Raw genomic sequence first — 72089 nt, 5'->3', positions numbered from 1 at the left:
AACCATAAAGGAGTGTTATTCATAGTGGAGGGTGTGTGAGTGCGTGGATCCTTAGATTAGTCACCTCTTGTGAGGTGGATACCAAGTAAATCCTTTGTGTTAGCGTTGTATGTTTTGTTTCTTGTAATTTCCGCTGCATATCTTTGAAGAAACAAGCAACGAAGAGCACGACGAGCGCACCGAGCTATTCAACCCCCTCTAGCTACATAATCGGTCCCAACAAGTGGTATCAGAGCAGGTTGCTCTTCACCGGAATCATCGTCGGAAAGGGAAAAGAGCTAGAGGGTGTAGAAGTTGGAGCAATATTCTATCAAGTCAAAGACTTCATCATCAAGCTCAACTTCAAATGGAATTCCAAGATGGTCTTGGATTCGACACAAGGGTGCCTCCACCATTCACAATGATGAGCTTCGATCTTTGGAGATCAAGGATCGAGAATTTCTTAATGGTGGAGATAGAGCAATGGTTTGCTCTAATGGAAGGGTTCAAGGCTCCAAGAAATTCAAAGGACAAAATTCTCAAAAGAAGCAAGTGGAGCCAAGACCAAATCCAAAGATGTAAGACCAATGACAAAGTGGCCAAGCTTTTGGTCAATTTATTGCCGAGCAACATCTTGGAGCAAATTAGAGATGTTGAAGATGCCAAAGAGCTATGGAGCAAATTGGCCAAGATTCATAAGATCCCCTCCACTGTACCAAGCCAAGAAAAATCTAAAGAGGGTGACTCATTGGAGCAAGACCAAGAGGAGGAAGACTCCGAGGTTGAAAGATGCTCAACTTCCCAAGAAGAAGTCCAAGAAGCTTCATCTTCAAAGGAATGCAATGAAGACGGCAATGAGAGGGCATACTCCTTGTTCCATGTATAAGATGAAGATGAAGTAGCCTCCACCTCTAGGATTGAGGGGGAGTAACCTTTGGTGACGCCGGATCAAGAAGAAGGAGAAGCTTCTACATCCGGGTCAAATGGAGAAGAAGACGATGTATCCTCCAAAAATCAAGAAACATCAAATGGAGGATCATGTGCCATCCCTACACATGAAGTTATAACTAATTCAATTAAAAATAAAAATCACATTGTATGTTTTGAGTATAGGGAACATGAGCATTACAAGAGCAAGTGCCCTAAATTGGTCAAGAAAAAGAGCCAAGTGGTACAAAAGGGTAAGGAGAAGCCCAAAGAGACCGCTCCCTCAACAAAGAAGAGCAAGGAGCACATTGTGTGCTTCTCTTGCAACCAAAAGGGACATTACCGGAGCCAATGTCCCAAGGGGAAGAAAGCGGTCAAGGCTCATGGAGAAAGCACAACTCAAGGAGGAGCCTCCAAGGTAAAAAGAAAGGTATCATTTATTGAGCCTACCCTTTTAAATAATGGTAAAAAACATGCTAGTTCTAATTTATATCATTTTAATACTATTTATCATAAAAATAGGAAGCATGATGTCATTCAAGAAAAACACATGGCTCTTCATGCTAAAACTATCACACCTAGGGTTAGGAAGGTAGATAAGAATTTAGGCAATAACTCTAAAGATTTTAGTTATAAGCCTAGAAATAGAAATGTTCATGGACTTAATGAAAAATCAAAAACTAAGGATTTATGGAAAGAAAATCAAGTCTTGAGGTCAAGGCTTGATTAAATGGAAAAGGCCCTAAAAAGGATGGAAAATATCCTAAAAGGGCAAAATGAGCAAAACCTAAGTCTAGGAGTACAACAAAGGTCATCCAAGGGCCATAGAGATTTGGGATACAAACCTAAGGCTAAGAAGGATGTAATCTCTTACCATAGGGTTCCATATAGTTATGGAACCAACCCTAGGTCAAGTGATCAAGTCAAAAATACAAGGGAAGTTATCCCTAGAAGTATTTTTGCAACAAACGTGACTAAGACTTCTAAGAAGTCTAAGAAAGTTACTAACAAGGTCACAAGGGAGGTAATCCCTAGGGTTGACCTAGAAAAAGTGACCAAGACTTCTAAGAAGCCTAACAAGGTCACTAGGAAGGTATCTAGGGAGGTTATCCCTAGTGAGTACCTAGAGCACCCAAGGAGCACCAATAGGTTTTGGGTTCCTAGGAGCATTTTCTCTACCCCGTAGATGGGTTAGAGAATGTCAACTCAAATTGAAAGGGTAGTTAACCTAATCATGATAAAGTGGACACTCAAGAAGTATTTTCAAGGTTATTATTAACCTTTGAAAATGAAAAGGATCATAATTTGCTCTTAATTGGAGTAATATGTGCTATGAGTTGAGAAGTTTTGATGTATCTTCAATGGCACAACAAAATATGAGTAAAAGAAATGTCAATTTGGGATTTTGGCATTTTCTTAGAAAGTTAAGGGCAATTTAGGCCTTATTTTTAAGTGGTTACTCTTTAAAAGAGTAAATTGTGCCAAAAAAAAATTTGAGGAATATGTTTAATTTAAATTGGCACAAATTAGGAAAAGCAAAAGAAATGTCAAAATTGGATTATTGGCATTTTCTTGAGAAATAGTGGGCAATCTAGGTTTAAATCTTAATTTAGCTAAGGTTTAAGGATACTTAGGTAGACAACCTAGGTATTTTATTAATGCTAAAACTTGTCATGCTTTGTTTGCCCATCATATGTCATGACATCATGCTTATTTTTGCATTCATATTTTAGTATGAAAAATACAAAAATACCATGTCATGTCATACATACATCATGTAGTTATAGAAATTTTCTTTTGAAAAATTATTTCTTTTTTATGTATGTCATAACATCATCATGCATTATTTTATTCCTTGCAAATTAAAGACTAATGGCATTTATTAACAAGTAACATCCTTGGTGGATGTTTACAACTCAAAATGCCTAGATAGATATGCATAATCCCTAGATTAGGGCAAAACCAAAGTTTACATCTCACTAAAGAACTATAAGGTGACTTGTATGTGTTTTAGTACACATTAGATACAAGTGAGATGTTAGAATGATGAACAAAACTCAAGATGTTGATTTAGTGCATTCTTTTGAGTTTTTAGTTCATCAACACACATAGTTATGTGTTTTCCAATCATTGGGAAAGCTAATGTTCAAGTCATGTGCATTGAGCCCAAGGAACATGGTTGGATATTGGTTTTGAAAATCATTTTAAAATGCTTTTGGAAAACCTTGATGAAGACTATCTTTTGATAGTGATCATCATTGAAGAGTTAGGCACAAACTTGAAGAAAATACTAAAGTTTTTACAAGACTTCAAGTTTGTGTCCATCTTTGAAAATATGGTGTATTTTCTTAGAAAACTATTTTTCCATGATAATATATACCCTAAATAATGTCTACAATAATTTTCATGATTTTTGGAATTTTGTAGATTTTTCTAGGGGTTTCTGAAATTGACTGAAATGGAATTCCAGCTTTTTCAGAGCTTCAATCGATCACCCGATCGATTGAAGGGTCTCAATCGATCGGACGATCGATTGAGAGCAAGCTTCTCGCGAACAGAAGCTTCCTGGATCGATCCACCGATTGATCCAGCCCTCCTGAATCGATCAGTGGATCGATTCAAGCAGGTTCAATCGATTGGGACTCAACTCCAATCGATTGGGAATGCTGATTTTGGCTGGTAAAGCCTGATTTCAGCATTTTGGATCATCTTTAGTCTAGGTAACCATTCCTAACCCCTCAAAACATATTTATACACATTTAAGGGGAGTTTTCATGATGAAAACAAGGATGGATTGGTTAAGGAAGACTAAGTCGAAGTTTAGGTTAAGGTTTGGTTTCATTATTGAATTTATGAACCTCAAAACTTCTAATTTTGGGTTTCCTAAAGGTTTAGAGATTCCAAGTCATTGTTAGTGCAATGATAGAAGTTTCGTGCATGTCTTTAGGGGGAGTTACTCTTTAAGGACATGAAAAATACTTTTCATACACCTTGGAAGGTGGTTAACCTTCTTTCGCGGAAATGCTCAAGGTTGAGCATTTGAAAATAATGGAGAGTGGATATCTTCGTTATTCAAATGGTGTCTGCTCAAGGATGAGCATTTAAATGATAGTGAAGGGTATGGGACCTTCGTTATCGGATTGTGAGTAACAAGTAAAGTTGTGAACAAAGTGAGGTAACTCTTCAGGGGGAGAGTTTGCTTATTTTGATGTGTGTCAATAGGGGAAGAATGAAAGGGTTTAAGTTAGGCCTTCATTATCTAAGAGGGAGTTTACCCTCTTAGGGGGAGAATGTAGGGTTTAACTTATGCCTTCATTACCTAGTGGCATGAAAGGAGTTGAGGCTATGAGATTAGCCTAACTTAAAGAAGGTATTGTCAAACATCAAAAAGGGGGAAATTGTTGGTGCAATATTCCCCAGGTCAAGGTTGACCGTGTTGACTGAGCTTGAATTGAGTCAAGTTCGAGTCTTGATGTTGTGGTTTTGATGTTTGACAATACATGTAGTCAATACATGAAGATTGTAGGTGCAATTGTTCATGTGTGAAGGAGAGTCAAGTAGGTCAAGATTGACTGGATACTTGACTGAAAATCCTAGTGAGTAAAGCTAGGTGAAAGTCCTAGTGAGTGAAGCCAGGCAGATGGAAAGACCTAGTGAGTGAAGCTAGGCAGAAGGAAATCCTGGTGAGTGAAGCCAGGTGAAAGACCTAGTGAGTGAAGCTAGGCAGAAGGAAATCCTGGTGAGTGAAGTCAGGTGAAAGACCTAGTGAGTGAAGCTAGGCAGAAGGAGTGAAGCCAGGTGAAAGACCTAGTGAGTGAAGCTAGGCAGAAGGAAGTCCTGGTGAGTGAAGCCAGGCACGAGAAAATCCAGATGGATCAAGGCTGATCGGACATCTGGTGTTAGAAAGACCTAGTGAGTGAAGCTAGGCAGAAGGAAATCCTGGTGAGTGAAGCCAGGTGAAAGTCCTGGTGAGTGAAGCCAGGCACGAGAAAATCCAGATGGATCAAGGCTGATCGGACATCTGGTGTTGGAAAGACCAAGTAGGTCAAAGGGATTGACCGGATACTTGGCACTAGGAGGAAAGTCCAAGTAGGTCAAAGGGATTGACCGGATACTTGGCACGAGGAGGAAAGTCCAAGTTGGTCAAAGGGATTGACCGAACACTTGGTGAACGAGTCCTAGCAGGTCAAGGGTGACCGGATGCTAGACACGATGAACCAACAGGTTATGGTTGACCAGATGTTGGTTTAGGGGACTTTGGACTTGTTTTTGGGCAAAAACAATGAGCTGGATCGATCAGCCAATCCATTGGCACATGCCCAATCTATCGACCGATCGATTGGGTGAGTCCCCGCGACAATCCTTCTCCCAATCGATCATTGGATCGATTGGGGAGAAGCGTCGCGCGAACAGAAAGCCTCCCAATCGATCGACCGATCGATTGGGAGCCTCCAATTGATCAGTGGATCGATTGGGAGGTGTGACTTTCACGCGATAAGCCCTGGATCGATCAGCCGATCGATCTAGGCAATTCCTGAGAGCTCAGAAGCGCTCTGGATCAATCAGCCGATCGATCCAAAGCCTCCCGGATCGATTGGGAGCAATTCAATCGATCGAGATCCGACCGTTAGCGCTGGATAAAGTCGTTGGCGTGCGATTCCTTCTCCATTGCTTGCATTGTTCACTCCCGATCTTCACAGAAGCTTCTCCACTTTACCGCCAGTTCTTGAAGAGTTCTTGGAGCAAGGTTTGCTGGTGACCCAAGATCAAGAGGCGGGCTACAACAAGAAGTTAGGGTTAGGGTTTTTACTGTACATCTTGTAAGCTTTTGCTTATCCTGTATTTCCCTTTCTTCTTCTTGTACTGAGAGTGTTGTAGGGCTTCTCCGCCTTTGGCAGTAATCATAAAGGAGTGTTATTCATAGTGGAGGGTGTGTGAGTGTGTGGATCCTTGGATTAGTCACCTCTTGTGAGATGGATACCAAGTAAATCCTTTGTGTTAGCGTTGTATGTTTTGTTTCTTGTAATTTCCGTTGCATATCTTTGAAGAAACAAGCAACGAAGAGCACGACGAGCGCACCGAGCTATTCACCCCCCCCTCTAGCTACATAATCGGTCCCAACACGGGCATCCAGCATGAAGACCGAAAGCATCAGACGCCGAGTAAAAGTCCAGTCGATCTGGAGGATCGCACTGGCAACAAGTAAATCTCCTGAGAGGAGTAGGTGAGGACGCGTTCCCCATATAGGGAACAGTAAGCGTCGGGTCGACCTAGGGTTTCCGATCGGAAATCCGAAGTCAGACCCGGACAGTCCGATTACTGTCAAACTCTTAATTTATCATGTTTATATCAGTTCTAACTTTGTCTTGCAGGGTACCGTATTGTTTTGGGACTAACATATCTTGCAGGTACAAAAGGAACAAGTTAAGCCTTGGATGAACAGTGTCTAAGGCGCCTCCATAGTGCTCAGAGGCGCCTCGGGTGCAAGCTGAAGCCAGCTATCCAGAGGAGCTGGAGGCGCCTTCATTGGGACTGAAGGCGCCTTGGACCAAGGCTTGAAGGCGCCTTGAAGAGGCTTGAAGGCGCCTCAAACCAGATAAGGTGTGACCAGGTCTGTGCTGATCCACGCGTGTGACTCGGTGGCTTGGAGGCGCCTCCAGCACTGTATAAAAGAGGGATTTGAGTAGTAGCCAAGGAAAAACAATTCTAAAGTGATCCATCTCCTACGTGATGCTAACGAAAGCTTCCGATCAAGCTGCGACAAGTTCCTGATAACCCGGCGCTCCGTTTTCTATAATTTAGTTGTCGGTATTACTTTAAAGTTCTTGTGTACTCATTCTATACTTGTACTGAATTTTATGAGATTATAGTTATTGCCCAACGTAAACGCTCAACGAGCGTGGGCCTTGGAGTAGGAGTCATCACAGGCTCTGAACCAAGTAAATCACTTGTGTTCGCTTGTTGATTGTTTTATTTCCGCTGCGTTTATTACTCGAGTTTTGCGATTCCGAAACGAGTGAAAGCCACGAGCGCTATTCACCCCCCCTCTAGCGTTTTCGATCCAACAATTAGTATTAGAGCGGGGTTGCTCTGAATTGGTACAACTACCGTTCGAGCATTTTTTTTTCGTCGCTTTCTCGTTCTTATAGGGTAAAAATAAAATCTTACGTATTTCGTTTTTTCCCTCCAAAATTAATTTCAAAAAATTCATTGTCATCTTTTCACCATTGGTCCATATTAGTAAAATATCGCAATTTCAAAATTTTGAAATAATATTTTTTATATATATATTTTTAATATTTTATTATTATTTTTTCCCAAAATTAGTTACTTATTATTTTTATCCCTCTCTCGTACTACTAATCCAAGATCAAGTCCTGGGACCAGTTGTTTTTCTCTTTTTTTTTGTGCAGGATTTTCAAATGGCCCTCCAAGAAGGCTTTAGCATAGTCCGCCCACCACTCTTCTCCTACGAGGACTTTTCCTATTGGAAGAACCGGATGGAATATCACCTCAAGACGCAAGTCGAGATGTAGATCATTATCCAGACCGGTCTCGAGCTTCCACGCGACGGCACCTGAGAACTCGTCTCATGCATCAACTGGGATGCTAGCATAAAGAAGAAGGTGAAAGCTGATGTCAAAGCAACGTGTATGCTATAATGCGGCCTTTCAAAAGAAGAACTCAACAGAGTTGGACCATTCTCAAGTGCAAAAGAGTTGTGGAACAAACTAATCGAGCTACACGAGGGCACCTCCGATGCTAAAGTAAGTAAGCACGACTTAATTTTCAATAAATTATACAATATTAAAATGTAGGAAGGTGAGATGGCCAGCTAGCTCCATGCACGCATCCAGAACCTACTCAACAGGCTTCATGCGATCGGCCAAAAGGTGGAGAACAGGGACGTCATAAGGTATGCCTTAAACGCCTTTCCAAGGAATACCTTGTGGGCATCCATGGTAAATGCTTACAAGGTTTCCAAGGATCTTTCTTCTATTAAATTAGACGAAATGTTTTCTGAATTCGAGTTGCATGAGCAGATTAATGCACGCCCGGTCGAAAAGGGTATAGCTTTTGTTGCAGGTACTAGTAGAACGCACGAACCAACATCAAGGTGCAAAACCAAACCAGAGTCCAAAGACGAATCAGGCACAGAGGACGAAGACGAAGTTACTTCCGAACTGATAAAGTTCGTACAGAAGATATGTAAGTCAAAAAAGGCGACTCAAACAAACACAAAGGACAAGAGTAGAGTCACATGCTATGGCTGTAACCAGAAGGGGCACTACAAGCCGGACTGTCCAAATCGAAAGCAATGAAGGAAGAAGGTGTTGCAGGCAACTTGGTCCGAGTCATCAGATGAATCCAGGTGCGACCAAGAAGAACCGACAAGCTTCCTCGCGTTGCCAGTACAAGTAAACCTTGACGAAACCGAGAGTGAGTCAGACACCGAGTCCGAGCAAAGCCACGGATACACATCCGTTTCCAAAGGACCGAACCTCACTGTAAGTGCCCTACTCGCCGAAACTGATTTAGATGAATTGCAAGAATTAGTATCTTACTTGTTAAAAAAATTGGCAAAATCCAACATCCGGGTCAAGTCGTCCAAAAGGAGGTAACAACCCTTAAGGAAACGACTGACTCGAGTTCTTTAACTAAGCAAGTTCAAATTGGAAGTTCAACTCAAGTCCAACAACTTGAGGAAGAAAATTTCAATTTGAAAACTCAAATTAAAGAACTCAAGGACACGTTGGAATGGTTCACCATGGGTTCCAAGAATCTGGATCTGATTCTTGGAAAACAGCGAGTCGTTTACAACAAGTCCGGACTTGGATTCAAAACCAAAAGTAAGTATAAATCATATCTATCTCTAGTAAATAGAAATAATAGAAACATAATTCAAGCATGGGTCTCCAAGTCAAACTTGGTTAATCAAGTTGGACCTGGTCACTATTGGGTCCCCAAGGATCATATCCATTTCCTTGATAGACCATATCGATGTTATGATCCAGGGGGAGCTAATAGAAAAACTATCACAATAAATAGATAAAATTGATTGATGTTTGTTTATTTATTTTCCTTGCAATATACATGCTTAGACTAAGATAGCTTAAGGATAAAGGCGTAATTTACACTTGCTAGTTAAATCTAGGAGTTTCAAAAAGAAAATTAAATATATATTTCCTTAAGCGATTCTATCTAGGAAGGGGTGGATGATCTCATACCCAAGAAGGCCTAGAACCTCGCCCTGACCTGGGAATCAATCATGCAAAAACATATTTAATTGACTAATTAGAAAACATAAGTTTAACTCAAATGTAAATTAATCCTTAGAAATAACCTAAATTAAAGATAACCATCTCACAAAATTACTTAAGATTACCTGATTGATAATTTAGAATCGGGTGAGATGGATCTAGGTTCAAATAAGTTCAAATTGTTCAAAATTTAAGCAAATTTAATTAAAATCAACTAAACCCAATCAACCTTTATCTTAAAATCTTTTAAAAATTATTTGAAAAATCTTTTAAAAAATCTTTAAAAAAATCTTTTAAAAATCATTTGAAAAATTCTTTAAAAAATCATTTGAAAATTCATTTAAAAAACATTTGAAAATTCTTTAAAAATCATTTTAAAATTCTTTAAAAATCATTTTAAAATTTTTTTAAAAATTATTTGAAAAATATTTTAAAAATCGTATGAAAATTCATTAAAAATCATTTTTAAAATTCTTTAAAAATCATTTGAAAATTCTTTAAAAAAATCATCTCAAAAATCTTTTAAAAATCATTTTAAAAATTCTTTAAAAATCACTTTAAAAAAACTTTTTAAAATCATTTGAAAATTCTTTAAAAATCATTTTCAAAATCTTTTAAAAATTCTTTAAAAATCATTTTAAAAATTCTGTTAAAAATCATTTGAAAAATCTTTTAAAAATCATTTTAAAAATTCTTATAAAAAACATTTTAAAAATTCTTTAAAAATCATTTGAAAAATCTTTTAAAAAATCATTTTAAAAATATTTTAAAAAATCATTTTAAAAATTCTTTAAAAATCATTTTAAAAATTATTTAAAAATCATTTGAAAAATCTTTTAAAAATCTTTTAAAAAATCTTTTAAAAAATTATTTTAAAAATTCTTTAAAAATCATTTGAAAAATCTTTTAAAAATCATTTGAAAAATCTTTAAAAAAACATTTGAAAAATTCTTTTAAAAATCATTTGAAAATTCTTTTAAAAATCATTTGAAAAATCTTTTTAAATCATTTTAAAAATCTTTTTAAAAATTATTTTAAAAATTCTTTAAAAGTCATTTGAAAAATCTTTTAAAACTCATTTTAAAAATCCTTTAAAAAATTATCTTAAAATTCTTTAAAAATCATTTGATAAATCTTTTAAGAAATCATTTTAAAAATTCTTTAAAAATCATTTTAAAAATCTTTTAAAAATCATTTTAAAATTCTTTTAAAATCATTTTAAAAAATATTTAAAAATCATTTTAAAAATTCTTTAAAAATTATTTTAAAAATTCTTTAAAAATCATTTGAAAAATCTTTTAAAAATCATTTGAAAAAACTTTAAAAATCATTTTAAAAATTCTTTAAAAATCATTTGAAAATTTCTTTAAAAATCATTTTAAATTTTTTTAAAAATCATTTTAAAATTTCTTTAAAATCATTTGAAAAATCTTTTAAAAATCATCTCAAAATTCTTTTAAAAATCATTTTAAAAATTCTTTAAACAATTATTTGAAAACTTATTTTAAAATCCTTTGAAAAATTATTTCTAAAACTTATTTTAAAATCCTTTGAAAAAGTAGTTCAAAAACTTATTTAAAAGTTTTTTTCACTTAAATCTTTCAAAATGCTTTGAAAAATCATTTAAAAAATCTTTGAAAAGCATACTTTGGAAATTATTTAATAATTACTTCTCAAACTTAAATTTTAAAATCCTTGAAAAAATTGTGGTTCCAAACTTATGGCAAATTTTCTAACTTAGCTAAACATTTACAAGAAAACTTATTTTAAAAGAGCTAAGTGTTTATGTCTATACTCATTTTACTCTCTTATTTATTTTGATATATGGCAAAGGGGGAGAGTATAAGGAAATTCAAAAGAAATTAAAGAAAATTTAAAATAAAAAGAAATTATTTTAAGGGGGAGCTTCTATTAAGGGGGAGCTTTAATGTTCTTATGTTTTATATATGCTTGTGCTAATTTATGCTTATCTTTATTGTATTTTTTTCTTAACTTAGAATTTCGGTTGCCATAATAAAAAAGGGGGAGATTATTGGTGCGGGAAGCATCTGACGATCGAACTCAAGTTTTGATAATGGCAAAGGGACTCAAAATTAAGTTTAATTGTTATCTAATGTGTATGATTGAGTGTTTCAGGAAAGTCCTAGCTGTGGTTAGGCAAGGGAAAAACCCTAGGGGGTGGTAACCCTAGGTCATAGGGTGTGGTAACCCTATGCGGAAAGTCTTGGTGGGTCGGAGCTTCGGGCAAAAATCCTAGGGGGTGGTAACCGTAGGTTAAAATCCTGGTGTCGCGAACCGGGTAGAAGTCTGGATGGGTCGAAGACCGGACATCCAGCATGAAGACCGGAAGCATCGGACATCGAGAAAAAGTCTAGTCGATCTGGAGGATCGCACTGGCAACAAGTAAATCTCCTGAGATGAGTAGGTGAGGATGCGTTCCCCGTAGAGGGAACAGTAGGCGTCGGGTCGACCTAGGGTTTCCGGTCAGAAATCCGAAGTCAGATCCAGACAGTCCGATTGTTGGGGTTGCAAGGTTGCAAACATAGTCCCATATTGGAAACACATGGGAAAGATCATGGGTTTATAAGAGAAAAGATATCTCCATTGGCATGAGGCCTTTTGGGGAGAGCCCAAGAGCAAAGCCATGAGGGTCTAGGCCCAAAGTGGACAATATCATGCTATTGTGGAGATATCTAAATTCTTTTCGATCCTACAAGTGGTATCAGAGCGAGGTCGCTCTTCATCGGATCAACACCCGTGGGAGCAAAGCTAGAGATGGATCAACTCGGAGAAGACATCACCATTCCACCCTTCTACGATCGCGACGACTTCGCGTATTGGAAGGTAAGGATGAAGTATTTCCTTATGACTAACATTGAAAATTGGACTTGTGTACAATTAGGTTTCACTCCTCCGATGGATAAAGAAGGAAAACCTCTTGAGAAGAAGAAGTGGACGAAGGAGCAAATCCACCAATCCACAATCAACGACGAGGTAATGAAAATATTTGAATTCTCATTACCTGATATATTGTGTAGGATAGATGGATACAACAATGCCAAGGAGTTGTGGAACAACTTGGCTAAGTTCCATGAGGGGAACTCCACTTCAAGCCATGAAGAGGAGTCAAGTGAGCCAAGTAGCTCACATCATGGAGAAGAGGAATTAGAAGTTGAGGGCTACTCAACATCTAAGGAAGAAGAGGAGGAGAGTTCTTCTTCAAGAATGGAGCAAGAGGAAGAAGCTTCTATCTCCGGAAGGGATGAAGAAGAAAGCATACATCCCACCTCAACCCTAGGTAACTCAAGCATTTCAATTTCAAATAAATTACACATAATGTGCTTTGAGTGTAGGGAGTATGGACATTACAAGAGTAAATGTCCAAAGAGGGTTAGAAAGACTCCACCGGCACCAAAGGTCAAGGAAGCCGGAGTCCCAACACGCAAGGGCAAGGAGCACGTGGTGTGCTTCCAATGCGAAGGGGACATTATCGGAGCCAATGTTCGAGGAGGAGGCAATCTCACAAGGACAAGAGATCAAGCACATGTATAGGGGAGCTAGGGCAAACCCTAAGGTAATCTCTAAGGCACATTCTTGCAATTCTAGTAGGATGCATGCTAGTAGCCTTATTGCTATTGTCAAGAATGATAAGCATGTTAATTATAGAAATCGATACACATGCTTAGGTGCCAAACATGTGAGCCTAGATAAGGATAACACTAGGAAAGCCAACCCTAGAATTAACTCATCTAAGGCTAAGGAAAATCTAGGTAGGAATCCAAAATCATCTAGACATATGCCTAGGAATACCTCAAAGAAAAATGATAAATTAAAGCTTGAGGTATTAGAGAAAGAAAATCAAGTCTTGAGGTCAAGACTTGACTCTCTAGAAAAGGCTCTTGAGGATTTGACTCTAGGGTCTAGGGGTCAAAAACCCAAGTCCAAGGACAAGAAAGGTTTGGGTCACAAACCTAAGTCCCAAGTGGTCAAGCCCACTTATCATAATGTTCCATTCGATTATGGAACAAAATCTAGGGCTAGGAAGACCATCACCAAGGCCACAAGGGGAGTCACCCCTAGAGTTGATCTTGATGAGTCCCAAATGACCAAGGCTTCAAAGCCTAGGAGGGTCATTAGGAGGGTTGCTAGGGAAGTCATCCCTAGTGAATACTTAGTGAACTCAATGAGCTCCAATAGGTATTGGGTTCCTAGGAGCGTGATTTCATCACGCTAGATGAGTTAGGGTGTGCCAACCTTACTTGAATAGGTAGTTAACCTAATCATGGCAAAAGGTGGCACTTTAGGAATTTTCAAGGTGCAATCAAGCCTTGAAAATGAAAGTGAATATTATTCCTAAGGTGATTAGAATGTGCCAACCACATTTGAGGAATTTTCTAGAATCAATCTAGTTGGCACATAGTGATCTAAAAGTCTTGGGGATATGATTTTAGGTCTATTACACTTAGGAATATAGAAATTATGGCAAAATAGTCGAAATTATCAAAAATGGCAACTAAGGCTAGAATTAGGTATTTTCTATACCTTTATGTGCTATTTGCCATATATTGTTTGTCATATGGCATGTCATGACATCATATTTATTTTATGATCATTTAAAATGTCATGATAATACTTAGGTTATTTATATGTCATGTTTTATTTAAGTTTCATACTTTATGCCATGACATCATGACATTGGCACATGTTATTATGTATGATATCATTATATGTCATGTCATCATCTCTTGCATTATAATCAATGAAATTGATTTAAGGACAAACATATAATTTGATATTGAGATCAAATTGGTGTTTAGAAAATGCATGAGAACTTAGCCTAAGTTGACCTTAATCCATATCTCACATCAAATTGACTTGAATGTGGTTTGATACACCTTAGATGTGTGTGAGATATTAGGATCATGAGTTAGGATCAAGGTACATAGTCCTTGTACCTAGATGACCCTAATTCAAGAAATTAAGGATCATAGGGAAAGCTTGTGTACAAGTCATGTACATCTAGCCCTAAGATTATGGTCCTAAATTCAAATGGTTTTAAAAGTATTTTAAAATTGATTTGAAAAACCTTGATGAAGCTTTCCTAGTGATAGCATTCATCATTAAACATTGTGATACAAAGTTGAGTTAAACTTGAACGATTTCAAAGTTTTTGAACTTTGTGTCAAGATTGAAAAATGGAAGTTATTTTCATAGAAAACTATTTTTCCATGATAGTATATGTTATGAGGAATGTATCCTCAAAATTTCACAATTTTTTGAATTTTCTGGAATTTTCTAGGAGTTTCTGAATTTCGGGAAGGAAATTTCAGAAATCTACCTATCAGAGTCTGGATCGGTCTGGGGACCGATCCAGGTAAGTCCTGATCGGTCTGTGGACCGATCCAGTGAAGCATGGATCGGTCTGCAGACCGATCCAGTAAGAACCAGAGATGGTGAAGGCCTGATCGGTCTGGGGACCGATCCATGGGGTTTCTGATCGGTCTGGGGACCGATCAGAGCGTGCCAGTTTCTGATTTTCAGCTGTTGGTCTGAAATTTCAGCTGGAAGTTAGGTTTTGTGGATTTCTAAAGGTTTGGAACTCACAAAGACATTGTTGGTGCAATGGTCAAGGGGGAGTTGACCTTTAGGGGGAGTTTTACCTAATTGTCAAGGAGGAGTTGACTTTTAGGGGGAGTTTTTACTCCTTAAGACTTTTTGAGGATTAGTGATATGGGATTATCGCTAAGTTGATTGTTGAGTTTAGTATCAAGGGGGAAATTAAGAGTTTCAATGAAAGGTATGGGACTTTCATTAGGAAGAAACTCTTGACCTTGATACCCTCTTTTTCTTTTTGATGTGTGTCAAAAAGGGGAGAGTGTTCATTGGAAGAATTATTGGAGAAACCCAAGTTAGGTTATCGGGTTAACCTAAGCTAGGGGAAGAATGTCAAGGAATGTTCAAGGAAGAACATTGGAATTCTTTTTGATGTGTGTCAAAAAGGGGGAGAATTATTGGAGAACCCAAGTTAGGTTATCGGGTTAACCTAAGGGGAGAATGTCCAGAGAATGTTCAAGGAAAGAACATTGGACATTGGAAGATGATTGGAAAACCTAAGTTAGGTTATCGGGTTAACCTAACTTGATTATGGGTTTTGTCAAACATCAAAAAGGGGGAGATTGTTGGTGCAACCTTAGGTCAAGGTTGACCTGGTTGACCTGACTCGAGTTGACCTGACTCGAGTTGTATTTTGATGTTTGACTTAGGAAGATTGTCGGTGCAACCTTAGGTCAAGGTTGACCTAGTTGAGTTGCATGTTGATGTTTGACACTCGTGGAAGAGTTGTATTCTTGATATGGGACAAGAATAGATGTTTGGGAGATTATTGGTGCAACCGTAGGTCAAGGTTGACCTGGTTGACCTGATTCGGGAAAAAGTCCAAGTATGGAGACTTGGCACTGGAAAAGTCCAAGCAGGGAGCTTGGCACGCGAAAAGTCCAAGTATGGAGACTTGGCACGGGAAAAGTCCAAGTATGGAGACTTGGCACTGGAAAAGTCCAAGTATGGAGACTTGGCACGGAAAAGTCCTAACTGGGATGTTAGGCAGTGTGGAAAGTCCTGGTGAGTGAAGCCAGGCAGTCGGGAAATCCTGGTGAGTGAATCCAGGTGAAAATCCTTGTGAGTGAAGCTAGGTGAAGGTGAAAGTCCTTGTGAGTGAAGTCAGGCATTCGGGAAAAATCCTGGTGAGTGAAGCCAGGTGAAAATCCTAGTGAGTGAAGCTAGGTGAATGGGAAAGTCCTAACTGGGATGTTAGGCAGTTGGAAAGTCCTGGTGAGTGAAGCCAGGCAGTTGTGAAAATCCTGGTGAGTGAAGCCAGGTGAAAACCCTAGTGAGTGAAGCTAGGTGAAAGTCCTAGTAAGTGAAGCCGGGCAAGGGAAAATCCAGATGGATCAAGGGTGATCGGACATCTGGTGATGGGAAGTCCAAGTAGGTCATAGGAGTGACCGGATACTTGGTACGGAGAGAAAAGTCTAAGTGGTTCTAAGGGATTGACCGGACACTTAGCGGGGAGTCCTAGCAGGTCAAGGGAGTGACCGGATGCTAGGCGCAATGTACCAACAGGTCAAGATTGACCGGATGTTGGTTTGGACTTGGTTTGGGCAAAAACCAAGCTCTGGTGACCGATCAGATAACGATCAGTGGCTTACTGAGGCTCTTCTGATCGGTCTGGAGACCGATCAGAGACGAGCCAACTCTCACAGAGAGTTGGCTAATCGGTCTGGGGACCGATCAGAGCACAATCAGTGGCTCTGTGAAGATATGGCTGATCGGTCTGGGGACCGATCAGACTAGAGCCTGATCGGTCCCATGACCGATCAGAGAGGCTCTGGACCGATCAGGGTGGAGCCTGATCGGTCCAGGTCCTAGCCGTTGCGACACAACGGCTAGTTTCTGTGTCTTCTTCTTCACAGGTTATAAAAGGAGATCGAGCCTCTGCTTCTACGGCTTCTTCTTCTTCCTCTTCTTCCGACTGAGCTGCTGCTGTGCTTTTGAGCTTGGTTGAGTTCCGAAGCTTCGTGTGAGCTTCTTCGACTGGGTTCCTGCTGTTGTAGGCGTCTCGTGAAGTTGCTGCTTCAACCAGTCGACAAGAAGGCAAGCTTGTATTGCTACATTCATTGTATTTACTTCTTGTATTCTCTTGTACTCTTAGCTTGCTGTTGCAAGTGATTGTGGCGAGGTTTCTCCACCCACAAGGAGTTGATATTAGCCGGTTCTCCGGGGACTCATCCACCGACGGATTGATAGGGCTCGTCCACCTTACGGACACGCCGAGGAGTAGGAGTATCATCTCCGAACCTCGTACATCGCTGTGTTAAGGTTTGATATTCTTCCTTTCGTTTCTAGTTTAGTTTTCCGCTGCGCTAACGAATTGTAGGAAGAAACGAGTAATTTGGGGCGGCTATTCACACCCTCCTCTCTAGCCGAGTACGAAGAGATCCCAACACCGATGACTGTCAAACTCTTAATTTATCATGTTTATATCAGTTCTAACTTTGTCTTGCAGGGTACCGTATTGTTTTGGGACTAACATATCTTGCAGGTACAAAAAGAACAAGTTAAGCCTCGGATGAACAATGTCCGAGGCGCCTCCATGGAGCTTGGTGGCGCCTCGGGTGCAAGCCGAAACCAGCTGTCCAGAGGAGCTGGAGGCGCCTTCATTGGGACTGAAGGCGCCTTGGACCAAGGCTTGAAGGCGCCTTAAACCATATAAGGTGCGACCAGATCTGTGCTGATCCACGTGTGCGACTCGACGGCCTGGAGGTGCCTTGGACAGGCTTGGAGGTGCCTCCAGCACTGTATAAAAGAGGGATTCGAGCAGCAGCCAAGGAAAAACAATTCTAAAGCGATCCATCTCCTACGTGCTGCTAACGAAAGCTTCCGATCAAGCTGCGACAAGTTCTCGACAACCCGACGCTCCGTTTTCTATAATTTAGTTGTCGGTATTACTTTAAAGTTCTTGTGTACTCATTCTATACTTGTACTGAGTTTTACGAGATTATAGTTGTTTCCCAATATAAACGCTCAACGAGCGTGGGCCTTGGAGTAGGAGTCGCCACAGGCTCCGAACCAAATAAATCACTTGTGTTCGCTTGTTGATTGTTTTATTTCAGCTGCGTTTATTACTCGAGTTTTGCGATTCTAGCGCTTTCGATCCAACAAAATCTTGACATATTAAGGTTGATCGCCTGTTAAGCATGAGACGAGAAATTTTAGCAGGTCCAAGTTAATTGAATGTTAAGCAAGTGAAGTACTAGTAGGTTGAAATCAATTAGATACTAATCAAGATGAGGTCCTAATAAGTCAGTGTTAACTGGTACTAATTCTACAAGGAAATTCCAAAGACATGAGGGTCTTTTGGCATAAACGAATTCGGTATGAATAATATTTTTAGCACTATGAATAATGCATCAATCTAGTGTGAAAAGTATCAATTGAGTGCTACAATGTTTTGCTATAATGTTTCTATTACAGTTGATTGATGAACAGTGATAGTTGATTAATGGTACTGTAGTAAGAAACAAAAAGTTTGAAACTCGACTGATTGAGATCAGTCAATTGATGAACAAAAACAATCAACTAATGATACTGTAGCAACAAATAGAAAGTTTGAAACTCAACTGTTACACTCGATTGATTTGTGATTAGTCGATTGATGAACAGTAAAATTGACTGTTGACACTATTTCAATGATAAAAAAAAACCTAGGTCAAGTCGGAAACTCAAATGATGCGACAACAATTGACTAATGAACATTAACAGTCAACTATTCAGAGTTAAACCAGAGTTGGAAAGAGCTGTTATGTAGATGTCACTGTTGAATTCAATGAAGTAGTTAATGATGACAATGAATAGTTGATCGATAGATGAAAATTAGCTCCGGCCTAAAGGCTATAAAAGAATAATTTTGAGGAGATTTTCATAATCAAATTTTGAGGGTTTTGGAAATAAGTGCTATTACATTTCCAAAGTCAAACCAAAAGCATTCAAGAGCCATCAAAAGCAAGATTCATTTGTGTAAATTATTGTTTACATTATAATTCATTTTCATATTTATTCTTATTTTCTTGTTTGTATTGTTTGTAAAGAATAGGGAATTATAAGATATTTCTCCATCTTTGGGAGGTGTCTAATAAGGAAAAAGATAATTGAGCTATCGCTAGAAGAACAATAGATCATAGAATAGAAATTAGGAGTTCTTAACTACCTAAAAATGGTTTGTCTCTTATGCTTGTGTTGTTGTGTATTTGTTTTGTACTTTTTGATGCGTATAACTCTTTGTAGACAACACAACGAACGACAATCGAACGAGATCGAAATTGCTATTCACCCCCTCCTCTTGAGAGACGCCAAAAAAGTGATATTTTCAAAGATAGGGTTTAGCTAACTCACTTGACATTAAGTGAGAGACTTGTTAGGTGGTCACCTAGTTGGTTGTCCTTTGTGCCTTGTTTCTCGAGGGTGTAAATAGATCACTTGTCCTTTCTCCAATAGACGACCATAAGACAATGAGAATGTCACCTCCATTTTTCGCAAGGCATTTGGGCTGTTTTAGCAGGAACTAACTCTCTCCAAACTTTTCTTTATCACATCTTGTGATCTTTGGTCTTTGTGAATGGGCAAGATTTTGCACCTGGAAATCATTTAATTTATCGACTGACATCTTTGTTTCTGATCTATAGACTATTTTGTTGGCTAGTTGGGTTCAACTTGGATCCATATGCCTCATGCAAAAAAGGATTATCCTTTTTAACATGGCTTTGTCATGCCTATGAAATGATCTTCGAAAAGATAATGAAAATCACCTTTTCCCCAAATCTATAATTTGCATTAATGTCACGGAAACATCTTGAATTTTCGTAGCCTTCTCTAGACTATCTCCCTTTGTAATTGTCGCCAATAACACCTCTTTTGGTCAACATGAAAATGACTATAGTGCTCTGAAATAAAATAGAGATCCTAAACCCTCACCAAGCAATACCATGAATGCAATCTACATCGCAACAATTGAGAAACTGCCTTGATCATCCTTGGATTGTCATTCCCTCGTATAAGACGAGAAAACAAACCCTAAGAATAGACTCTTTCTCGAATTTCATCATGGAGTTTAGTAACTAAATTCAAAATTTTGTCTAATGCTTTTATCCGTAGTGGTTAAATATTCAAGTGACCTGAGAGCAGATCTTGAGTTTCGGATTTATTCATTCATGTTTCATTGTTTGTTTTGTAATGTTTGATTTCGTATTTTTAAGAGGATAGTTTGATTCTTCTAGTAAAAAAGAAGCCATATAAATAACTAAGTGTGAAAATTTCTTAGATACAACTTTCATAATGGAAAACATTCAAAGGCAATTATTTCTTTTTTGAAATACTCACTGTTTTAAAACATTTAAATGCTTAAAAAATCATGCATCTTGCTATTAGTTAAAATGTTTGATATGATTTATAAGAATTATATAACATTTTTTTTTTACACAAATATAGTTGGATGTTTACATTCACCTAGGTATAGAAATTTGACATTTGACAAAACTAGAACATTTCAAAGTCAAAAAGGCTTTAAAAAAGATCAGATGTATTTTATGATCATTTAAGAACTTTCATTTTTTTAAAAAAAAATTATATAACATTTTGTTACTTCAACAAATGCCAACGCGTTTTAGAATTTAAATAAGTTTTAACCAAAACTTGATGGAGTGTTAAAATAAAATTAATAATGTGTAAACTACAATCAATAGTCAAAATAAACATTTGAAATATTAAATGCACCTCTAACAATCACATGATTTCATTTCATGCCTGAGATAGTGATATAGATTTAAGTTTTGACCAATATTTAATATCAAAATATGGCTAATATTTAGCTTAGCAATAATATTTTAAAATAATAATTAGTCAACTCATCTACAAGATGAATATTTCCAAATCAAAATTGGAATGGACATTTCCAAATCAAAATTGGAATGGACATCGACCTCTTTACATGCATAAATTCTAACTTTAACTAATAGATGAATAGATAGAAAATCAACTACCTCCAACTTTAATCAGATGATCCTAGATTATATTTAAAAAGAATAACTCTTTTTCTACGAAAATGAGGCACTTGAATTTTTACATAGTTTTTACTTATTTATTTATTTATTTACATAGTTTTTACTTATTTATTTATTATTATTATTATTAAACAAAAACCTTAACACAACAATAATCAAATTTAGGAGCTTTCTAAAGAAAATTGCTCAAATATTTTATAGATTTTTTTTTTTAAAAAAATAGATTATATCGTTTTTTTAGATATGTTACTAAAATGAAAAATATTTTTCTATATTTGGTATAAAAAAAAAAGGAAAAAATATTTTAAAAAAAAATGATTAGTCCAACCAATTGCCATGCCCAATTCGACTAGCCCACCTCGATCAATTGCCCCAATGCATCCTAACCGGCCTGATTGGCTCCACCAATTTGCCAACTTGACTAGCTCCAGTAGTTCATCGGGACCATCTAGACTGATCGATCAGCCTAACACACTTGATGCTTAACCCGATCTACCTATCCAAATCAATTAACCTACGTGAAAAAGACAAAGATACGAAGAGAAAGAAGTCAATTTTTTAAAAGATATATCTCTTAGCCAAAAAAACAAGGTCAGTTGATAAAATAAAATTCATGATTTCATATTATACTAAATACTAAAAAAACTTAAAACTATTTTTTCAAAAGATATTATTAACAAAACAACCACTCACAACCCGCTCATCAAACATGAGAGATGTTGATAGACGAACCTTAGTGTACATAAACTGTGTTCCGGATTTATCTGGGAGATGGACGAATTAGAAGGAAGGTCATCTCCCTCTAAGATTAACCAAACAAAACTTAGACACCTAGATTACTAAAAAATGAAAGACATGCACCTAAAACTCCATTCATCTTAGATTGCATAACATTCCCAGGTGAAGGGTTGTAAGTTATCCAACTCTTTGGCTTAAGATAAAAGATGTTTCCTTCAGACACTAGCTGATGTACATAAAGTTTATTTAATTGTTCAAGAAAAGGGTACTTAACAAGGGGCTTTACTGTTATGTTAATTGAATGACGTCCCACAGAAATAATAGTATGAATAATAAAGTGAAAAATATCACCTCATTTAACTTGTACAGGTAGTGATGAAGAATGTTGAAAGCCATCCAATTGATCAGGCAAGTACTCGACTTCGGTGTCAGTTTTTGTTTCTTTGTTGACGTGCTCTAGAAATTCCATAACCACAGGGTCGGTCCAAGGAGCTCCAAATGGAGCTTCATCCCCTGCTATCCAACCAAGATGACCTCCTTGAGGAGTTACAATCAATAGACAATTTGGATTCGCCTTCAAAGATGAAAGAAGACTTTGTGAGAAAAAGAGACGCAAATGTCCATAAAGAAGACATAGAGCCCAGTTCGGGATCTCGAGGCTTTGACTGTTGTGAGATTATGGAGCAGAGGAAGGATCAAGATTGGATCAAATTAAATAGTTTTACCTTAATTTCATCACGAGGAATCCCTCTCGACGGTGCAATTGGATCATTATCTGCCTGCAGATAAGGTAGAAAGGAAAGAAATTATATGAAGCCAAACAACTTACAATATGCGGGCCGAATAAGTATCCCTTTCAGCAAATACCACAAAAAATACCACATTGCTTCGTAAGATCAAAGCTATGTAAGAGAAGCTTCAATTTCAAATCTGAATAACTTCCTAATCTTTTAAAAATATTCTTCAGTTTGAATCTTTTGTCGGCTGTCAGTACATTTGCATACAAATGACACATCTAAAAGAAAGATTTTTTTCATATTAGTATAAATTGCATTTAAGATGTATGACAACTCATTAAAGAGCTAGCTGAAAAAATTCACAACTTGAGCATTAGGCATCCTTCTTTGGCCTTTACTATTCTTGTTTGTCCTAGTTCCCAAGACCATGTCATGTGACCCCGTGCAGGGTCGACATCTTTTATTGAAAGAAAAAGGAACTTCTAAAAACAAAAGGAAAACGTCTACTATTATTTTTTATAAGAAAAAAAAGGATCTGTTCAAAAAAAAAAAAAGGAAGAGGTCCACTTAAAAAAAAACAGTTTATATTTCATCATCTGGGTAGAATTTATCTCTTCCTGAATCTTGAAACAAAAAGCATCATTTGAGGTTCGGTTTCATAAGATTTCAACATACAACTCATGTACAAGTTGAGCAAAGGTTTGGAAAAGTTCTAAGAAATGAGAGTAAACTAGAAGGGTAGTAAAGGACTACGAGTTTGTAGCATGCAACCAATGAAAACTTCAAACATTCTTATAGTGGACCAATTACTTTTTTAAATGCTCGAACCATGCAACTTTTTAAATAAATGTCTAGGAAGCCTCTCAAGAAAAATCCATAAAATATGTAATTTAACACATACTAGTCAATTGCTTATGTTTGTTGGTTTTAGCAGACAAGCCATGGATATGTTAAAGATGAGACACAATCTAAGATATAAGAGAGAATCAAAAAGGGGAAAAGGTCTACTAGTTTGTGTGGTATGCAACTATGCATAAGCTTATATGGAATCTTATTAGTGGATGGATTAACCAAGTTATTGTGTGCAGACCTGGTATAGGACAAACACTCAATTTTAAGTAATCCAAGCTCATTACCTAACATGTATAGGGTTTAGCCTGTCCATTAGTCTAAAGGATCAAAGAAGAGAACTCGCATGTGTAAAACATCTTTCAAAATGTCTCCTAGATGTAACTAGATATATATGCTTGATCAAAGTGACCCACGATTCCACCAATAGGCATTGTATGTCCATAAGGGAAACATACAGATGCACAACCTAAAGGATGGAAAAATAGGCTCCTTCCTGATTTCTATCCTAGATCACACAACACCACATGAGAGACTATATGTGACTGTATGATCTCATATATGTTACTATGAGTACCAATTCAAAGGAGAATCACAATTTTACCTGTATGCATAGCAAAGGTATGCTGACACATCCAATGGAGCTTGAACTGCTTGAATTAAAGTAATAATCATCCACTGACTTGAAACCAAATGAAACTGAAAATTAACACATCGTTTAAATTTTCTAATAGTAATTCTTCAAAGAAAAATAAAAGATTTTTAGCATTAGTTGATGCATACCACGTGTTAATCCTTCATCAAACTCTCTCACCGACTTTGCATTGGCAGCCATTGGGATGTTGTATTCACCACCAAGGCCTTCGAATAAAAGTGCATGCCTAAAACCAATGAGAACATCTCTGTTAAGTAAACATTGGTTGAACTTGTCACATATTACTTGCCAACATAAAATGAAAATATTTGAATTTTTACTTTTTGAAAATTTTTCGTAGACTTCTTGCAAGAGCTTTATCATATACATTATTGAAACCTTTGTGGAAATCTTCATCTGCAATTACTAAGTTAAAAGGATTACACAAAGATACTGCTCCAGAAAGAAGGCAATTTTGAGATTCCTGTGATCAGAGAAAGTGACTCCATGTTTTAGTGATTTCTCCATGGATCTTATTGCAGAGGCTATTTTTAATAATCATAATAATAACAACAATACTACATAATATTAACTCATACCTGACCAAGATAACGAACAAGGATATTTGCACCAAGAGACCAGCCAATAGCATACAACTTTGATTTAGGATAACAAGTTGAAACATGAGTAACAACCTGGTGAATATCTTCAGTAAAAGAAGCTGAATAAAGCTGCAGCGTATTCAAGAATCAATGTGATCAATATGACAATACACACTTGATCTGTAGGAAAGATAGCAGCACTTCTAAGTTCATTGTTGAGGCAATAGTATACCAAAGGCATGACAATAGCAAGGATTATGGAGGATCAATTGAAATGATAGCAGCAAAAAATGACCTAAACTGGTACAATAAGGCCAATGACTACACATGTCCATGGGCCTACCATATGCATCAATAGCATCTGTACTTGTATTAGGCAGTATCTATTTAGATTTACATCTCACAATACAAGTACTATTAAAATTTGATTTCAAGTCTAGTTCTTTGGCACCTTATAAATCACCAAAAAGCTATGCCACAATTAAATTGAGAACCTTGCCATAGATTTATTAGCAACATTGAAATGGCCTATTACCAAACACTTGAATTTGTATAATGCTATGATGTTATATGCAAACTAGTTCCTAGATCTCTACACCCCACGTGCTTATATGTAAAGTTATCAAATCAATCTAAAACTGCAACATGATGAAAGATTTTGTGGCTATCCAGTTACATTAGTCTTCTACTGACATTGTTCAGAATTCAGATTACTTTTCTCTCTTTTGGATTCTTTCAAACAATTTCAACAGGGCGCAAAAACACTGGACCAAGGACACATTTTATTAACCACAACTGAGTGATGAAAATTAAAGAGTTCCAAATAAACAAGAATATGTAATTAGTACCACTTGTTATCATGATCACCTTTTCACAGTATTTAAATATTGAGAAGCAATCTATTCCCTCTACCAGTACCTGAGGGGTGGTAACAGGACTATTTGCACAGCCACGACTATTAAACACTACAACACGCCATCCTTTCTTTCTAGCTCTGATGAGAATATGTCTCACGTATGTATCATCGCTTCCTCCAGTTAAACCAGGCTGCAATAAGCACAGGAAACTTGGAATCAGCAATATATTCACATAGGAGAATGAGCAAAGTTTCCATGGTGAGGCATGATGCAATTTTCCATGTTGCATTTGGGATGTTGGCAATTGATGGGACAAATGTTTCCATCATACATTGAAACATCAAATTTAGCTGTATGCATATTGATGAACTAGTTGTGAAACTTATAAGAATATTTCAAGGGCTTGGAGTTTCATAATCAGAATTCAGACAAGTAGCAACACGCCTATAAGAATTTGACCTTCAAAATTTTACATCTTATCCATGATATAAGAAACGCTCACCGTCTTTTTCGTTATATTATCTAGTTTTAATATTGCATAGCGCAAGTCAAATCATAGAATGGCTGCACGGAAAAATATCAAATCATAAAGAATGACCAGAAGAATGAGGACGGGGGCATCAAGTAGCAGCTGCTGCTCGTCACCGACGACCCAATCGAGTGCAATTGCCCCATCATCCCTGGTCCGCAGACACTGGCGGCGGAGGTGAACGGAGGGCAGGGAGCGGAAGAAGGCGGCGAAAATGGTCTCCACGTGGCGATTCCACCCGACGACAGGAAAGGGCTTGTAGGGTCGCCGAAGGCTCTCGAAGCGGGTTAGGAGAGCACAGCGGGAGCCGATGACCTCGAGGGGAGAAAGGGGTGAATCGAGCGATTCTTCTACTTGTAAGACGAGCGGATCGCCGGTTCCGCTGATCCTGATGTCATTGGATGAGGCGGAAGGCATGGAAGCGCAAGGAGGCTGGGCGGCGCGCCGGAGGAGAGAAGATCGTGAGAGAGAAGAGAGAGCGGGGGAGGTGGTGGCCCTGGCCATTGCCGGATCGGCCGGCAGTGGTACTGAAGCAGTCGGCGGCGGGGCTCTCTGAATCATAACAGCCAATAGTTTAAAAGCCGCCGCTTGGACATTCCTGTGTGTGGAATCGTTAGCCTCAGCACTTTTGCCGCACCTGATTCCATCACGAGCGAGATAAATCATGATAGTCAAGCGAGCAAATAGTGATGTGGTGAGGTATACAAGATCCAGGGATTTACATCTAGACAATCATGCGGTTTAACTCGTGACCTCATGTGACAAATATATCACCACACTTTTTATGTGTTAAGTATGTTATCACTTACCGACTCGGATGACCGTGGGATCCGCTTGGACATTCCTCGTGGTTGAATTGTGGCCGGTTGGCCTCCGCTGGCTGGTCTCTGATCTTTTATGATTTGGCCTAATTTCCCAAAAGTACCCTCGTGTTTGGAATTTTACAAATTCATACCTCACAACTAAGTTTTATCCCCCTCTGTCTTTGATTCAGAATTTTATTCACAAAAATAATTAAATAGATAAAATTATATTTATATATATATATAATTACAAAGTTTTTAAAAGCTAATTTCAAATTCATTAATCAAACTATATCTAGGGTTGTCACTGTAAAAAAATTGGGAAATCTAAAATCAGGATGGTAACATACGCCTCATTTTATAATTTCATCTCATCTTTGAGTTTCTCAAGTCCTTTGACAGGGTCATGTCATGGGGGAAATGTCAAGCTTTAAAATCAAAGCCAACGCATACCCTTTTACATCGTAAAAAGAATCTTAAATATTCATGTAACACTAAAATTTATATCATTTGGTGTGCAAGTGCCTTTTTTTTATTAATACTAGTGATCGTGCATACGCGTTGCGTATATAATATAATATATTAAAATCACATTAACCCTTTATAATGAAATTATATTAATTAAAGATTAAAATATTAAAGTAAAGTCATTAGGGTAAAATACCTGATTTTTAAAAATCTAAATTATTTAAAATCCGAATTGTTTGGATTTTCGAGTGATTACTTATCTTAGTAAAAAAAAATTAAGAAAAATATATTTTTTAACATTGTCAGCCTAAAATATTTATAGAAGTTTCTTTGATCATAGTGTTGTCAATTCTAAGATGTGGGACTACAAAGAACTATTTTTTTTATATAAAACAACCAGAGAAAATTAATGATGAGAAAAATTCATAATAATATGTCGCAGCTGAGTCTTGAACTCTATATCACTGATTGTTTCGCTTGCGGAATTACTAATAAATCTTGGAATTATTTTTAGTGTGAATAGAAAAAAGGATATTAACATAAATTCATTTTAGGCTTCACCAAAGTTAGTCAGTAAAGGGGGAAGATTTTTAATAAAATAATAATAATAATAATAATAAGATAATATAGTATAATATTAAATTTATATTTAAAATATTCTTAAATATTATAAATTAATATCAAAAAATTAGTTATTATGTACCATAAAATTATTAATTTTAATAGTAATTATTATTGTAATCAAAATATTTAATAAATTAATATATGTTGAATAATAAATTATAAGATGGAAAAATAAAATATTCTAAGGAATATTCATTTTAGCGTAGTAAATGGTATATATTGGTTGGAGTTGGAAAATTATTTGGTGCTGAAGTGACACTAAATTAGTGTTGAAATGGTACCAAAATGGATTTCGTGGTTGGAGATGGTCTAAGAACTTTCGATCAGATTGGGATGAGACAATTCTCCTTAGCAGATATGACGAAGGGAATGAGTTGCCGGGAGTGGAAGGTGACTAACTTGTCTTATGAAAGTTTTTTTTATTATTTTCATAATAAATTGGAAGGTATTCATGACGAGTATTCCAAAAGTCTAGCATTTTGTAATTGTGCATCCCATTTAGAAGAAAAATTCTTATAAATACATTATACCTGGAGATCAAAATACAGGTATCTGGGTTACAACTTGACGTCTTTCAACTGTACCATAGCCGAACGAGGAATCACTACACAATTACGTTTGGTTCAAGTTATCATGTATAACCTTGGTTATGTGATTACCAGGTAATCACATAACCAAGGTTATGGGGAATAAAACATAACTAAATATTGTTTGGTACAACTTAAGTAATACAACAAAAATTTGTTTTGTTTGAAGGTTTTAATGAATACCCTAGTTTAATATTTTACCGTATTACCCTCAGTTACAAAACCAACTATACATAATAATAATAATATTAATAATAATATTATTATTATTATTATTTATTTTTTTATGTTTTTTTACTTTTTTTTTCCGGTATATTTTTTTTTCCTTTTTTATGTGCTTTTTATTTTTTTAATTTTTTTATATTATTTATTTTTTTTACATTTTTTTAAATTTTAATTTTTATTTATTTATTTTATTTTAATTTTTTTTTTTCATAATTTTTTAAAAATATTTTAAATTTTTTTAAAATTTTAAATTATTTAATTATTATAAATTTTTTATTTTTTTATTTTTAAAATTTGAAAAAAAATTTACAATTTTTACAATTTTTTATTTTTAAAATTATATTTTTTTATTTTTAAAAATTATTTATTTTTTTTAAAAATAAATTTTTAAATTTTAAATTTTTTAAACATTTTTTTATTTTTTTTTACATTTTTTTTAATATTTTTTACATTTTTTTCTCTTTTTTTCATGTTTTTTCTTATCAGAGGATATTTTTGGTAAAAAAAATTCGTTAACCCCGGAATTAAGAAAAACCTTAGTTTTATGAGGTTTTCCGATTCCGAGTTGCATGACCCTTTTGCTGACGTGTCGGACATGGAACATTACTCGAGAATCATCGAATACCTAAACCAAACAAGATTTTTGTTGATAATCTTGGATTGATAACCAAGGTTATCAAAAATAACCCCGAACCAAACATACCCTTATAGTAAAAAGTGGAATCCGTCACCCTAACGGCTCCACACGACTAATCTTACAACCATCTATGAGGAAATAAATCATGAAAGCTATAGTTCGCCACTATGGGAAGGGTATTTTTTTTCTCAACTTTATCAAGATTCGACTACTTTTGCCCATTATAGTACCGGTTGATTTTCGATTTAGGTTTTTTTTTACCAGTTTAATTGGTAAATCAATTAAATGATTAACCAATAAATCGGTGTCTTGACACAATATCATCGAATGCCGAGTGTCGACGACTCCTCTTGGACGATGTTAATGATTCAACGTCGATGATGGACAACTGGTACAATTAGCTAAACTTAGGACGTACGTGGAGTGAATGAATTTAAGAATTTCAAAAATTGAGAATTTGAAAGACGAGAGTCAAAGAGAGATGGTCAACGATGACGATTGGAGAGTTTTCTCATTTCTATTTACTTTTAAGTCTTTTTTTTTCTTTGAAGAATTGTTTCTTTTTAAGCTGAACTTTTAGTTAATTAATTTGTAAAAAAAAAACCAATAACCCACTCCACTAAATCCACTTATTCAAACCTTATTCTGTTACATGTTCTCGATTGAAACCGATTAACCGACCGAACCTAATTCAACTAGAACCAATAGAATCGATAAAAATATCAATCGATTAACCGATTCTATATAAAATATCATAAACCAAAATTAATCGAAACCAATAAACCAAGTAAACTGACGGTTGAATAGGCCAAATTTTATCAAGCTCACAAAAGCTCAAACTCACAAACTGCAAGCTCGCAAACACTCTAAGCCCCTCGCATCTTGGAGATTAAGAAACCATACGCCTTTCAAAAAATCAAGAGTATATATGACGATCCCTCACAAGATATATGTGAAATCACCATGTATTTAATGCAAATACTACTTCACATTTACTTAATGTTAAGGTTGATCAAGATTCAAGAATCATTCTCATCTCATATTACATGATATTGTTCAACCATGTTAAGAGGTTTTAGTAGCTTAGACATGACCTCTAAAGAAAGGTGGAATGATTAATCAATATTAAGATAAGGGAAAATTTTATGAGATATACACAGCTAATCGCCAAAACATGACCTCTAAAGAAATAAAGTTTCAAATTCTCGCATAAAAGAGTTAGATTTGTTGATGAAATAGAAGAGAAATGGCGCAAGCTCATGGAGGTCAAGCTTTAGGCAGCACCGAGAGAACTGCTTCAGGGTTATGTGCCTCTATATCAACGTGTCTAATACCAGGAACAATCTTCTGAATTTCTGATTCAAGCCTATCAACCTCGCTGCCTAGCGCTTCGACGACATCCTCACCTTTGATCACAATTACACATGGAAGAATTTAGAGATTGAAGTAGGGCATGCACATGACCAGCATAACCCAGATATCATACCATAAGTAGCCATAACATTAAGAAGTGCATTGTCATCTTCAGACTTCGCGGCCTCCCGAAACTGTGAATGCAAGTAAGAAGGGTGTGAGTTTTGAAAACATCCTATTTATGAGTTGGAAATTTTCTAGTATAAATAGCAACAATAAGAAATCAAATTAATCAATATGGCAAGTATTACAGTGGTCCAAAGTAATCAATGATACTAAAGCAGTAAGAGATAAAGCTATGTGAATCAACAGAAGATAACATTCACATACCTGTTTTGCCCACTCGTCGCGTCCTGTTCTTTCTAAATAATTTTGGACCACCACAACCCCATTGAAATCTGTAGCACGACATATATGTCATTAGTGGAAGCCTTTGTGCTTATTATACCAACAACCTTTCATGTGTTGACGATGCCACGTAATAATCTAAATCTATGCAACACTATGCTTCAAGATAAAATATGATTGTAAACCACAACTATTTGAGTATCCATGCGAGATTGATGCAGAAAAAAAAAAAAAAAAAACTAGCCGTTGAGAACTATGGGATTTCACAATTTTATCTATGCATAAGATACCTCTAATCACAAAGGTAATCAAGGATCACAAACCTATCACAAGAGCAAAATAGCTAAAGCTTTACTGGCAAAGAAGGATCACAACTCCATCAGTGTTTGCCCGTATACAGTGCCAGCAAATTCAACATGGAGTAATTGGTAATTTCCACTACAATCTTTGATAAGAATCCAACAAACCATATTAAATGACCGATGCATAATCTCAAGGGGAAATACCTATTTCTGCTTTGAATCTAAAAAACCCAGGGCCAATCACCTCACTCTTGCAATCATATAGAGCATCTACAACCTGCAAAAGATTTAAATGTACATGCAACTGTTAGAGAAACTTCACTGCTTAAACATGTTGGGTATTTCATGTCTAGTACTCACTGGGTCAGATTTAAGAAACCGAAGTACTTTTTCCATGTCGTGATCATCAATTGCTCTACCAATTAATGCATGCCTGTTCCTCTGAATTAGAAATATCGCAACCTACAAAAGCAAGACAACATCCAGCTGAACTGTATCAATTATAGGACAGAGGAACATTTGCGGCCTCTCATGTGAATCTATCCATTTGCTTCAAAAGAACTTATAATTGGTTGCTAGGAACTTCACAAGAAACCTACTCAAAAGTATTTATCAAGGCATCTCAAGAGTAAGTTAAAACATACCATCCCAAGCAGATTTCCAACTATGATGGAACCAATAGGGTCATATATTGGATTTCCTGTCATATTAACAGAAACCAGTGATGCTGCAGCAATTGCAAGGCCAGTAACTGCCGCACCATCCTGCATAGTTATCACTAGATAAGACCTTTCAAGAAAGAAAGGGAAAAAGAAGTGCTCAGACATGGATGGGAGATAGAGCAATTGATAAAAACAGTTAAAGAAAATTGATAGATAAATGGTAATGTTGATGACAGCAATTTATGTATGTAAGAAACATGGTCCAAATAAAAGCATTTAATTTGAAACGCATTGATAAGAAAACAAGACATTTTTGTAGCTGTATGCAACATAGGTTAACCTCTGTCATAACAGCAACAGATGTTGGATCATGGCCTTGCCAAATATAGTCCCACACTTTCATTCCTTCTGAAGCTGCACCTTTCTTCACAGCATTAATAGCAACAAGAAGTGATGCACCTAGGATGAATAACATAGTCACAATGGCAACTCCAAAAATATAAGTATGGAAGTTATGAGATATACCTTCAATGAGAAAGGATCCACCAATCACTAAGGCAGCATAATGCATATTTTCAGGAGGCTGTTACAAAAGCAAACATACAAGGATAACAGCAATGAGATAAAATCAAGCAACAAGATACTCTAGATGACAAAATTCCCATAAGATGTACATGAGCTTTCCACAGGTTCTGAATCCCATGCACAACTGTGGCACCCGAACCCAAGCAAAATATACCAACAGCAGATATTAAAGACCAGACAAATCTTTCCTTTGAATAGCCATAACTGCAGTAAGGAATGAGCAATCAATAAAATATGATAGGCTAAGCAACTTTAAGTGACTAAACAATGTATAAAATATATTAGAGTTATAAGTGAGGCACTTCAACTCTGAAACTTTTGGAAGTGCAGGCGTTATATATAATAAGAATTAGGGGTAAACCTACGGGTGAATAGCATCAGGAGCACGTCTTGAGCTGTTCAAACCATATGCAAGAAGGGCCTACAATATTAAAATACTTTGTTAATTAAACAGAAGGTAATTCTAAGACAGAAACTAGGATATAGTACAAAATGTTAATTTCGAGATGTCGAGAAAAGAGGCATTTATGATACAATAAACAAGATGTGAGTTCCGACATCTTATTCTTCTATAAAACTCTATGAAATATTATATTAATAGTAATACCTGAGAAGAAGATATCATGTACTATCAAAGCAAAGGTTACCTGGTTAGCAAAGTCTGCAGCTGAGTGCACAACTTCAGCTAACATAACATGGCTAGAAGTTGTAAGCCACACTCCAAACTTGAGAGAGAAGACAAGAAAGTTACACCACAATGCTGTGGTAACTGCTCTTTGACTGAAGCAACAAGAATTGATAGTTAAGAAAGCAATGTTAGTTAAACAAGTAGCAAGATGCTAAATGCCAATTGGATGAAACAAAAGGCGTGTGACCAAAACTATACATATTTGATATAATTACAGGAAGTGTGATTATAATTGGAACAGAAGCAGTCAATAAGACTTAATTGTAGTTAGAGATGTACAGCCATGATATTTTGATAGATCACTTATTCATCTATGTGCAGCTGTAGTAAGCAAAAAGACATTCCCTGATACGAAGCCTGCCACAGAACCATCTACATGGTTCTTATGCAGCAGATATTATCATACTATGTAAGTGATTGATTTTTATACTCTGAATTTAGCAATGTCAATATTGTTTTTATATGAATCTGAGGCTTGTAATGAGCAACAAGAAAAGGGGAATCTTTGTAATAATGTTTAGCATTCCCCACTTGATAAAGTCCCAAGAACTTTTTTTGGTTAATAGGTGAAGTGCTATGTTAGGTACTCTTAATTTAAGTTTGAAATTATATGGATAATCTTACCCAATTTTACATAAGGAATATTTTCAATGGAATTTGAGCTACAAGAAGTAACTCCACAACCTCAATTAAGTAAATATGCACAAGAAAACACTAGATTGCAACTGTGACATTGAGAGAAAAGAATGACAAGAAGATGGCCAAGATTTGACGATCATAAGTTGTGATCTAGAAACTACAGAGTTCAAGGAGGATCATTTCAATTTCTTGATTAAAAAAAGGTTAAATGTACTGCACGGCCAACTGACCTGAGTCCATCATCAAAAGCTATAGTTTTAGCCTTTGCAACCCTGAGAGAATAATCTGCAAGCGCAGCCATCATAAGCAACCGTGAATGGATAAAATCTAGGGTCTCTCACTTCCATGAAAAGGAAACTTAACTGCGAACTTGAGATGTCAAAGTAGCAGAAGTTCCGCTTCCAGGAAGCTTCGCAGAGGATGAGTACTCCCGGGAACAATACTTCACAAGAAAAGGCCTAAAGATGGCGGCACCAGACCGCGGGGAAGCAAAGAAGAAACCGAGAGCGTGATCCCTTGTCTGTGTCGATTTCTCTTCTCCACGAGAGCTGGAGTGCGGAACGAGGGACGGGAGGCAAGAAGCAGGAGGCACGCCAATGGAGCCGGACAAGGAGGAGAAAGGGAAGAGGGGGAAGGGCGGTGACCGGCGGAGGTCGGGCGCGAGGTGGTCGCGGAGGCGGCGGAGCGTCACCACCACCCCGAGCGATGTACGCATGAAGAATCCGCCGCCGCCGTGGCGGCGCAGTCTGTGTCGAAGTCCGCAGACGGCGCGATTGTTGCGGAGGTGCAACGAGGGGGATGAAAGAGGAATCGGAGTGACCTATCTGTGTGACACTGTGAGACAGGACAGGGAACAAGGTTTCGTCAGCTTCTTCTCTAAATTCGTGGCGGTCTTGGGCTTTTGGGCTGCAGACGAAGTCGAGCCCATTTCACTGACCGTTTTAAAATTTAACCAATTGAGTCAACAAAGAGTCGTAAACAAGACCACGTGTCAATGCTAGAATCAACTTGTAAACTTACTGGTGAAATAGGCGCTCTTTTATTTTTATTACGGTTAAAGTTAAACAGAATTTCTATCTTAAAAAATATTGAAAAACATTTTGTATTCTTTTTTATTTAAAAATAAATTTTTTTTTAAGTTGACACTAAATTCTTCAAACAGATAAATCCTTGAATGTCGACACAAAATTTGTTGATGGACAAGATAAATCAAGATGCGCTAATAAAAATAAATCTATGCTACCAATATTTAAGATAAAGTATCTGACTTTTAAAAATTTAAATTATTTAGGTCTTTAAAAATTCGAATTGTTTGGATTTTCGAGTGTCAGTCTTACGATTTTTCTATGAAAAAAATTAATTTAATTTAATATTATACTTATCTTAGTAAAAAAAACTAAAAAAAATATATTTTTTAACATTGTCAGTCTAAAATATTTATAGAAGATTCTTTGATCATAGTGTTGTCAATTCTAAGATGTGAAACTAAAATTAATTATATTTTTTATATAAAACAACCAGAGAAAATTAATGATGAGAAAAATTCATAATAATATGCCGAATCTGAGTCTCGAACTCTAGATCACTGATTGTTTCGCTTGAGGAATTACTAATAAACCTTGGAATTATTTTTAGTGTGAATAGAAAAAAGGATATTAACGTAAATTCATTTTAGGCTTCACCAAAATTAGTTAGTAAAGGGGGAAGATTTTTAATATTTCAATTAAGATTTGAATTTATTATTCGTTAGAGGATGTACTATTATCTTGAAATAATAATAATAATAATAATAATTTTTTTTTCTAGTAAAAAATAATTATGTTTGTCAGTTAACTTCCGGATTATATGAATAAATTTAAATTACGAGGTCAATTGAAGTGTGAAGGATTTTTTTTTCAATCATAAAATAATTTTATTCTCGTGGAAAAAAATAATTGGATTTTTTTCCAATTATTGTTTCCACACAAAATAATTTTATTCTTGATATATCATAAAGTTGATTAAAACTGTAATATATTAAATATTAAAATATTTCTTATCGACTTAATCAAAGTTAATTAAATTATTCTAACTAAACTAAAATCACACACTCGAGCGAGCAATATATTAATTAGACTTAAAATTCTTTGTTCAAAAATAAAATAAAATAACGTTATTTATTAATGGAATCGTAAAAAAGCAGAGCATCATTTTTCATGCATTGTCACAATAGCTCATTATTCCTAATTTTTTACTTCCAAAATTATTTTTATTTTTAACATTTCAACAATCAAGTGAAGGTCAAATGCATAGACTATTAAAACATAGGTCTATGCCCCAATTTTATTTAGACTCTTGATTTTTAATAATTTAAATGATATTTATATTTAATTTTGTTAAGGCCCTAAATATTTTTTTCTCTAAGCCTAAAAACTAATGTCCTGACACTTCACGCCAGTATTGAAGCACTGCAACCTTATTTGACACTCACTGTAAAAATATTTTAAAATAGCGACAGAATTATGGATCAAATAAATTTTTATTGATAAATATCGATATAAATAAATCCGGTTGATAATTAAGGACGGACATAAAATTTTATCAATAGGGCTAGTCATAATTCGAGGATCCTAGCTTTACCAATAAGTTTACGGATGGAATGACTATTTTGTAGGTATTACCCATTGAATGATTATTTTCTTGATAATACCAAATAAGAATTACCGACGGAACGATTTTTCCATCGATAATTACTGACGAAATACATATTCCATCAGTAATACAGGGATTACCAACAGCTATTAAGTTTCATCGGTAATTATCAACGGATTCTCGATGGACATAATTCTATCGGTAAGTCTATAAAATTCTAGGGCCCAACCTTGAATTCTTCTCACGGGCATGTTCGATCCCCAAGTATGATCTACCTCAACAATTTTCGGTGAGTTCTCTCCTCCCCTCTCTCCCCCTTTTCCCAACGTCGACAGCAACTAGCAGTTGACACAACATGTGGCTGGCAGCTATGCCGGTCACCAGCACATGGCTGGTGGCTGTGCGGAGCTAGCATACGGCTGGCAGCTGTGTCGACTGCCAGCACGCGGCTATGTCAGTCGCCATCACACGTAGTGGGGGCTATGTTGGCGTCGTTGGTAGCTAGGTCGTCGTTGCCAGCATGATCAACTGCTTTGGTGGCTTGGCCAGTCGCCAATTCGTAGCCGGAAGCATGGCTGACCGTAGCATGGCTAGCCACTAGCTATTGGTCATGAGCTTGACTGCGGCTAGCAGCTTGGCAACCTGTAGCCCGCGACTGACAACTTATTTAAGTGCCAGCTTGGTCCTACAATGAATTTATCCTACCTTGTCATTCTTTGTGATTAATTTTACCTAATTATTTTTTATTTTGTAGGTTACTACATTTGCTGCTCTTCTGGCGGATCCAGGAATTTAAGCATGGAGGGTCGATCATGATCTGAGCTGAGCGCGATCAATTTTTACATGGAACAAGGGGCGGTATACTCTATCTCCACCAATGAAACCCCATAATACTACAGGTTGCACTGCCGACAGGGGGGGTGACTACCGATGCCCCCCCCTCTGGATCCGCCCCTGGCTAGACTATTCATTTTCAGATATAATTTATTAAATATTACCTATGTTAAGTTAGTATTTAGATTTATAACATGATATAGTCATTTTATTATTTTACTATTAGTATATATACATCTAAGATAACTTTAGATCTCATTATCTTTGGTTGGAATATGAAAGATAGTATAGTTTCTTATTTTGTAAAACTTATATAATTTGTAATAAATTGTTAGTATTAGCCCTAATGTCAATTATGAGATGATTGTAAAGGATACATTATTGTATCATATTTCATTATAAATAAAAGGCAAAGTTGATTATTATATTTATTTCAGTTTAGTGTCAATTGAATAAATATAATAATGTCTTTATGTAGTAGGTTCTTATCTACAACATATCAATTAGTTGAATTGATAGTGAGATATGTAGATATATATAGAACACTACTCTTAACTATTCCTAGTCAAACATTAATATACAAGGACAATATTAATCCGTTGAGACTAGCATGTAGGTCAACGGATGACTTAATCTCACAAGTCATGGATATGAGATATCAGATTGACACATGAGTATATATACTGAATGACCCACCATGAGAATATTTCATGGATCGTTATATGAGTGTCATAAATATTCTCATGTGACTATTGGTATGAGTAGTCCTTGGATCTGAAGTTACTACGGTTCCCTACATAAGGAGTTGTGTACTTTGGTATCGGCAAACGCCACCTGTAACAAGGTGGACAATAAAGTCGATCACTGGGTATGCAATGAATTATGCGGAGAGATGTGAGTGATGTAGATGGGATCTATCCCTTCCATATGACGAAAGCGATATCTGTGGACCCCTTGATTAGTAGGACACAAGAAAGCATGACCATGTACAAATGAGTCAATATGAGATATTGAGCTTATTTGATTGAATGCGTCTACTTAGAGATCAAGAAACACAAAGGTTGATAAGAGAATAACACGGTCTATGCCTCATTGATCAACCTAGATATCAAGGATAGAGGGACCAAGTCATACAAGAAATAGCCACGGACAGGTTAGGTCGGATCTTGACCTTCTCGTCACTTGGGTAGCAATGATGTCTTGCTAGATGTCACTCATTGCTTCTGTATCTAAATGTTGATTTGGATACATTGCCAACGTTACGAGAACCTATTGGGTCACACATAAAGAACAAGTAGATTTGGAAATATATTCATATGATGAATAATTGGATTAAGTCTAATCCGAATTGGACTTATTGAGTTAGAATCAATTGAATCTAATTATTGGATTAAGTCCAATTCAAACTAGACTAGAGAAAGTCAATTCAAATTAATGAAATAGTGATTCATTGAATTTCAATTATATGAGGATTAATTGAGTAAGACTCAATTGAATTAGACTTGAGTTAGACTCAAGTGGATTAGACTTGAGTTAGACTCAAGTGAGACTTAATGGAGGCATTCATTGAATTTTAAATCATTTCATTCAATTCAATTTTTGAAATTGATTTGAAAATGAGGAGTTTTGAAAATGAGGAGTTTTCAAATGTGATCCTTAATGGAGAGTGAATGAGCATTAAGGCTCATTAATGGAATTAATGATCATTAAGTATTTTCATTGGATGAAAATACTTAAGCCATTTTTCTTCTCATTTTTCATAACTTCTTCATCATCTCCTCCCTCTCTTCTCCTCTTGGCCGAATCCTCTTTCTAAGGTTGCTAGCACAACCTTAGGTGGTAGGCATCTCCACTTAGTGAGTTTGTGAGACAAACGAACCCTTGTTCGTGTGGATACCATAGAGGCGCGAGCGTGTGTTCGTGCTGAGATCCGAGCTATCGGGAGTCCGTGAGTATGCAACAAAGGTATACTCCATCATGTTTTAGATCTAACTTAGTATAAGTTTTTGTTTCCCTTCGCATGGATCTTCTGGAGGAACTAGTATTTTCCGCTACGTGTTTGCGTGTTTAGCGCATCTAGTTCCTTACAGTGGTATCAGAGCCACTTGCGAAGGGATATACTAAGTTTTAGAGTTTTATATGTGATATAGAAAAGCATGATAGGTTTATTATGATTTGCAAAATTATGAGTTTCGGCTAAAAATTAGTGTTTTGTTGAGAACGAAACATAGTTGGTATGTAACCAACAAGGTCTCGATCAAAGGTGTTTTGTTCGGAACGAAACATAGTCGATCTTAAGGGTAGTAGGGTCTCAGGCATGGCAGCAACTCATAAACGAGTATGTAAAAATTAATTTTGTTTCGGGGGCCGCCATGGCGTTGCGACTCATAATTTGTTATTGCAATCATAGTAAATTTATGTAGTAAATATATCGTGAATATATGTGACATGGTACATGGTTATGACCCTCGATCCCCTATGTGGTTGTGTGTGTTGTTGTAATTCATAATACGGCATGCGTGTCGTGCTTTCATCCCTTTTATTCCTATTGTAATTTAGACTACACTCGAATGTAACTCGAGTTTCTTTAGTTGCTGTAATGTACAAATTACAAAGAAATTAGTCTACTAGACGATGAGTGAAAAGGAAGGAAGAACAACAACACACGGCGATAAAGGGAGCGCTTGGAGAAATTGCTTTGACCTAGGTGGACTCATCACTCTTCTCATTGGCTTGAGAAGATCGTAGTTTATGGGGGCCATAACCGTGTCACGTTTTGATTTATGCATATATGTGTGATGTGTGCTATGTGATGTATTTGATACATGTTTAGTTTAAAAGATTAGGTTTTTTTTAATATATGCCTACCAAAAGTTTAATACTCACTTCTGGCTCGATTAATTGTAGTCAGGTTTTGTCAAAGCAAAGTGACTCAATTTATCTTGCTAGAGTGCGACTGGACAATTGTGATGTCCGAATATTAAACTTTGGGTACAACTTAAGTTGTCTCACTTAGATTGAGAATTTAAAGGTACATCCCATAAGATGGAATTCAAATTGTACTAATCTTTGGCGATTAGCCAAAGCTAACTCAAGATGAGTTATAATATGAATTTCATAAGATGGGCAAAACGAACAAATAGTCTTGTTCATCTCGCTATACAAGAGTTGCATTTGATGCAATTGGTATATGATGCCTACCTACATTATACGAGTCTTGGGCGATTAGCCAAAGCTAACTCAAGATGAGTATAATAATGATCTTATCCCACATGAATGTCATTACGATTGGATTTGGAGCTAGTAGTGTGGGTAAAACCACAACCATGACTCGCTCCTACCAAGCTTTACAATTCAGTGGAAGCATCATTTAATTAAAGACCTAATTAAATGATTGATATATGATACTAAGTTCTGCATTATGTTGTTGTAGATAACCATGTCATCAGACACGTCGGACACTCTCTCTCTGCAATCTGTCCTTGATAAGGACAAACTCAATGGAGCTAACTTCCTGGACTGGTACAGAAACTTGAGAATAGTTCTCAAGCAAGAATGAAAATTGTACGTCCTAGAGCAACCCATTCCTGAGGCACCCCCCGCTACTGCTACTAGAGCTAATAGGGATGCTTACAAGAAGCATCAAGATGATGCATTAGATGTGTCATGTCTTATGCTCGCCACCATGAACTCTGAGCTTCAGAAGCAACATGAGAACATGGATGCTTATGATATGGTTGAACACCTTAGACAACTATATCAAGGACAAGCAAGGCATGAGAGATTTGAGATCTCTAAAGCGCTATTTCAATGCAGAATGCAAGAAGGAAGTCCCGTAGGACCATATGTACTCAAAATGATTGGGTATGTAGAAAACCTACAGCGGTTGGGATTTCCACTAGGCCAAGAATTGACCACTGATCTTATCTTGCAGTCTTTGCCCGATAGCTATAGTCAATTTGTCATGAACTACAACATGAATGAAATTGATAAACCATTGCCTGAGATGTTCAACATGTTAAGAACTGCTGAACTAAACCTTAAGAAGGCAAAGCCTAGTTCCATTCTAATGGCGTCTAAAGGCAAAGGCAAGTGGAAGCCTAAAGGTAAGGGTAAGCCCCAAGCCAAAGGCAAGGGTAAGGCTCATGCACTGAAACCCAAAGGTGGGGTTGCTAAGGAAGGAACCTGCTTCCACTGTGGTGAGAGCGGACACTAGAAGAGGAACTGCAAAGTTTACCTAGAGGAACTGAAACGGAAGAGAAGTGAAACTTCTGCCTCAGGTATATATGTTATAGAAGTCAATCTATCTATTTCTTTTTCATGGAATTAGATACCGGATGTGCATCTCACATTTGTACTAATGTGCAGGGGCTGAGAAAAATAGTAGAGATTGACAAAGGGCGAAGTGGACCTATGAGTAGGCAATGGTGCAAGAGTTGCTGCTGTTGCTGTAGGAACATATTCTTTATCTTTGCCCACTGTGTTTTTTTAGAACTAGAAGAGTGCTGTTATATGCTCGCTTTGACAAAGAACATTATCTCTGTTTCTTGTTTGGACAAGAAAGACTTTTCATTTGTAATAAAGGACAAATGTTATTCCATTTATTTCAATGATATGTTCTATTGTAGTGCACCTCTTATGAATGACCTCTATGTTCTAGACTTTGAAAACCCAATCTATAACATAAATACCAAACAGTTCAAATCTAATGATTTGAACCAAACATATCTCTAGTATTGTCGCCTAGGTCACATAAATGAGAGTCGCATATCCCAACTCCATAAGGATGGACTTTTGGACTCATTTGATTTTGAATCATATGAGGCATGCAAATCTTGTCTTTAAGGCAAGATGACAAAGACTCCATTTAGTGGACACAACGAAAGGGCTAATGATCTGTTAGGACTCATACATACAGATGTATGTGGCCCTTTCAGAATAACAGCTAGAGGAGGCTATTATTACTTCATTACCTTCACTGATGATTTCAGTAGATACGACTATGTGTATCTGATAAGACACAAGTCAGAATCTTTTGAAAAGTTCAAAGAATTCAAGAATAAAATAAAAAACCAACTTGGTAAGAGTATTAAGATGCTTCGATCAGATCGAGGTGGGGAATACCTTAGCCAAGAGTTTCATGACAATCTCGTTGAGTGTGAGATCATATCTCAACTCACTCCACCTGGAACACCACAATGGAATGGTGTATCAGAAAGGAGAAATCGTACTTTATTAGATATGGTACGATCGATGATGAGCCATACAGATCTTCCTACTTCCTTATGGGGACATGCTCTAGAGACGACCGCTTTCACACTTAACCGAGTTCCATTCAAGGCCGTCATAAAGACACCATATACAATCTGGACAGGGAAGAGTTCCAAGATGTCTTTTATGAAGATTTGGAGTTGTGAGGCTTACGTTCGACGACAAGTCTTAGACAAACTTGGACCCAAATCAGACAAGTGCTATTTTGTAGGATATCCCAAGGAAACAAAGGGATATTATTTCTATAATCTCACAGAAGGCAAGGTGTTTGTTGCCAGAACTGGTGTCTTTCTAGAAAGTGAATTTATTTCTATAAACACTAGTGGGAGTGAAGTCGATCTTGAAGAAATTCAAGACTCACAAACTAGCACCGACGCCTTGATGGACATTGAACAGGCACCACAAGAAGTTATGGAACAACAACCTGTTCAAGTAGCACATGCTCTACGCAGATCTGATAGGACCCGTCGTCAACCTGAGAGATATTCATTTCTCTTGTCTGACCACGGTGATATAGAGCTTATTGGTCTTGATGAGCCTACATCTTATTTGTGTTAGTTAGAGCCCTAGAGCTAATCATTTGATGATTGTATTATGGACTTGTTGTATCATATTCTTATATAAATAAATACATTTGTTTTTGGTTATTATACTTGTATTGGTGCCAAATAAACTAAGTATAATAGCGTCCTTGAGTAGAAGGTTCTTAACCTATATCAATCGATGGGTTGATCGATAGTGAGATGATATAGGGAACACTGCTCTTAATCATTCCTAGTCGAGTATTAACATTCAGGGACAATGTTAATGCAATAAGACTAGCATGTAGGTCAACTCGATGACTTGATCTCACAAGTCATGGATATAGAGATATCAAGTTGACACATGGATATGCATTGGAGAATGTATACTGAATGACCCGCCATGAGAAAGTATCATGGATCGTTATATGAGTGTTATATACTTTCTCATGTGGCTATTAGTATGACTACTAGTCCTTAGACCTGAAGTCACCATGGTTCCCTACATTAGGAGTTATGTACTTTGGTTTCGTCAAACGTCACTCGTAACTGGGTGGACTATAAAGGCGATTACTGGGTATGTAACGAATTATGCAGAGGGATGTGAGTGATGTAGATGGGATCTATCCCTCCTATATGACGGGAGAGATATCGATATTCTTGATAGAGTGAGACCACGAAGTGCATGGTCATGCCCAAATGAGTCAATATGAGATATTGAGCTCATTTGATTGAGTAAGTCTACTTGGAGTTCAAGATTTAGATTGATTAGAGGATGACATGGTCTATGCCTCATATTGATCAATCTAGATGTCTAGGATAGAAGGACAATGTCATATATTGTGAGGAGTCACAATTAGTAGTCACAAGGTGATGTTGGATCTCAACATTCTTATAACTTGGGTAGTAATGATGTGTTGCTAAATACCGCTCATTACTTATGCTTCTAAATGGGTTTAGGAGCATTGCCAACGTTATAAGAACCTATAGGGTCACACACAAAGGACAATTAGATGGAGATTAGGTTCATATGATGAACCAAGAGGATTAGATTCATGTGATGAATCAAATTGGATTAAGAGTAATCCTAATTGAACTAATTGAGTTGGACTCAAGTTGATTCATGTGTTCAATGAGTCTAATTTAGATTATGACTCATTGAATCAATTTAATTAAATGAATTAGATTCATTATATTAAATTGGCTTGAATCAAATGGTTGGATTAGATCAACCATGAGAGTTATAATGTCAAGTTTGACTTGACTTGAGTGGAAGAGGAAAAGTCAAGTTTGACTTGACTTGAGTGGAAGAGGAAAAGTCAAGTTTGACTTGACTTTATGCCACATCATTTGTGAGTTGGCATTAAGTGACCAATAATGGTGTTACACATCATCATGTTTAGAACATGTGTGTGCCACCTCATGGAGGTTACAAATCTCCTTCTCTTTATTGGCCACATTAAATGGGAATGGAGGTTACAACTCCAAATGGTGGCCGACCACTTTTGAATTGCAAGTGAATGCAATTCAAGGCATTCATTCTCATTCACATCATCTTCTTCCTCAAGCTCTCAACCTTTCTCCCTCTCCTCTTTTGTCCGAACCTTACCAGGGTGCTAGCACACCTTTGTGTTAGGTTTCTCCACGTATTTGTTCGTGTGAATACGTGTTGAGGATTGTCTACTTTGACAATCTTGAGATCCGGCACCTTTGGACGAGCGGGATTGCGAAGGGCAACGCATCAAGGGTAAAAGGCTCTTCTCCTAGTGTAGATCTAGGTTTTAGTAAACTCGTACTCGAATTTTTGTTTTATTTTACTTCGCACGGATCCTGTGACGGGGCTTTCGGGGTTTCCGCGATGCGAAAAAGCGGTTTTCGCGACCCGAAAAACCTAACAGTGGTATCAGAGCCACGTGCGAAGTCTTGTACGAGTTTAGTTTGCATTTTTATGAAAAATGTAAGTTCTATAATTTTCTGTAAATTTAGGTTTTTTTATGGTTTTTATGAGTATTTTTCTCGTAGAAGCGAAGCACAAGTGTTTCGACACTTGTAGGCTTCGACTACCGAGAAGATTTTTCCGAAACGGCAAGGTTTCACCCCAAATATTTTTGGAACAGCGGGTTAAGGCATTGTAGGATCACTAAGGAACACTCGCGATGGTTAGATCGTGGGTAGGGGCGCTGCCCCTGGCCCCGCAAGGGGATTCGTTCCGCGATTGCACCCGAAAACCGCTAATCGAGACTGTCGAGAATTTTTGCTCATAATAATTGTAAAAAATAGTATTAAAATTACAGAAAATTATGAAAATTACATAATTTAGAATTATGTATAATTTGTGATGGTCATGGCCCAAAAAGACCCAATCTGATTGGAAATGTGTTGTAATTCATAATATGGTCTGCGTGCCGTTATGTGATGTGCGTGTTGTATATTTGATTCGCGACCTGCGTGTCGTGTCTTTCTCTATTTTATATTCTTGTTGTAAATTAGTTTAGACTCGAATGTAATTCGAGTGTCAAAAATTGTAATGTACAAAATTAGAGTGGTGGAAGGTCCACTTGAGACGGAGTTACGAGGAGGGCGCGAGCAACACAAGGTGGTCAAAGGGAGGAGCTTGAGAAGCTGTTGACCTTAGGTTGACCATCCGATCTTCTCATTGGCTTGAGAAGATCGTAGTAGGGCCATGACTAATCACAAATAATTTAATTAATTGCTTGAGTGTATGTGATGCATAATTAGTAATTAATTAGTGCCTAAACGATTAGATTAGATCTAAATCGTGTACAAGATGCACCCTCTCGATTAGATTAGATCTCAATCGCATCAACTAAAATGCCTACCGTGCCGTGATACCTATCACTACCTCGATCATATGTGTTGTTGAATCTGCCAAAGCAGAGCAACACATATTATCTTGGTAGGGTACGGAGGGATAATTTTGGTCTCGCCTATCAACGCATGGGTGAGTATAGACTCAATTTGATTGAGTACAACTAGTTAAATCGAGTTTAACTGTAGGCATTCTTCCAACGGTTGGAAAGATAGGACATAAATCACATTTATATTAATTCTTGGGCATATTAGCCAAAGCTAACTCAAGTTTTAATATAACTACGGATAATGATCCTATAAACAAGAGTTGTATAGAGATGTAATTGGTAAATCGTTACCTACTGATCATACTAAGTCTTGGGCGTTTTAGCCAAAGCTAACTCAAGGGTTAGTATGATGTGGATCTTGTCCCACATGAGTTATAGAATTCAATGGGAGCATCATTTAGTTAAAGGCCTAATTAAATGATTAAAAGAATATGATATTTACTTTCTTCTTTAATTTCTGTTGTAGATTATCATGACGTCGAATACAAACTCTTTCTCCCTGCGTTCTGTCCTTGAGAAGGACAAGCTCAACGGAGCAAATTTCCTGGACTGGTACAGGAACTTGAGAATAGTTCTCACCCAGGAACGTAAATTGTACGTTCTGGAGCAGCCCATTCCGGAGGCTCCTCCTGCCAATGCCATGCGAGCAGACAAAGATGCTTATAAGAAGCATCAAGATGACGCATTAGATGTGTCCTGTCTAATGCTTGCGACCATGAACTCTGAGCTTCAGAAGCAACACGAGTTGATGGGCGCTTACGATATGGTTGAATATCTTCGTCAACTGTATCAAGGACAAGCGAGGCATGAGAGATTTGATATCTCAAGGGCACTATTTCAGTGCAAGATGTCAGATGGGGCTCCCGTAGGCCCATATGTACTCAAAATGATTGGGTACATAGAAAACCTACAGAGGTTGGGGATCCCGCTTGGCCAAGAGCTGACCACTGACCTGATCTTGCAATCCTTGTCGGATAGCTATAGTCAATTCATTCTAAACTACAACATGAACGAAATTGACAAGCCACTGCCTGAGCTGCTTAGTATGTTAAGAACTACTGAGCTTAACCTTAAGAAGGTTAAACCCAACTCTGTTCTGATGGTTCAGAAACATAAGGGCAAGGGCAAGGGCAAGCCCAAAGGCAAGGGAAAGTCCCAATCCAAGGGCAAAGGCAAGACACTGAAGCCTAAAGGAGGGGTTTCCAAGGATGCTACCTGCTTCCACTGCGATCAGACCGGACATTGGAAGAGGAACTGCAAGGTGTACCTAGAAGATCTTAAGAAGAAGCGAAGTGAGACTTCCACTTCAGGTATATATGTTATAGAAGTCAATCTATCTATTTCTTCATCATGGGTATTAGATACCGGATGTGCTTCTCACATTTGTACTAATGTGCAGGCGCTGAGAAATAGCAGGGCATTGATAAAGGGCGAGGTGGACCTACGTGTAGGCAATGGAGCACGGGTTGCTACTATTGTTGTAGGGACTTATTTTCTATCTTTGCCCTCTGGGCTTGTACTAGAGTTGGATGATTGTTGTTATGTGCCTGCTTTAACTAAGAACATAATTTCAGTTTCTTGTTTGGACAAGAAAGGTTTCTCTTTTATAATAAAGGACAAATGTTGTTCTGTTTATTTAAAAGATATGTTCTATTGTAGTGCACCTCTGATGAACGAACTCTACATTCTAGACCTTGAAAGCCCTATCTATAACATAAATACCAAGAGGTTCAAGTCAAATGACATGAACCAAACCTATCTCTGGCACTGTCGCTTAGGTCATATAAATGACAAGCGCTTATCCCAGCTCCATAAGGATGGTTTGTTGGACTCATTTGATTTTGAATCTTATGAGACGTGCGAGTCATGCCTACTAGGCAAGATGACTAAGACTCCCTTTAGTGGGCACAGCGAAAGAGTGACTGATTTGTTAGGACTTATACATAGTGATGTATGTGGCCCTTTCAATATCGCTGCTAGAGGCAGTTATAGGTACTTCATCACATTTACTGATGACTTCAGTAGATATAGTTATGTGTACTTGATGAGACATAAGTCTGAATCCTTTGAAAAGTTCAAAGAATTCAAGAATGAAGTACAAAATCAGCTTGGCAAGAGTATTAAGATACTTCGATCAGATCGAGGTGGAGAATACCTTAGCCATGAGTTTCGTGACTATCTAGCTGAGTATGAGATTCTATCCCAACTCACTCCTCCTGGAACACCACAGTGGAATGGTGTATCCGAAAGGAGGAACCGTACTCTATTAGATATGGTACGGTCTATGATGAGTCACACAGATCTTCCTACATTTCTTTGGGGCTATGCTCTAGACACGGCAGCTTTTATACTCAACCGAGTTCCATCCAAAGCCGTAATAAAGACACCATATAGGATATGGACTAGGAGAGATGCCCAGGTGTCTTTTATGAGGATTTGGGGTTGTGAGGCTTACGTTAGACGTTAAGTCTCAGACAAATTAGGACCTAAATCTGACAAGTGCTACTTTATTGGATATCCCAAGGAAACTAAGAGATATTACTTCTACATTCCCAGTCATCACAAGGTAGTTGTGGCAAAGATTGGGGCCTTTCTAGAAAGGGACTTTGTTTCTAGAAAGACTAGTGCGAGTACGTTTGATCTTGAAGAAGTTCAAGATACGGACCATAGCACTGAAGTCTCGATGGAAATTGAACTGGAACCACAAAGTGTTGTGGATGATGTTGTTCCACAAAGAGATGAGGAACAACAACCAGTTCAAGTAGACATACCTCTTCGCAGGTCTGATAGGGTACGTCGTTAGCCTGAGAGATACACATTTCTCTTGTCTGACCATGATGATGTTGTGCTCATAGAGGATGAACCCACCTCCTATCAGGAAGCTGTGATGAGACCAGATTCCGAGAAATGGCTAGAAGCCATGAGATCCGAGATGGAATCCATGTACCCTAACCAAGTATGGACTTTGGTTGATCCACCTGAAGGGGTAAAACCTATTGGGTGTGAGTGGGTCTTTAAGAGAAAGATTGACATGGATGGAATTATCTATAAGGGTCGCTTGGTAGCTAAAGGTTTCAAGTAGATTCATGATATTGACTATGATGAAACCTTTTCTCCAGTAGCGATGTTTAAGTCCATTCGGATCATGCTTGCTATTGCAGCATACCATGATTATGAGATATAGCAGATGGATGTCAAAACCGCGTTTCTGAATGGAAACCTACTCGAGGATGTGTACATGACACAACTTGAGGGTTTTGTAGATCCACAGCATACTAGCAGAGTATGCAAGCTGCATAGGTCCATTTATGGACTAAAGCAAGCTTCTCGGAGCTAGAATCTTTGATTCGATGATGCGATCAAATAGTTTGGTTTCATCAAGAATGAAGATGAACCTTGTGTCTACAAGAAGGTTGTAGGGGACATAGTTGTCTTCCTCATATTGTATGTCGATGACATACTACTAATTGGGAAGGACATCCCTTTGCTTCAGTCTGTCAAGACCTGGCTAGGGAGTTGCTTCTCAATGAAGGACTTAGGTGAAACATCTCGCATTCTAGGCATACAAATCTATAGAGATAGATCTAAGAGATTGCTTGGCCTAAGTCAGAGTACATATATTGACAAGGTACTCCTTCGGTTTGCCATGCAAAACTCCAAGAAGGGATTTCTGCCGATGTCACATGGCGTGAGTCTTTCGAAGACTCAAGGTCCCTCTTATAGAGAGGAGAGAGACCGCATGGATCAGATCCCTTATGCCTTAGCCATAGGATCTATCATGCACGTCATGCTATGTACTCGACCTGATGTCTCGTATGCTTTGAGCATGACGAGCAGATACCAGTCAGATCCAGGTGAAAGTCACTAGATAGCGGTCAAGAATAATCTTAAGTACTTAAGAAGGACTAAAAAATATTTCTTAATATATGGAGGTGATGACGAGCTAGCTGTAAAAGGTTACAGTGATGCTAGCTTCCAGACCGATCAGGATGATTATCGATCGCAGTCAGGGTTTGTATTTTGCATTAATGGTGGTGCTGTGAGCTAGAAGAGTTCGATGCAGGACACAGTCGCTGATTCTACGACAGAGGCCGAGTACATTGCTGCATCAGAGGCAGCAAAGGAGGCAGTTTGGATCCGCAAGTTCATCACTGAACTTGGGGTGGTTCCTAGTATCGCTGACCCTATTGAGCTTTATTGTGACAACAATGGAGCTATAGCACAGGCTAAGGAACCTCGCTCACACTAGCGGACCAAACACATACTACGACTCTTCCATCTCATTTGAGAGATTATCGAGAGAGGAGATGTGAAGATTTGCAGAGTACCTACAGAGGCTAACATCGCAGATCCCTTGACCAAGGCTTTGGCACAGAGGAAGCATGATGGTCACACTAGGTCATTGGGACTTAGAGCCTACACTGATTGACACTAGTGCTAGTGAGAGATTGTTAGTTAGAGCCCTAGAGCCAATCATTTGATGATTGTATTATGGACTTGTTGTATCATATTCTTATATAAATAAAGGCATTTGTTTTTGGTTATTATACTTACTTGTATTTGTGCCAAATAAACTAAGTATAATAGCGTCCTTGAGTAGAAGGTTCTTACCTATATCAATCGATTGGTTGAATCGATAGTGAGATGATATAGGGAATACTACTCTTAATCATTCCTAGTCGAGTATTAACATTCAGGGACAATGTTAATGCAATAAGACTAGCATGTAGGTCAACTCGATGACTTGATCTCACAAGTCATGGATATAGAGATATCAAGTTGACACATGGGTATGCATTGGAGAATGTATACTGAATGACCCGCCATGAGAAAGTATCTTGGATCATTATATGAGTGTCATATACTTTCTCATATAGCTATTAGTATGACTACTAGTCCTTAGACCTGAAGTCACCATGGTTCCCTACATTAGGAGTATGTACTTTGATTTCGTCAAACGTCACCCGTAACTGGGTGGACTATAAAGGAGATTACTGGGTATTTAACGAATTATACAGAGGGATGTGAGTGATGTAGATGAGATCTATCCCTCCTATATGACGGGAGAGACATCGATATTCTTGATAGAGTGAGACCACGAAGTGCATGGCTATGCCCAAATGAGTCAATATGAGATATTGAGCTCATTTGATTGAGTGAGTCTACTTGGAGTTCAAGATTTAGATTGATTAGAGGATGACACAGTCTATGCCTCATATTGATTAATCAAGATGACTAGGATAGAAGGACAATGTCATATATTGTGAGGAGTCACAAGGTGATGTTGGATCTCAACATTCTTATAACTTGGGTAGTAATGATGTGTTGCTAGATACCGCTCATTACTTTTACTTCTAAATGGGTTTAAGAGCATTGCCAACGTTATAAGAACCTATAGGGTCACACACAAAGGACAATTAGATGGAGATTAGGTTCATATGATGAACCAAGAGGATTAGATTCATGTGATGAATCAAATTTGATTAAGAGCAATCCTAATTGAACTAATTGAGTTGGACTCAAGTTGATTCATGTGTTTAATGAGTCTAATTTAGATTATGACTCATTGAATCAATTTAATTAAATGAATTAGATTCATTATATTAAATTGACTTGAATCAAATAGTTGGATTAGATCAACCATGGGAGTTATAATATCAAGTTTGACTTGACTTGAGAGGAAGAGGAAAAGTCAAGTTTGACTTGACTTTATGCCACATCATTTGTGAGTTGGCATTAAGTGGCCAATAGTGGTGTTACATATCATCATGTTTGGAACATGTGTGTTCCACCTCATGGAGGTTACAAATCTCCTTCTCTTTAATGGCCACATTAAATGGGAATGGAGGTTACAACTCCAAATGGTGGCTGACCACTTTTGAATTGCAAGTGAATGCAATTCAAGGCATTCATTCTCATTCACATCATCTTCTTCCTCAAGCTCTCAACCTTTCTCCCTCTCCTCTTTTGGTCGAACCTTACCAAGGTGCTAGCACACCTTTGTGTTAGGTTTCTCCATCTATTTGTTCGTGTGAATACGTGTTGAGGATTGTCTACTTTGACAATCTTGAGATCCGGCACCTTTAGACGAGCGGGATTGTGAAGGGCAACGCATCAAGGGTAAAAGGCTCTTCTCCTAGTGTAGATCTAGGTTTTAGTAAACTCGTACTCGAATTTTTGTTTTATTTTACTTCACACGGATCCGGTGACAGGGCTTTCGGGGTTTTCGCGACGCGAAAAAGCGGTTTCCGCGGCCCGAAAAACCCAACAATTTGGAAGCTGTACAGGGCCCAGATTCTGAGAAATGGCTAGAGGCCATGAGATCCGAAATGGAATCCATGTACACTAACCAAGTATGGACTTTGATTGATCCACCTGAAGGGATCAAACCCATTGGGTGTAAGTGGGTCTTCAAAGTGAAGATTGACATGGATGGGCATAAGCATACCTATAAAGGTAGATTGGTAGCTAAAGGTTTCAAGCAAATTCATGGTATAGACTATGATGAAACTTTTTCACCAATTGCAATGCTTAAGTCTATTCAGATTTTACTTGCTATTGCAGCTTACTATGATTATGAGATCTGGAAGATGGATGTCAAAACCACATTTCTTAACGGAAATCTAGTCGAGGATGTGTACATGACACAACCTGAGGGGTTTGTAGATCCAAAGCATGCTAGAAAGGTTTGTAAGTTGAAAAGATCTATTTATGGATTAAACCAAGCTTCTAGAAGCTGAAATCTTCGATTCGATGATGCGATCAAAATGTTTGGTTTCATCAAGAATGAAGATGAACCTTGTGTCTACAAGAAGGTTAGTGGGAGCACAGTCATCTTTCTCATATTGTATGTGGATGACATACTTCTCATTGGAAATGATATCCCTACTCTTCAGTCAGTGAAGACTTGGTTTGGGAATTATTTTTCAATGAAAGACTTAGGTGAAGCAGCCTATGTTTTAGGCCTTAAGATCTATAGAGATCGATCTAAAAGATTGCTTGGCCTAAGCCAAAGTACATACATTGACAAGGTGCTTAAACGTTTTTCCATGGAGAATTCCAAGAAGGGATTCTTGCCTATGTCACATGGTGTGAGTCATTCGAAAACTCAATGCCCCTCTTCTAAGGTAGAAAGGGATCGCATGGATCAGATTTCTTATGCATCAGCTATAGGGTCTATCATGTACGCCATGCTTTGTACTCGCCCAGATGTCTCATATGCTTTAAGCATGATGAGCAGATACCAGTCAGATCTAGGTGAAGGTCACTGGACAGCAGTCAAGAATATTCTTAAGTACTTGAGAAGGACTCAAGATTATTTCTTGATCTTTGGAGGCGATGAAGAGCTTGTTGTAAAGGGTTACACCGATGCTAGCTTCCAAACAGATAAGGATGATTACAGATCACAGTTGTAACGCCTGCCCTCCCTGCTAACCCTAAGGGACGGGGCTACGATACTCCATGTACAAATTTTTCTTTTTAAAACAGCGGAAGACTTAAAATAATTTTCTTAGTTTAATAAAAACTTTTCTTTTGTTTTTCTTTTCATCAAATCTGAACTACACTATCATGGCATCAATAACATGATATCAAAATTAGTAGAAACATAACATCAAGTCACACATACGGTACTACAATTCATGATACCAAAGCATAGTTCTTTAAAAGTTTTTAAAGCAGGTTCTTATTTGGTTGCCTAGCCACTGCCACACACATCTCCTTGCCTCTCCTGCTGCTCCTTTAGCTCATCCAGCTTTTTCCTTTATCTGTGGTACAAGGAAAGTAAGCTATGAGCACTCATGGCTCAATAAGTTCCTTTCCTACTCACTAAAACCGAAAATCATCACATGATCAAAGAATGTCTCAACATAACATGATCTCAACTAGTCATGGCATAACATATCATACTCTTTAAGCATATCATGCAACATAACAAAATCATAACTAGTCATGGCATATCATCTCTTAAAGCATAGCATGAAACATAACATAATCATATCTAATCATGGCATATCATAGTATCATCATAAGGTGGCATGGCATATCAAGCTCTTAAAGCATAGCATGAAACATAACATAATCGTATCTAATCATGACATATCATAAATCATAGCATCATCACAACATGATCATAAGGTATATGCAATATGATTTTGAAAACATGTATCCGAAAAATATGTGTATGTCTCATGATCTTTAAAACCATTTCTTCTTACATATATATTTGAACATAATATCAACATAATCAGGGCCCCGGCTTGTACCACACATAGATAAATCACGTAGATATGCGCGCTTCCTAAGTATATCCAAGGTAGCAAGTCTTGAATCATACTAGGAACTAGGTCCGGATCACACAGCCATAGACCTAGGGGCGTACTAAGGAGCCCATCCCTTTGTTTTTACTAGCCTGGATCACACAGCCAAAGGCCTAGGGGCTAATTAGGAGCCCACCCTTGGTACAAGCCTTATAAAGTAAAGTAGCATGTATAAAAATGCATCATTTAGTCACATAGCATATCATAGAAGTATGCATCACTTAGGCATACGTTATGTCATAAAAGTATGCATCACTTAGGCATACATCATATCATAAATAGTATGCATCACTTAGGCATACATCATGTCATAAAAAGTATGCATCACTTAGGCATACATCATGTCATAAAAACATGCATATTTTCACCACATAGCATATCATGAGAGCATGCATATTTTAAGCACATAGCATAACATCAAAGCATGCATATTTCTATCCACATAGCATATCATGAAAGCATGCATATTTTAAGCACATAGCATATCATCAAAGCATGCATATTTCTATCCACATAGCATATCATGAAAGCATGCATATTTTAAGCACATAGCATATCATCAAAGCATGCATATTTCTATCCACATAGCATATCATGAAAGCATGCATATTTTAAGCACATAACATATCATCCAAGCATGCATATTTCTATCCACCTAGCATATCATGAAAGCATGCATATTTTAAGTACATAGCATATCATCAAAGCATGCATATTTCTATCCACATAGCATATCATGAAAGCATGCATATTTTAAGCACATAGCATATCATCAAAGCATGCATATTTCTAAGCACATATCATATCATGGAAAGTATAAATCACAAGCATACATGTTTTAAGCATAAGGGTGTATCATGTGATTATACTATCATAAGAAACATGGTAACATAGTTAGCTTGGGTTCTAAGCTTCCTAATCCCTTGGGTTCTTATCATGGCCGAACCCCCCCTTAGATCTCAATTTAGGTAAAAACAACCTCCAAGCATGTGGAACCTAAATTATCATCACATCAATTTCATAGGAAGCATTATAAGCATGATTAACTTGGTTTCTAAGTTCTCCAAGTCCCTAAACTTCATGTGGCCAAATCCTATCAGGTGTGAAACAAGGTCCCAAATGTCATGAAAGCATGGAAACCTTAACCATATTTATAGCATTTTTTCCAAGTAACATAGTAAGCATATTTGAGCTAGTTTCTAAGTTCTTCAAGCCCTTAACATATGTCATGGCCGAAATTTAACAAGTATTCATTAGGGCTAAAAGCAAGCATACAAGCATGTGAACTTGAACTAACATCATGTATAAATTCATAATAAGGCATCATACAATGGGTATGGCCGAAACTTACCCTAGCCTCATTTTAGGTCATTAAACAACATATAGCATGAGAACTTTGGCTTTCTACTTATCATATTTCATGTAGAGTGACATGAGCATATTTAATTTTTATTCTAGGGTTTCTAGGGCATCTATCCCTTCATGGCCGAAACATACAATGGTCCATTTAGGTCATAGAAAAATTATACAAGCATGTGACTCAATCAACATATTATCATATTTCCATAAGAAGCATTTTTAACACAATTGGTTTCAATTCTAAGGCCTCTAGGTCATTTAAACCCTACTTGGCTGAGACTCATCAGTGTTTAACTTTGCTTCAAATAGCCTAAAAGCATAGGAAGTCATACAAGTTTCATAGCATGTATAAAGACAAGCATAATAAACATACATGTGAATTGTGTCTTAGGCTTCCTAGGTTTCTTTCCTTTTTCTTTTATTTTTCCTCATGGCCGAAACCTACCAATCTCTAAACTAGGTTTTAAGTGGCCTAAAGCATGGAAAACCTAAGTAAGTTTCATGGCAAAAATTACTAAGAACATCATATACAAATTTAGTTCATAAACAAGCTAGGACCCTTGTGATCTTACATGTCATATATCATGTAACTAAATTCTCTATACCCTAATTAAGCATGAGAGCATTAAACAACTTTCATATCTTAATATCACAGAGGTCTTGAGCATGTTAAAATTTTTTTTAAGCTTTTCTAAGCTATCCATCTTATCATGGCCGAAAATCTTAATGAAGAGTTCATGAATTTCTAGCAATATTCAACATGCAATTCTTTAAGAGAACTCTATATTCTATCATATAAACATGGTTACTTAAATTTAAAGGTCTTCCTAACCCTAAGCTCTTTTCTTGGCCAAAACATATGAGTGGATTTCTTTTGGTTCCAAGTAACTTTTAAGCAAGAAAAACCAACAAAAGACCCTTAGTAATTCATGGAGGGAATCTTGTACTAGTTTGGTTAAACAATGATTTCCCTAACCTCTTTAAAATATTTTTGGCCGAAATTCTAGGGTTAGGTACTCCTCTGACCAAGCATCATATAGGTATAAAAACATGAAGGAAAACCTTCCTACATAGCATAGAAAAATATCATGAAATGAGGACTTGTTTAAACCTTCCTAGATTTGAAAACTCTTCTTTGGCCGAATTTTTCTTAAATTCTATTCTAGGTTTTCTAATCCTCATAAAATCCGAAAAGCACATAAAACGCCTTGTACCACAGGTGAGGGGAAGCTTACTTCCTTTTCGCTTGTGGATCTAAGGTGTGGTGATGGAAGAAGTAGCCTCTTCTTCTAGTTCCCTTCCCTTGATTCCTTGCTAAGTCCTCCTTGTATCTTAGGCTTTCTTAGGAGAAAACCTTGGCTTGGGCCGAAGATGGAGGAGAGGGGACTGAGGGTTCGGTGAGGGAGAGGGAGGATGAGGGAAAATGAGAGAAAAATAGAATTTTCCCTTTACATCATTTTTTTTTTATATTAAGGGGGAAGAGGTAGCAAAATTGGTTTTTGCTTTCCTTCTCCTTTAACCCATTTTCTATTTTCTTTTATTTATTTTATTTTCTAATTTATTCTCATCATTTATGATGAGAACAAGGGGGAATGAATCCCCTTCATTCTCCATTTAATGTCACGGCAAGAGAGGGAAAAGAGAGAGAAAGGGAGGAAGGCAAATTGCCTTTCTCTTGCTGTTTTCTTGCTTTCTCTTCTTAGATCTTTACTCCTATCTTTATCATGCATTCCCTTTCCTTGCTATCAATATCTTCTCTCTATCCCAATTGGTTTCTACTAATTAATTCTATAAATTATAATATAAGAGGTTCAAGGTTCAATCCTTGACCTCTTCTTCTTTTTATTTCATTTTATTTCTTTTTGCTTCAACTCACTTCTTATTATTTTTCTAAGGCAAAATTCATCATTCTCTTATTTATCTTAAAAGCTTAGTGGGTGTTACAACAGTCAGGGTATGTGTTTTGCTTAAATGGTGGTGTTATAAGCTGGAAGAATTCGAAGCAGGACACAGTCGCTGATTCTACAATAAAGGTCGAGTATATTGCTGCTTCAGCTGCAGCAAAGGAGGCTGTTTGGATTAGGAAGTTCATTATAGAGCTTGATGTTGTTCCTAGTTTAGCGAGTCCAATAGACCTCTATTGTGATAACAATGGGGTTATTGCACAAGCTAAGGAACCTCGCTCTCATCAGAGATCCAAACACATACTACGGCGATTCCATCTCATTCGAGAGATTATCGATAGAGGAGATGTGAAGATATGCAGAGTACCGACTAATGCTAACATTGCGGATCCTTTGACCAAGGATTTGGCACAGAGAAAGTATGATAGTCACACTAGGTCCATGGGTATTCGATACCTTAGTGATTGACACTAGTGCTAGTGGGAGATTGTTAGTATTAGCCCTAGTGTCAATTATGAGATGATTGTAAAGGGCACATTATTGTATCACATTTCATTATAAATAAAAGACAAAGTTGATTATTATATTTATTTCAGTTTAGTGCCAATTGAATAAATATAATAATGTCCTTGGGTAGTAGGTTCTTATTTACAACATATCAATTAGTTGAATTGATAGTGAGATATGTAGATATATATAGAACACTACTCTTAACTATTCCTAGTCAAGCATTAATATACAAGGACAATATTAATGCGTTGAGACTAGCATGTAGGTCAACAGATGACTTAATCTCACAAGTCATAGATATGAGATATCAGGTTGACACATGAGTATATATTAGAGAATATATATTGAATGACCCGCCATGAGAATATTTCATGGATCATTATTGTTGGGTTGCAAGGTTGTAAATATAGTCCCACATTGAAAACATATGGAAAAGATCATAGGTTTATAAGAGAAAAGATATCTCCATTGGCATGAGGCCTTTTAGGGAGAGCCCAAGAGCAAAGCCATGAGAGCCTAGGCTCAAAGTGGACAATATCATGCAAATATGGAGATATCTAAATTCCTTTCGATCCAACAATTGGTATCAGAGCTTGGACTGCCAAAAGATTTAACTGCCGATTGTGCACAAGATCTATGGTCTGATTGAACCATGTGGGTACAATATTAATCTCGAACAAAGAAAGTGGGGGCTCCTATGTTCAGATCAAGAGGACCAGACACCAGGCAGGAAGTCCAAGTTGCGGCTAGGCAAGGAAGTCCTAGTAGGTCGGGTGGACCGAGGGGTAGGAAGACCTGATGGGTTGAGGATCGGACATGGGAAGCCTGTGGTCCTTTGTTTGAGGGGGGATTGTGATGTGCGTAGATCTTATGATCATTTATGCATGTTTGGACGCACATCTACTTGTATTTCATAGTATATTCTATGTTTATTGCACCCTATTTCTTTATAATGTCATACTTTCATTATATTTGTTCAGAGATCTACTCTTTGCTAGTTTTCTTGTTGACAGGACATTATTTGGAGCGAAAATGGAGCAAAAGTACACACAGGAGCTTGAGTCGTGCAAGTCCACACGACCGTGTGGCTATGAGCATGTTTCGGCCGTGCTAAATGGCACGGCTGTGCTTGCAATCTAGAGATGAAGAGGGCTTTGGCCGTGCCGAATGGCACGACCGTGCCAATCAACCCGTGGCCAAGCAGCACACGATCGTGCCAAATGGAACGACCGTGCCAACATTCCAGAGGGGAGGAAGGTCACGGCCGTGTGACTCCACACGACCGTGTGACATTGGCAGAGAAGTAGAAGGCCATGGTTGTGCAACCTTGCACGGCCGTGTGACTCAATCTGAGAGGAAGCCATGTGAGGTCGTGTAGATTCCAAACGACTGTGTGATGAAGACCACGGGCCGTGCAGTGCCCATACCCTAGCTTATAAAAGGGTCAAGAAACCTATTTTTGGATCATCTTTGGTTCGAGGACTTCGTCCCTCTCCTTGGGAAAGGGTTTTCTCCTTCAGGGGAAACCCTAGAGCTTCATCCACTGCCGTCCCTTGATGATTCGTCCATCTCCAGAGTAAGGAAGCATCACCAAGACATCGGAATCATCAAGCATCTCTTCTTCCTTTCCTTCTAGGGTTGTAAGTATGCTTTTCTTTATGTTCTCGGATTGTTCTTCCCCCACAATGGAGTAGACATCTTGTTCTAGGATTAGAAAGTATTTGTAATATGATGGAGATGTAGAACTATGTAGATTCGCCTTGTTTCTATTCAATGACCTGTTGATGCCTTGTTCATGCTTGATGAGTTGCGTGTGTGCCATGTTTACATTTATATGCTTTGATTGCTTGATGTGGAGGATTGTTGATCCCGAAAAGGGGATACCTTAGAGCGTATTGAGCAAGGTATCCTAGTGACAGGGGTAACCCTTTCCGGACGTCTAAGATGTTCCCTTAAATGGAGAAACAATCCCTTAGGAACTGCTGCTCTCGTAAAGAGAGTGCTCTAGATCGTATACCCGAGGGGCCCTAGTGACAAGGGTAATTCATTCACGGACGTCTATGATATTCTCTTGAAGGGAGAGGCAATTCCTCCATTAGGAGGTAGGTAACCCTTATCCTTATTGTTATTTACTAGATGTGTATCCCAGTGATCTACCGAGGCACCCTCATGACAGGGGGGTTAACCATTACAGGATTTCACAGGGATCGTCTCTATTCGATACTTAGGGATATTGAACAATCTAACTTCCTACAAGAGCATGGACATAGAGGGTAGAAACTAAGCAATTTATGTAGTATCTCCTAGTATTACAATGAAATCGAAATCCTAGAATCCATCTCCCGAAGCTCATTCCACCCAAGATTAGTTCTTTCTCTTTCTCTCATCCTTCTCTTTCCCTTTTCAATCACCCTCGTTAGTTTGCAAACGCTAAAGTCAGCTTTCGACCGTCTAGATAACTTACCTTGCGACATCTCTAGTGCTTAATCAACAGTCCCTATGGATTCAATATTTTTATTACTGATGACAAAACCGTACACTTGCGATTGCGTAATAAGTTTTTAGCGCCGTTGCCGGGAACTGTTCACATTAACATTAGTAGATTAGCAATTTAGTTAGTCTAGACTTGTGAATAGTTTTTGTTTTTCTATCTTCATAATTCAAAAAAAAAAAAGAATCTGCATTTTCTTTCTTGTCTTTAAATTCTGCATTTATTTTTTTTATTTTTTTTGTTTTTCATATAGCAATTTATTTCTTGTCTTTCATTTTTTATTTTAAATTCTTCTCATAAATTTTTTTCTTAGATACCATGAGCACTAACATATCAAGCAGGTCCTTAAGGGATTTCTCTGCACCCATTTCTGCAAGATTTTTATCTCCAATTGTGCAGCCTCATATTGAAGCAGAAAGTTTCCAACTAGACCCAGAGTTAATTTCCATGATACAAGGTCATAAATTTGGAGGAGAAGTATCAGAAAGTCCTTATCTGCACCTTGAGAGATTTCTAGAGCTTTGTGATATGGCGGACTATGAAGGAGTGCCAGCGGATGCAGTTCGATTGATGGCATTTCCTTTCAGCATCAAGGACAAAGCAAGGACTTGGTTATATTCTCTCCGTCCTCAAAGTATCACAAGTCAGGAACAATTGGAGCAGCAATTTCTGAATCATTTTTTCCCTCCAAGCAGAACAATCTACATGAGGAGTTGCATCACAAATTTTGTTCAAGCAAATGGAGAATCTTTATTTGAAGCATGGGACAGATTCAAGAGTCTACAAAGGCAGTGCCCTCAGCATGGCTTGGAGAAATGGTTGATTCTATACATATTCTATAGGGGAATTTCTTTTTCAAATAAGTGTTTGTTAGATTCATTAGCTGGAGGTTCATTCATGGACAAGAGTATAGAAGAAGCTTATACATTAATTGATCAAGTGACATTGAACCTCCATGGATGGTCGAACAAAAGTTGGATGGAATCTCCCTCAGAAACTCAAGAAGTACAAGCCATATATGCTAGAGAGCTTGTCAAACGAGATACAATTCAACCACCCAAGAATGTCAAAATTCGGAAGTCACAGAATGAGGAGTTCAAACATTTGGGGGCAAAGATTGAGAGCATAGTTTCAAAATGGTTCAAAGAAGATCCCCCTCCTATACAAATAAGATCTAGTGAAAATTGTAATGATATTAAGTTGAGGAGAGGCAAGAATCATGAAGAACTTCTGAAAAATGACTTGTATAGAATTGAGGAGAAGAACAATAGAAGACCACAAAAACTCAGCTCTATTACTCCAGGAAGTTTCCAAAGGCCACAAGTACCTTTCCCTCAACGATTGATCACACCTACACTAGATATGCAAATTGGACCTCCTCCGCAAGCTCAAAAGGAATATGGAAAAAAGGAAGTACCTTTCCTAGGACCTTCACTAAAGGTTCCCTTTCCACAAAGGGAAAATTCTGTGATACAAAAATGCTTGAGTGTAGATTTCTGGATGTATATGAAGATGAGGACTTTTCAGATGAGGATTGTGATAATAATGCAGTGGATAACAAGTTTTCATATCTTCCTCCAGATTTTACAGGATGTTATAGTGATATTGAATTTTTAGATGATGAATGTATTGAGGTAGATCAACGTAAAAATGCAAACGAAGTCAATGATCCTCCTATAGTTGATTCTCCTTTTAAAGATATAGACGTTGGTTTATTTTTCGATGCTTGTGTTGATAATGATGATTTGGAAGGAAGTGTAGGGAGCTGTGGTGTGGAAACAACATCTCAAGAATCACCTCCTTCATCCACACAACCTTCTGAGATTATGAGAGTTGCAAGGATTGAACATGTTGTGGACCAATGTGTAGGGACTTGTGCAACAAAAGCAAAGCCCTAAGAATCACTACTTTCAGAGCCATTTCCACCTGAGCTAGAACCAGAACCAATTCCTAATTTTGAAGAAGTCACATCCCATTGTTTAGAACTTTCAGGTACATCTCAATAATGCAAGTTAAGTATTCTTAGTGATCTTTTAGAAAATTTCATAGATGTACCTATAATTGATTTTATTGGATGTGATTCAATTTTTGATACATACTTAATTCATATTAATAAGGTTCTAGTTCCATCTAATATACCATGCTTGGGAGAGGTATATTTTTCGTTTGGGTGTGCAGATTTTCATGGGGCCTATAATTGGAAGCTCGATCTGAACCGTCTTCGACCTCCTGAAAGAATTTCTAAGAAGACGAAGATGGAGAGAGTGATTCTTCACTTTTTGATGAAAGCTTCCTCCATAATAAGAGCCCTTGGTAAGAGGGTTCTAAAATATCTTACCCCTCCAAGAGCAAGATTTCGATAAATCTAATGAGGTGGTCGAGCTAATGACCTTAAACAAGCGCTTCTTGGGAGGCAACCCAAGTTCATTTTCTTTGTTTTCTTTTATATCTTTAGTTCTTTCTTTATAATAAACATGTATCCTCTACTTAATTTTTGTTGTCTATCTTCTTTTATAGGACTCAAAGATTAGGAGGAGTGCAATTATATGATAGAGAAGTTAATGACATGGATACTTGGCACGCATCATTTGGTAACTTCTCTTACTTTTAATCTCCTCCACTTTATTTTTAGTTTTCATTGGGACAATGGAAAGTTTATGTTGGACCCCGTGGTAGTTTTAATGTGATCAACTAAGTTGGTTAGGTCCTGCTGTGTTTGATCCCTGTGTCTGAGTGTGCAGGAGCTTAGGAGCACAGGAAGTCGAGCGGAAGACACAGCTAGCGAGAAGGACGACACGGGAAGGGAGCCGACGGGCTCGGTGCATCCGAAGGACGAGAGAGCTACGGAAGAGTACTCCGGTGGGCGTGAAGAGCGTGCGCGGCGTTCGAGGGACGTTAAGCCGGGACGGAAGGCTGCTCGAGGAGAAGGCCGGGAATTGGGTTCGGGTGAGCCCTATTCCGGTTGGCCACAATCACCCAAAAGAACAGAGCTTCGGAAGCCAAAGCGAAGAAGAAAAGGAGTCAAAAGAGGCTGAAAATTACTGTAGTAGGAAGTTACTATAGCTTGAAGGCGCCTTAAACAAGCATTGAAGGCGCCTTGAACATTGAAGGCGTCTTCATTGCTTGTTGAAGGCGCCTTGAGCCAGGTCAGAATGACCGTTCGAGCACCGGATAGAATTCTATCCACTCACCGAGCTGGAGGCGCCTTGGACCCTCGGAATAGAATTTCCAGGAGATATAAAAAGGCCCTTGGAGCTAGGAATTCAACAACAACTCAAGCAATCATTGTGTAGTCATTCCTAGCAATAGTTCTAAGCTTCCAAAGTGTAAAAGGCTTCTCCGCCTTCAGAGAAGGAGATTTTTCTACTGAGCTTTTTCTACTGCCCTAGATTAAAAACCGTCTTGGTTGTAACCAGGTTAAATCCCGGTCTTCTCTGTCTTTCTGTATTTAGTTTTTATTGCTTTACTATTTTATCACTATTGCACTAATTGAGTTGAAAGTACGAGGAGGGTATATTTTATTTTTTGTTTATAGCAATTCACCCCCTCTTGCTGGCCTCCGCTGCACCTACAATTGGTATCAGAGCCTAATCGCCTCAGAAGGACTAACCGCCAACTGAAGCACTACGATCAAGACGATGGCCGGAGCGAATATTGATCCCCCGAAATTCGACAGAAACTTCGCGACGTGGAAACACCGGATGGAGGTATATCTTAACACAGATTTAAATATTTTATTAATAATGAAATTTGGTTATGAAGCACCAAAGACAACGAATGGAGAAGAACTCGAGATGCACCTCTGGACCAATAACCAACGTGACGAGTCTATGGCAAACGCTCGGGCTGAATTTCATCTTCTAAGCATACTACCAGATGAAGGTCTCGATAAAGTTGGCGACTACCGAAGTGCAAAAGAACTTTGGGAAAAGTTCTTAAGACTCCATGAAGAATAAATTGAAGTTAAATCCGACTCCTCGATGGCCACTGACCCGACGTCAGAAGAGTCCGAAATCGAGGTAAGTGCCGAGACAGAACCAGTAACCAAACTCCAACTTGAAGACCTAGAATGTTCATCACAAATGAGCATCGATGAAGGGGGAGAAATATCAGAAGACGAAAACAACGTAACAGGGGGAGAATCAACCGCCGACAAGGTAAGTCATGTATGGTCTCCACCTCTTGGCAAATTAATTGATTCAATTGAAATATTGCCGAAAGGTTTTCGTAAATTACAAATTATTTCGTCGAAAGAATATTTTGAATTAAAAACTGAAAAACTATTAAAGAATATTGAGTTAAAGGACACAATTTGTCAATTAAGAGATTTTGACAAACTAACAATAGAAAATGTACAATTTTCTGTATGCTCAATATTTTTTGCTACAATCATAAAAAATTGTGAATTGAGAACTTATGAGAAGTTAAAATGGAAATTTAAAAATCATAATATTTGATCTTAGTTGAAATATTAGACTTAGCGCTTTCAGAGAAGAAAATTAAACAGTAAATTTCTTTATAAACCTTTATCAAGGAAGTGATTGTTGCTCCAATAACCAAGAAGGTCTAGTGCCTTGCCACGACCTGGAAGCTGAAATATTGAATTGAAAAGTTTAATTAACTTTCTGAAAAAGCATGTAAAAATTAGAATTAAATAATGCTTTGAAAGTTTAATCAAACATTTTTGAAAATTTTGTTTATAAATTCATTTTTAGAAATATTCTTCTGGAAAATTCTAAAAAGTTCATTTACTTGGAATTTTTGAAATGTTCCCTCTAATTAGGACCCCATTTTTGCTGTGATCAAAGGGGGAGAGAAAAGTACAAGTTGAGGGGGAGTTAGGAAAATTAAAATTAAAATTTTATATATTTTTTTTTCTAAACTGTGTTGTAATTTTACTTATTGCAAACTTATGCTTAAACATGCTAGTTTAGTAATTTTACTTTAAAATTACTTTTTATGTCTATTTTAACCCTAACTTGAACTTGGGTTGATGCACATCAAAAAGGGGGAGATTGTTGGACCCCGTGGTAGTTTTGATGTGATCAACCAAGTTGGTTAGGTCCTGCTATGTTTGATCCCTGTGTCTGAGTGTGCAGGAGCTTAGGAGCACAGGAAGTCGAGCGGAAGACGCAGCTAGCGAGAAGGACGACACGGGAAGGGAGCCGACGGGCTCGGTGTGTCCGAAGGACGAGAGAGCTGCGGAAGAGTACTCTGGTGGGCGTGAAGAGCGTGCGCGACATTCGAGGGACGTTAAGCCGGGACGGAAGGCTGCTCGAGGAGAAGGCCGGGAATTGGGTTCGGGTGAGCCCTATTCCGGTTGGCCGCAATCACCCAAAAGAACGGAGCTTCGGAAGCCAAAGCGAAGAAGAAAAGGAGTCAAAAGAGGCTGGAAATTACTGTAGCAGGAAGTTACTGTAGCTTGAAGGCACCTTAAACAAGCATTGAAGGCGCCTTGAACATTGAAGGCGCCTTCATTGCTTGTTGAAGGCGCCTTGAGCCAGGTCAGAATGACCGTTCGAGCACCGAATAGAATTCTATCCACTCACCGAGTTGGAGGCGTCTTGGACCTTGTTGGAGGCGCCTTGGACCCTCGGGATAGAATTTTCAGAAGCTATAAAAAGGCCCCTGGAGCTAGGAATTCAACAACAACTCAAGCAATCATTGTGTAGTCATTCCTAGCAATAGTTCTAAGCTTCCAAAGTGTAAAAGGTTTCTCCGCCTTCAGAGAAGGAGATTTTTCTACTGAGCTTTTTCTACTGCCCTGGATTAACAACCGTCTTGGTTGTAACCAAGTTAAATCTCATTCTTCTCTGTCTTTCTGTATTTAGTTTTTATTGCTTTACTATTTTATCACTATTGCACTAATTGAGTTGAAAGTACGAGGAGGGTATATTTTATTTTTTGTTTATAGCAATTCACCCCCCTCTTGCCGGCCTCCGCTGCACCTACAGTTTAAGTCTGGGGGGGATGCATTAGATACATTTGGTTTTTATTTTTGTTTTCTTCTTTTTGCATAATAAAATTTTTGCTAGTTGCATCTTACATCACATCATGATTGTTTGTTCCTTATTGCAAAATACTAGCATGTTTATTCTAGATTTTATGTGTTACTTATGGTGCTAGTATGTTTAGTGATATATCTTTTTCTATCTTTGATAGCATGAAGTGAGCAATGTTTTTACTATAAGAGTTTAAGTATTGGCCTTGTTTTAGGATCTCTATACACTATGCCTATTTGTTATGGTTGATAACTCTAAAATAGTCATGCTTCATAGAATTGGACTAGTACTTGTGCTTTTATAGTGACCCCTCAACTACATTTTGGTTACTGGATAAACTCAGATCATGTAAGCTCATTTGGAAAAATCAATCCCAAAAAAATAAAAAAAAAAAATAAAAAAAAAATTGAAAGTTTGTTCAAGTTTGGTACTTTGCAAACATTCAAAAAAAAAATAAGGGATAAAAAATTTGTTGTCGTGAGTGGAAACTAGCAATTCACCCCTTTGAGACTGAGTTAGGTTACTGGGGAAATGAATGCTATGTTTCTCTTGATACTGAGTATTCCTTTGAGACTTGTATAGACGATGTATAGCACTTTTGAGGGGAACGAACCTTGCGTGTGGCAGGTAAGTGCCTATTGCCGGAAGCATAAGGAACACAATTTTATGATGACTTGACTTGACTAGACTTAGGGATTGAAACTTGATAAATTTAGGCCACTTTCGCACTGAGCACGGAGGACTACTACTTAGGTCATACTTAAACTACTTTTGTATTTTGCTCACCAATGAAATCATTTGATAGAATTAGATTGACTTGCTAGAGATTATGATGCATTATCTAACCACATGAATCTAGATTGCGGGTTTTGCTTGAGGACAAGCAAAGGTTTAAGTGTGGGGGTGTGATGTGTGTAGATCTTATGATCATTTATGCATGTTTGGACGCACATCTACTTGTATTTCATAGCATATTCTATGTTTATTGCATCCTATTTCTTTATAATGTCATACTTTCATTATATTTGTTCAGAGATCTGCTCTTTGCTTATTTTCTTGTTGACAAGACGTTATTTGGAGCGAAAATGGAGCAAAAGTGCACACAGGAGCTTGGGTCGTCCAAGGCCACATGACCGTGTGGCCATGAGCATGTTCCGGCCGTGCCAAATGGCACGGTCGTGCTTGCAATCCAGAGACGAAGAGGGTTTTGGCAGTGTCAAATGGTATGGTCGTGCCAATCAACCCATGGCCAAGCAGCACACGACCGTGCCAACATTCCAGAGGGGAGGAAAGTCACGTCCGTGTGACTCCACACAGCCGTGTGACCTTGGCAGAGAAGTAGAAGGCCACGGTCGTGCAACTTTGCACGACTGTGTGACTCAATCCGAGAGGAAGCCGTGTGAGGCCATGTGGATTCCACACGGTCATGTGACGAAGACCACGGGCAGTGCGGTGCCCATACCCTAGCTTATAAAAGGGTCAAGAAACCTATTTTTGGATCATCTTTGGTTCGGGGACTTCGTCCCTCTCCTTGGGAAAGGGTTTTCTCCTTCGGGGGAAACCCTAGAGCTTCATCTACCATCGTCCCTTGATGATCCGTCCATCTCCGGAGCAAGGAAGCATCACCAAGACATCGAAATCATCAAGCATCTCTTCTTCCTTTTCTTCTAGGGTTGTAAGTATACTTTTCTTTATGTTCTGGGGTTATTCTTCCCCCACAATGGAGTAGACATCTTGTTCTACGATTAGGAAGTATTTGTAATATGATGGAGATGTAGAACTATGTAGATTCGCCTTGTTTCTATTCAATGACCTGTTGATGCCTTGTTTGTGCTTGATGAGTTGCGTGTGTGACATGTTTACGTTTCTATACTTTGATTGCTTGATGTGGAGGATTGTTGATCCCGAAAAGTGAATACCTTAGAGCGTATTGACCAAGGTACCCTAGTGACAGGGGTAACCCTTTCCGGACGTCTAAGACGTTCCCTTAAAAGGAGAAACAATCCCTTAGGAGCTGCTGCTCTCGTAAAGAGAGTGCTCTAGATCGTATACCCGAGGGACCCTAGTGACAAGAGTAACCCATTCACGGATGTCTAGGACATTCTCTTGAAGGGAGAGGCAATTCCTCCATAAGGAGGTAGGTAACCCTTGTCCTTATTGTTATTTACTAGATGTGTATCCCAGTGATCTACCGAGGCGCCCTCGTGACAAGGGGGTTAACCATTACAGGATTTCACAGGGATCGTCTTTATTCGATACTTAGGGATATTAAACAATCTAACTTCCTACAAGAGCATGGACATAGAGGGTAGAGACTAAGCAATTTATGTAGTATCTCCTAGTATTACAATGAAACCGAAATCCTAGAATCCATCTCCCGAAGCTCATTCCACCCAAGATTAGTTCTTTCTCTTTCTCTCATCCTTCTCTTTCCCTTTTCAATCACCCTTGTTAGTTTGCAAACACCAAAGCCAGCTTTCGACCGTCTAGATAACTTACCTTGCGACATCTCTAGTGCTTAATCAACAGTCCCTGTGGATTCAATATTTTTATTACTGACGATGAAACCGTACACTAACGGTTGCATAACAGATTGTTGGGTTGCAAGGTTGCAAACATAGTCCCACATTAAAAACACATGGAAAAGATCATAGGTTTATAAGAGAAAAGATATCTCCATTGGCATGAGGCCTTTTGGGGAGAGCCCAAGAGCAAAGTCATGAGGGCCTAGGCCCAAAGTGGACAATATCATGCAAATGTGGAGATATCTAAATTCTTTTCGATCCTACAGTTATATGAGTGTCATAAACATTCTCATGTGACTATTGGTATAAGTAGTCCTTGGATCTGAAGTCACTACGGTTCCCTACATAAAGAGTTGTGTACTTTGGTATCGGCAAACGTCACCTGTAACAAGGTGGACAATAAAGTCGATCACTGGGTATGCAATGAATTATGTGGAGGGATGTGAGTGATGTAGATGGGATCTATCCCTTCCATATGACGGAAGCGATATCTGTGGACCCCTTGATTAGTAGGACACAAAAAAACATGACCATGTGCAAATGAGTCAATATGAGATATTGAGCTTATTTGATTGAATGTGTCTAGTTAGAGATCAAGAAACACAAAGGTTGATAATAGGATGACACGGTCTATGCCTCATTGATCAACCTAGATATCAAGGATAGAGAGATCAAGTCATACAAGAAATAGCCACGGACAGGTTAGGCCGGATCTTGATCTTCTCGTCACTTGGGTAGCAATGATGCCTTGCTAGATGCCACTCATTGCTTATGTATCTAAATGTTGATTTGGATACATTGCCAATGTTACGAGAACCTATTGGGTCACACACAAAGAACAAGTAGATTTGGAGATATATTCATATGATGAATAATTGGATTAAGTCTAATCCGAATTGGACTTATTGAGTTAGACTCAATTGAATCTAATTATTGGATTAAGTCCAATTCAAACTAGACTAGAGAAAGTCAATTCAAATTAATGAAATAGTGATTCATTGAATTTGAATTGTATGAGAATTAATTGAGTAAGACTCAATTGAATTAGACTTGAGTTAGACTCAAGTGGATTAGACTTGAGTTAGACTCAAGTAAGACTTAATGGAGGCATTCATTGAATTTTGAATTCAATGAATCATTTCATTCAATTCAATTTTCGAAATTGATTTGAAAATGAGGAGTTTTCAAATGTGGTCCTTAATGGAGAGTGAATGAGCATTAAGGCTCATTAATGGAATTAATGATCATTAAGTATTTTCATTGGATGAAAATACTTAAGTCATTTTTTCTTCTCATTTTTCATAACTTCTTCATCATCTCCCCCCTCTCTTCTCCTCTTGGACGAATCCTCTTTCTAAGGTTGCTAGCACAACCTTAGGTGGTAGGCATCTCCACTTAGTGAGTTTGTGAGACAAACGAACCTTTGTTCGTGTGGATACCATAGAGGCACGATCGTGTGTTCGTGCTGAGATCCGAGCTATCGGGAGTCCGTGAGTACGCAACAAAGGTATACTCCATCATGTTTTAGATCTAACTTAGTATAAGTTTTTGTTTCCCTTCGCATGGATCTTCTGGAGGAACTAGTATTTTCCGCTGCGTGTTTGCATGTTTAGCGCATCTAGTTCCTTACATAAATTGCATGAAATTGTATTCTTATTAGGTGACAATATCTATAAACAAATCTTGGATGTACAATCGATTAGAAAATTGATTTATTAAAAATGATTTTGTTGTTGAAGTTGATCTATTTGTGGACTTTGATAAGAATCGTTTAGAATATATGTACTGTGACGAGTTACGATGTCCGTGTAATCATTCCAAATGTAGAAATAAAGCATTCCGTGATGAAGATACCGTGAAAGTACATATATATCGATATAATTTTATGTCAAATTACTACAATTGGTACTATCACAGAGACCCTTATTTGTATAAACCAATTGGGCCTTTTGGTAGTTTGTCATCTAGCACAACTATTGTTGGCGAATCATCAACTAATGATATTGCAATACAATCAATGATATTAAGAAGTGGCACAGTTGTTAGGGAATCATCAATTTTATAGTTCATGTATATTAAGTGTTGGTGCAGGGTACACCAAAATCGAACCTGAGTTTTAATATTGTCAAAGGTTCAAGTTAAGTTTTATTGTGATATGATGAATTGACTAAGTGTGTAGACTATTTACCAACCAAGAAAACTCTAGTCGTGGCTAGGCAAGGAAGTATTAGCAGATCATGGAAGCCAAACATGGGAAGTCTAGGTATGTCAAGTACCTGACACCTGGCAATTAGACTCAATAGGTCTGGAGGACCTGATATCAAGGGGAAGTTTTGGTGAGCCAATTTGATATTAAGTTGAAGTCCAAATAGGTCTGGAGGACCCGATGTTTGGTAGGTAAGTTGAGGTAAACAACTGAAGTGGAGCGATGGGGAGGTCGTGTCTTAGGAAAGGACAAACCTAAGGTCGTTGATCCAACTATCGAAATTGAGAGATTTTCAAGTTGAGATCAAGGTAGGTCTTACTATCTTTTCTTACTCATGCATTATTATACTACTGTGCTAACTTTGTGTTGCAGTGATATTTTTTATACTATGGAACTAACTCTATTTTACAGAAATAAATGGGATCAGTCCACCGAACAGGAGATTCAATTGACCGAACCTAGCTGATGTGGTATGTTGGAATGTATACTAAAAGCCTAGCTTTTTGTATAAACATTTACTTAGAAACAAGAATTATATTGGTCAATATCTACATTTATATGTTAAGTGTAGTTGTTCAATTAATTTATATTGTAGATAACATGGTGTGTGGTGTCACACATAGAAGATCGTGTTATCAGTTCTTTATAAATTAAAAATAGTTGCTCACGACTAAGATGGAAAGGAACAAACCGTTGGATTAGTCGTAGTGTAATTAGGTGTTAGTTTATCTTGACTAAAGAATTACACTAGTTCACTCTAAGTGTATTGAGTAGGACCATTTAAGGTAAGTTCTTTTTATACTGACTTAATAAAAGAATAAGACCTTAGTTATTATGGAAGTGTGTGCTATTAATCCTAATAATAACAAGCACATATATTTAGTATTTATTTCTTTGACTTATCAAAGGGTGAGATTTAGCTCGATAAATCA

At 37.6% G+C, this 72089-nt stretch overlaps 2 protein-coding genes and 1 non-coding gene across 5 annotated transcripts; all 3 read right to left on the bottom strand.

The window, feature by feature from the left end:
• Positions 1 to 21077: 21077 nt before the first annotated feature.
• LOC122056731 (embryogenesis-associated protein EMB8-like) lies at positions 21078 to 26397 on the bottom strand. 3 transcript variants are annotated; one of them, XM_042618821.1, is made up of 9 exons: positions 25795 to 26397; positions 25258 to 25386; positions 24337 to 24468; positions 24079 to 24221; positions 23887 to 23984; positions 23708 to 23802; positions 22243 to 22296; positions 21869 to 22091; positions 21078 to 21293 (listed from the first exon to the last, which is right to left on the bottom strand). In XM_042618821.1, exons 1-8 carry the CDS (start codon positions 26389 to 26391, stop codon positions 21870 to 21872), a joined length of 1470 nt encoding a protein of 489 aa, XP_042474755.1. In that variant the 5' UTR covers positions 26392 to 26397; the 3' UTR covers positions 21078 to 21293; position 21869. The 3 variants fall into 3 exon arrangements, with proteins under 3 accessions (XP_042474755.1, XP_042474756.1, XP_042474754.1); XM_042618822.1 differs by having other exon boundaries at positions 21078 to 21275; XM_042618820.1 differs by lacking the exon at positions 21078 to 21293 and having other exon boundaries at positions 21750 to 22091.
• Positions 26398 to 30065: 3668 nt separating this feature from the next.
• LOC122056730 (metal tolerance protein C4-like) lies at positions 30066 to 34548 on the bottom strand. Its single transcript, XM_042618819.1, has 13 exons — positions 34070 to 34548; positions 33937 to 33991; positions 33027 to 33159; positions 32745 to 32800; positions 32469 to 32583; positions 32320 to 32377; positions 32135 to 32253; positions 31777 to 31896; positions 31493 to 31594; positions 31337 to 31409; positions 30813 to 30880; positions 30556 to 30616; positions 30066 to 30475 (listed from the first exon to the last, which is right to left on the bottom strand). The coding sequence occupies exons 1-13, from the start codon at positions 34419 to 34421 to the stop codon at positions 30336 to 30338; spliced, it is 1452 nt and encodes a 483-aa protein (XP_042474753.1). The 5' UTR covers positions 34422 to 34548; the 3' UTR covers positions 30066 to 30335.
• Positions 34549 to 61127: 26579 nt separating this feature from the next.
• Positions 61128 to 61233, bottom strand: LOC121968809. The gene has a single exon (XR_006108345.1). It is a non-coding gene; the product is annotated as a small nucleolar RNA R71 (small nucleolar RNA).
• Between the last annotated feature and the right edge of the window lie 10856 nt (positions 61234 to 72089).

This window comes from Zingiber officinale, chromosome 3B, assembly GCF_018446385.1.
Source record: "Zingiber officinale cultivar Zhangliang chromosome 3B, Zo_v1.1, whole genome shotgun sequence".
NCBI lineage: Eukaryota > Viridiplantae > Streptophyta > Magnoliopsida > Zingiberales > Zingiberaceae > Zingiber > Zingiber officinale.
The sequence above is the reverse complement of the archived record's forward strand: the minus strand, read 5'-3'. Positions and strand labels throughout refer to the sequence as shown.

Bases quoted from the DNA above. Each gene is read 5' to 3' on its own strand.
- LOC122056730 (XM_042618819.1), bottom strand. From the start codon at position 34,421: ATGCGTACATCGCTCGGGGTGGTGGTGACGCTCCGCCGCCTCCGCGAC. The intron at 33,992-34,069 runs GTTAAGTTTCCT...CTGCGCTTGCAG, and splicing joins TTTGACATCTCAAGTTCGCA to ATTATTCTCTCAGGGTTGCA. The intron at 30,617-30,812 runs GTATGTGAATGT...TTGCATTCACAG, and splicing joins GCGACGAGTGGGCAAAACAG to TTTCGGGAGGCCGCGAAGTC.
- LOC122056731 (XM_042618821.1), bottom strand. From the start codon at position 26,391: ATGATTTATCTCGCTCGTGATGGAATCAGGTGCGGCAAAAGTGCTGAG. The intron at 25,387-25,794 runs GTCATTCTTTAT...TGCTTATTGCAG, and splicing joins CCCCCGTCCTCATTCTTCTG to CCTGGTTTAACTGGAGGAAG. The intron at 22,297-23,707 runs GTAAAATTGTGA...CCTTATCTGCAG, and splicing joins TACCTTTGCTATGCATACAG to GCAGATAATGATCCAATTGC.